The following is a 72,089-nucleotide window of genomic DNA, read 5'->3' as shown; positions in this document are numbered from 1 at the left end:
AGGAAGAAGAGAGCAAACAGGTATAATTCCCTAAAATCAACTTCCCTCAACTGGTTCTATTCAATCAAAACAAACTGAAAACAACAGTTCTAGTTCTCATTCAATACCAATATTTTTCACACAAATTTTCACACAAGGCCAAAATTAGACTACATTAAAAATTGAATAAAAAAGGAACTAAGTTAGCTGTAGAATTTTGTTACATTATGGTGTCAGGTGTGGTTCCAAGAATTGCCTTAATTTCCTCTTTAGCAGCTCTTAGCTCAGTTTTCAAACCCAGTCATTTTCCTTCTTTTTATTCTACTTTTAATGAATTATTTCAATTTTATAGGATTAAAAGAAAGTACATCTAGAGGAGGAAAGGGAGTAAGATAACTCTGGGTCTAACATTCATTTAACTAATGAGGAAATCAAGGCCCAGAAATTTTGAATGATTTGCCCAGGAATAATACATGAATTAGACCCAGCTGATTCTTGGCCACAGATGTATCTGAATATGATTGCTGATGACTTCTAGAAAGAACATACTCCCCTAAGCATGTGGGCATGCTTCATTTTAAGTTGTCTTTGGCTGGAAAGTATTTATGTCTATTAATCCATGTTTATGGGTATTCTAATGTTCTAAAATTGCTTTAGAGTCATTATTTAAAGGAATTTGCATTAGTTCAGGAGAGGTTGGGCAGGTTCCTACCTGTACTCTTCCATTTTGAGTCTGTCTCCCTCCTCGCTACTAATTCAATGACTCAAAGTAGGAAGAATTTTTTTCCCCCTGTGAATAATAATACCTATCTCTTTTGCTTTATCTCAGCCCTCTAGTAACCAAACTTCTGACATCTAGAATACCACAACTGTCATCAGAAAGGCCCAAAAGTAATTTTAAATATATGAAATAAAGGTAATTGAAGAATCAGTCAAATTCAGGAGCCTGACTATTGTCCCTCTCCTTTATAAAACCCATATTTGTGGGAAAGAGTTTTTGATTTTTTATCTTAAATATCATTGTTATCTATTAGATTTATAGCATTTTATCTGACAATATGCAACCTCAACTTTACAACCATCTCTTATTGTAAAGAATAAAAAGGAGGGAGGAAAATTCAGCAAATCATATCAACCATGTATCATATAGTTGCATATCAACCACAACTGACATTACATGCAATGTTTCATTCCCATAGTCTTCAACCTCTTCAGAAAAAAAGAAGAAAGTGACTTCTCACTATAATTAGGTTGGTCAGTATAATGATGGAAATTATTTTGTTGTTGCTTTAATCCATATAAGTCTTTTTATGGTTTTCTATATTCTTTGATGAGGTCCTGAATGGCTGAATGTGCTTGGCAGAGAAAGACTAAAGCATTACCCTGAGGCAAAGGGTAAGGGAAGGACACTGATTGGTACCAGTTTAACCTTAAAGCCCCACCTTGTTGTGTCCAACCAAGAAATCCAAATTATATCCCTGGGGCCCACCCTTTAAGAAGGTTGTGGGCAGCCCAGCTATGTCCTATCAGAAATCCCAGTAATTTCCCTGAGATTAAATTTCCCCTACAAAATCTGTTTATGGCTCACACCATCTTTGCTGAACCTCTTGGATCAGTTTATCATGGCACTCTGCCTTGTAGTGTCTTTCCCTTTACATCTCTCCTATTCTACATGATGTATTTTCCTCTCATCCTCCCACTATGCTCTCCTTTCAACCTTCATTATGCTTTATGGTGTCTTTCTTCTCCTTATAGCTAACTAACTTTTTTGGGGAGCTAGCCTGCCAACTAAAGGAATGCCTTAACTTGGTTAATGGCAGGTTGCATTGGTTCTTTACATCATTAATTGTTAAAAACATTTTTAGTTATAACAACATCCTTTCCCAATCTATTTCATATTTCATAATAGATGCATTATTGCATCCCTTCATTTTGTCTGTAATCTCTTCTCCTAAATAAACCTACTTTTTGCCAAAGAGAATGGCCATTGTGAATTGTTTATATGACTAAACCCGCACATTTGATACTTCTCTTAAAGCACATCATCTGTTGCCACATCATTTCCTTTATCAGCCACATCATTCTTAATGTTCAAGTTTTCTTACAATATTCTGTTACATTCATGTTACTCTATTTGTGTAATCATTCCTCAATTAATGGACATCACCTTTGTCATTTTTTTTTCTACATCAGAAAGGACTAACAAGTATTTTTGGTGTTAGAGAGGTATTTCTTTTATCATGGATCTCCTTGGGATAGGTGTATAACAGTGGAATTTCTAGATCAAAATTTATGATTATTTTAATCACTTGCTGTTCCTATGGTCTCTCAATTGATTTAAGAATAGCTAGATCAATTCACAGTTTTATCAACAGTGTAATAATGTGTTTATCTTTCCATAAGCCCTTGCACAGTAACTATTCTCATTTTTGTTGTCTTGCCAGTTGAAGTGGCAGATCAGGAGTTGTTTTGATATCAATTTTTCTTATTAGTGATGATTAAGAGGAAGCTTCCATTTGGTTGTTAGTAATTTATGATTCTTCTTAGCTTCTTGTGATAAGTCTGTCTTTTCCCTATTTCCCTCCCTACTCCCAGCACTCAGCATTGTGCCTGGCCTGGAGTAGGTGCTTAATAAATGTATAATGGTTAATTGACTGGGAACTATTTCTTTCTTTCCTTAAATCCTTTGTGTATTGGACATAGCATTTTAATACACATAAGGAAGTTCCCATTTATTCTTGGATAGATCTGAAACAATTTTGCCCAATAAACTGTTGTTTTTTTTTTGTCAAAGTTGCATTTATGTTTTGCAAAAAGTGTTTCCACTTTATGCAATCTTATCTATTTTATCTTTTGAAATAGTCTTCATCCCTTGTTCAGTTAGAAATTCTTTCCCTAACTATACTGGTGAAGAGTTTTAGGTTTGGTTTTCATTAAATTTTAGAATAATATTACTTTTAACAATTAGATCACAAATTAATTTCAGCTTATGTAAGCTTATGATGTTGACCTAAATTTAATTTTACCAAACTGATTTTCAGTTTTCTATAACAATTCTTTTATTGGATTTCCTGACTGGACACAGCAAGGTGGTGCTTTAAGGTTAAACTGGTACCCATTAGGGTCCTTCCCTGTTTGCCTCAGGGCAATGCTTCAGTATTTCTTTGTCAAACACACTCAATCATTCAGGACCTCATCAAAAGAGACAGAAAACTATAAAAAGACTTATATGAATTGAAGCAACAAAATAATTTCAAACATTAGAATGACCAACCTAATTGTAATGAGAAGTCACTTTCTTCCTTTTTTCTGAAAAGGTTGAGAAGTATGGGAATGAAACATTGAATTGAATAAATATGTTAATTTTGGCAGTATTATCATTTTTATTATATTGGCTCAGATTATTGTGGACAATTGATATTTCAATTAATTTTAAGTTGATTTTCTGGGATTCTTTAAGAAAATCATCAAATTATTTGTAAAATAATTAAAGATTAATAACACAATAAAAGGCAATGAAGAAATCTATGGCAAGTTTGAGTTAGCTACAACATGCTGAAGAACTTCTGAGAAGAAAAGGAATAAAAGATATCCTTGAGGGAATACATGACAGAAAATTAAGATGTGTTGACAGGAACAGCATTTTATTGCATGCTTATGATGAGAAAGTGAAGGCTTCCAGCATGTTGAATAGACTTCCTGTGATGACTTTGTTGAAGAAAATCATTATAAGCAGTCATTCTCTTTATATTTGGAGGGGACTTCCATAGGGATGAGGTTTATATGACTATTGGACTATTCAAGTATATTTTGTAAACCACTCCCCCCACATCCGATCACTACAAGGTCTTTCAGGGAGCAAGTAGATGGTTAATGAATGTTTGTTGAGATGAACTCAGTGCATTATCATAACAATCATTTTAACCATCTCTGAAGAACAAAGAACATAAAGACTTTTCAGTTGTTCCCATTATACAGTCAATTTTTCATATATTATGTCAGATGTATCATATTTATAAAAGCAATTTAAATAGAATTGTGTTCAGTATTTTACTTACAACATGACCGAACCTTTTAAAGTTACATCTTGGTGATACCTGAGACTCATATGGCCAGTGTCATCATTTTCATAGTGACTCTACTTCATTCTTCAATCCTTAACTTTCAAAACCTTTCTTACAAACTTCAGGCTGTTTTAAACCCAGAGTCAAAAAGAGTTCAAATCCAACTTTCTTTTTTAAAAAACAGTAGTTTTTAATTTTCAAAGTAAATGCAAAGATAGTTTTCAACACTCACCCTTGCAAAACTTTGTGTTCCAAATTTTTCTCCCTACTTCCTTCCATCCCCTCCCCCAGACAGCAAGTAATTCAATATATGTTAAACATATACAATTTTTCTATACATATTTCTACATTTATCATGCTGCACAAGAAAAATCAAATCAAAAAGAAAAAAGAGAAAAAACAAAAAGCAAGTAAACAACAAAAAAAGGTGAAAAATTATGTTGTAATCTAAAGGTCTGAAACTCTGAGTAGGTGCACTGGAATCGGACAATTGAGCACTTAAGGCTAATTATCTATTGGACAATACTCTATTAGCATATGCTTGGAAAATGGCCCTTTCCACTATTCTGGGCTGGCTCCATCTTTTAGTGTATATAGATAATTGTAGGAGTGTTGGTGTTTCTTTTTCCAAAACACAGTCAGGTGATAAAAGTTCAAATCTTTTATTGTTTTCTTCAATATAACCCAGTTAGCTCAGACCTATCTCTCCACTTGGTTCTAAGAGCTCCACCCAAATGTCTCCAAATCCAAAGGTTTGTCCTTCCGACTCCAGCCAGCACCAAGGTAGAAGATACAATGAATCTCTCTTGCCTCGAAGATAGGGCTTGTAGGCTTTCTTGCAGAGTGCTCCTCTCCAACTCCTGGGAATGCTCCGAAGTAACTCTCTAGTAAACTCTCTCCAGAAACTCCCCCAAGCTCCCAGAGCTCCCTGTATATATGTGATCTCCCAAAGGTTAACTCGGCCTTCTGGAGGGAGAGGGATTCTGGGCTATCTTCCAGAGGGCTCTCTGGCCCTAAGGGAGGTGTGAATTCAGATATCTCTTTCTAAACCCTGAACTCTCCCAAACGTGTGAACTCCATTGAGGACTTAGATACTTATGAGCTCTCTAAAGGTGTGAACACAAGCATTGTTTCCATCATTTGTACTTAGTACCTTGTTTCAAGTTCTGGCCCAAAATATCTCCTTCTAAGATCAAATCAATCATATTGAAGCATGCCAAATTAGATAATTATTGTCTCTATCAACTCTAATGGCTTAACAGTTTGTAAAGATTCCAACATAGAAGGGATTAGGGGTTGGAATAAGACAAGCCAGGGTCACTTTGGCTGTGGACAAGGAGAAGGGAGGTCATGGAGAGCCTGTGTCCATTCCCTTCACGTCTCCCCATAAAGACCAAGGATTTCTGCTTATCCTGACTCTGGCTGATTCTAAGTCATCCAGGGTGCTAACTCAGTCTTCACATTGTAATCCACATTCGGTCCCAACAGTCCTCTTTCTGGATGCAGATGACTTTCTCCATCATAAGTCTATTAGTAGTGGCTTGAATCACCTCATTGTTGAAAAGAGCCAATTCCATCAGAATTGGTCATCACATAATCTTGTTGTTGTATACAATGTTCTCTTGGTTTTACTCTATTCATTTAGCATTACTGTTCCTGTAAGCCTCTCCAGGTCTTTCTGGAATCATCCTGCTGATCATTTCTTATAGAACAATAATATTTCAAAACATTTATATACCATAACTTACTCAGCCATTCCTCAACTGATGGGCCTCCACTTAGTTTCCAATTTCTTGCCACTACAAAAAGGGCTCCTACAAACATTTTTGCACATGTAGGTTCTTTTTCCTTTTTTATGATCTTTTTGGGATACAGGCCCAGTACAGATACTGTTGGATCAAAGACTATGTAGAGTTTAATAGCACTTTGGGCATAGTTCCAGATTGCTTTCCAGAATAGTTGGATGAGTTCATAACTTCACCAACAATGTCCCAGTTTTCCCACATCTCCTTCAACATTTCTCATTATCGTTTCTTGTCATCTTAATCAATCTGAAAGGTATGTAATGATACCTCAGAGTTGTCTTGATTTGCTTTTCTCTAATCGATACTGATTTAGAGCATTTTTTGATGTGATTATAAATGATTTTAATTTACAAATCCAACTTTCAATGTTTATATTTAGAAAGTGCTTGAGAAAGCTTTATCTAAATGGCAGCTCTTATGATGGAACCTTCCTTCCATCCCCCCTTTTTTTTCTCTTTATATTTCTATTCTCTAACACTGTGCCTTGCACATACTTATATCTACTAGTAGCTGGGATTATGAAGGTCATGTGATCTAATTTCACCATTTTGCAGATGAGTAAACTGAGTCCTGTAGCATTCAAGTGATCAGTTTAAGTCACAAAGATAGCAAATACTAGAGTTAGAATTGGAATCCTGTCTTCTGATTCCAAATCAATGGCATAAAGGACAGAATATTGGACTTTTAGTCAGTCAGCTCTTATTTCAAATCTTCTCTCTAATATTTACTAGCTGTGTCCTAGGCAAATCCCTCAATCTCTCTCTCTCTTTCTCTCTCTCTCTCTCTCTCTCTCTCTCTCTCTCTCTATATATATATATATATATAATTATCTGTAAAATGAAGATGAAAGCACCTACTGCATGAGATTGAAATAATCAGATAATATTTGGCATAATAATAGTTTCTGACTTTTAAAGGGTTTTCATTACTATATATTATGAGGCAGTGGTTGTAGAGGAAGATATCTAGTTGACACTATAAATCAATATAGAAAGCTATAAAGTTTACAAATATTTGTTTTTATTCTTTGCTTTAAGATCTTCACAGAACCAAGTATTTTACTTTAAATTCTTCTAATGCTTGTCTTTACTAGCCTGGAGAGACATCCATCTGTTGCCAATCACTGGACTTCCCTAATGCTTATTAAGCAAATGACTGTTGGGTCTCTTATATGTTAACTCCTTCCAGAATCTTCACATATTCCACATACCCATTCGAGTGTCTTCCTATTGTCCAGTTTTGGACCTTATCTAGACTGTTTCTTGGCCTCTGCTTTGTTTATGAAATCTTCTTACATCAGGGGTTCTTAATTTTGGTGTATGCACCCTATTTTTATTTCAGAGAATTCTTGAACATAGATAAAAAATAAAAATATATATGTATCTATGTATATATCATATCTATCTGTGTATATATCTATGCATATGTCATGTCTGCATCTATCTATCTAAATATATAAATATCTTTTTACTGACCTCTAATTAATGTTTAGAATTTTATTCAATTATGAATGTAGGACACAAATACTATTCTGAACAAAAATCTGTAGGTTTTACCAGACAATCACTGAGATCCCTGCCTCAAAAAAGTTTAAGAAAGCTCATATTACATTAAAAAAAAATTCTGATCTGTTACATTTAGTCTCTTCCATTTTAGACTCAGATAACTGACAATTACATTTTTCCTCTCCTTCAGGGTCCTTTAGAAATCATTTTCTCTTTCATCCACAGAAGCAAATAAAATATAAGTATTATTCATCTGAGTCTCTATATCCCCTCATGTCAGGGTAATTAGGTCCCAACCCATTTCTCTAGTTTAGAAAAAGAATTATATGGATAATACATGGAAAATCAAAATAAAGGAAACTGGTCTCCATATTTCTATCTACATTGCCTTTCTGTTTATACAGTTGCTTGTCTCTTAGATACTATCCCTTGATACTATCTTTCAGTTTGTTTTCTCTCCTCACACTAAGAAAATTACTCCTCTTTGAAGTATAAAGTATTGTTTAATAAGCATTTTTTTTGGGTAAATGAAGCCCCAGGGGCCTAGTAATTGTTTTCTGGATCAATTCCTTTCTGTAGTAAGTCACCAGATAAAGCAAATCTTCATTTTGAATCAAAACCATTTTGCACTTCAAGATACTTTAGAAATAACTGAACTAACAACAGTTTCAGAAATGTTTTTCTAATTAGATCAATATTTTCTTACTATTACAAGAATTGAAGTGAGCTAGATAATAGCTTTTTGGTTTTTGTATTGCTAGAAATTGTTGTATTGGCAGATAGCTTTTGAAATAACAAGAATTAGTGATCTGAAAGTCTCTTACAATGAATAAACTTTGGGTATTAGTGTAAATATACTTTTGTGTAAGAGAATGCTGAAAAGTTTGAGTTAGGAAGTATCAATTTTTAAACATCATAGTATCCCATCTTATCTTTCTCCTGTAAGTCATATTAAATAGGGTACAGAATTTTATTTTAAGCATCATTGTTTTCTAATCAACCAACAGAATTAAAGTACCAGAGTAATTCCTGGTAAGGTACACCTATGTTACATCATTTCAAAATTAGAAGAAATCATTAAGGATTGTCAGAAAAGTAAGTATGTTAACCATTCTTTAGAAAAGAATCATCCTATTAATATTTCTGTAATCATGAAAAGAGGAAAATGTTTATATTTTCTCTGTTACACATTCATACATATGCATGCACATACATGCATGCATATTTACACTTATATGTGCCCCTACAGATATATACATACATTTATATATCTATATATACATAGTTATGTATATGTTCTATTGAATGAAGTCACATATAAGCAATAAAAAGATGAAAAGGCATGTTAAAATTCTATTAGAACAAAGTTTTTTTAATAAAAATATGTAAAAATCAGTCCAAATATGTATATAATATAGTCTCTGCCAATTTCTAATGATAACATTTATATAAAAATAAAAAAATAAATAAAAACCAAAGTCCATCAGATTTGAGGTGCTTTTTTTTTTTCATGTTTCAAGAATGATACCTGGAAAGAAATAATATTGAAATAATAAAATTTGGGAGAATACATGAAAAGATGGAGACATAGAAGTAGAAGGAGTGAATATCCTGGGAAAAATAATAATTTCTAGTTGATGAAAAACTTGAAATGAATTTCAAGTAATCAGAAAATAATGTGCAATAGCATCTGGATATCAAGAGAAAGAAATGTTGGATAACCTCATTTAACTGGCTCTCCTGAACCAATGTTATGGCCATTATACTCATCTTTTAATATTATGATACTTTATTTTATTTTGCTGAGAGAAATTAAAGAACTGAAGATCCTATTCTCTTGAATTTTAATGCTGATATAATCTTACATCTTCTATTCTTAGATATTTCCTATAAAACTTTGCTCTTTTGGTTTATATCTTGTCTCTTTGTTCTTTGTTTTCTTTCCTGTATCATCTTTCTTAAACAAAGGTTTTTTCCCCAAAGATTCTGACCCCTTTAGATTTCCAGTGATCCTGCACCCATAGGTTTAATTTGTCATCTCTGTGCAGATAACTCCCAAATATGTATCCAGCCTTCCTTCTCTCTTGAACTCTAATACTACCTGTGTGGCCACTGAGAAGCCACCTAATCTCTCAGTTTCCTTACTGTGAAATGAAGAATTTGGACTATATGACTTTTAATGACTTTTCCAACTCTAATAAACAATGGAATTTCTACTCTTGTAATACCAACTTCTACTAGACATCTCTATTTTTACATACTCAAATTTATCATGTTCAAAGAAAATTCATTGTTCTCTCTCTTAATAAGTTCATTTTGCAAACTCATGTTGATAGTGTCACCTTTTCCCCCCAAATCTAGACTTAAACTCTCAGAGTTAATTTCACCTCTTCATTTCCCCCTCACTATCAAACTCTCTTTCCCAACTATATATAGTGAAGTTTTTCCCTTTTTACTTCTACAATGTCTCTAGCATGTGATCTCTTCTTCCATGATTAGCATCCTCTTGCTTAGATTATTGTAACAGTTTCCCAATCCATCTACGTCCTTCCAACATCTCCCTTCTCCAGTCTGTCCTCCTATATGGCCATGCCTGACCATATTAACCCCCTTCTTAAAAAGCAGTGCACACTATTCCTGAGTGAAGGGCTATATTTAGTTTCAGGCAATATATTTTACTGGGGAAGTTAACATCTTGGAGCATGTCCTGAAGAGGGTGGCCAGGATGATGTGGGCATTGAAAATTATGTTGTGTGAGAATTGTTTAAAGAAAATGAGCTAATTAAACCTGAAAAGTTTAGTAATAAATCAAATTTTAAATGCTCAAAAAGAATTATTTTTTGTCAGTGAAGGCGTTCTAAGGATTTAGACTTCAGTTCATTCTAAAGAAGTACTTTCTAACCAAATGATCCCAAAATACATTAAACTCCCTCTTAACATAGTGAATTTACTATCATTGTTGCAATTAAAGAAAATATTAGATGAGGTCCACTAGCAATGTTGTGCAGATTTGCCCTCTATTATCTATTCTGGTCCTAGGATATTTAGTATTAAACTAGTAAATATTATCTTTGACATTCAGAAAAAGTAATACTTGCAGGTTTCCTGATCTTTCTTGTTGATGGATATACAATGTAGAAAAATTTTAAGGCAACAGATGAACTTCTTTTGAAAAAAAAAATACTGATATCCATTATGCGATGAGAGAATATGAGGAAATAGGACAAGTAGAAAAATAAAATGGTACCACTTGAGAATAAAAAAAAAATTAATGTATTCAAAGGAGATACTAAAATTCAGAGCTGGTAGAAAGCAGAAGAACATGTAGAAAGCAAAAATTCTCTTCATATACAATACTATTCACATGATCAGTGAAGCTATCAAGATATTTGGCTAGGAATCAAAATGATACCTTGATAAAGATAGAAATGTATCCAAACCCTTTAAATTCAAGAAAGCAGGAGAAATAAATTGTGAATCATGAAAACAAGAAAGAAGCAGATATGACTGGTTTTGCTGAAAAAGTTCTGTAGTCTTTAAACTTTAAAGTCACACTTTGTTTGCATTTATAGTATTTCAAAAGAAAAAAAGACACATAGCTTTTGCTGATTGAGGTGATACTGGTCTTTTGTAATTTTTTCTAATCAGGTTATAAGAGAGGCAGATGGTATGATCAAAGAATTAGAGTTTTAAAAGAACCTTAAGAAGTTATCCAGTCCATCTCTTTATTTTTCACATGAGAAAACTGAGGTCCTAGAAGGATGAATTTTTTATTGTTTAGTCTTTTTAGTCATGTCTCATGACTGAATGCTTCATCACCTAATTTGAGGTTTTCTTAGCTTTTTAAAACACTAATGCTATACAAATAATTTCAGGTCAATATTTTAAGACTCAAAGGCTGGACAGAAAATATAATAAGACAGAATCATAGATAGAAGTTTGCAAGGAGTCATAAAATAAAATCACAGTAGAGATGGAAGGAAATTTCAAGATTTTCTAGACCAAACTTCCTGGAGCTTCTAGGTGGCATAGTGAATAGTGTGCCAGGTCTGAAGTCAGGAAAATATCTTTCTGAATTCAAATTTGGCCTTATTACATTTGTGATCCTAAGCAGGTCACCTCAACCTGTTTGCCTCTATTTCCTCATCTGTAAAATGTGCTAGAGTTAAAATTGGCAAATCAACTTAGTATCTTTCCTAGAAAATCTCAAATGGTCAGGTGTTATGAGCCAGAATCTGAACTGGAAACAAGGATTCTTTCAAGGTGCTAACTCAGGGCAATTGATAAAGACAATGGTTATCTAGTTTAGCATGATGATTAATAGTTCTCTAAGTTCAGTATGATTGATTAAATCTTACAACAAATAATGGTTTCCTAGTGATATAATGATTGATTTATACTCAGTGTAGAGCATATAAGCTAGAAGCCTCAGTCAGGTAAATTTAGAGATTCACAGAGCCAGAGAAGACAAGCAGACAGAAGGCTAGAGGCTGGAGCACAAGCCCTTGGACCCAGATTCATTCCATCTCACACCACCTTGGTGGCAGGCTCTCCTCCTTAGTTTCTCCACTGAAATCAGGATTCTTGAAGGTCTCTAAGAAAGGTGCCCAGCTCCAAGCAAAGAGATTATAAAGGATTTGGACTTTTAACAACTGGCTGTTCTTGTGGTGACTACTGAACTGAAAAGAAGGCTGCTTCTAGGAGCCCCCTGAGAAACCTGAACCAGAACATTATAGTCAGGTATCTTAGGAATCATATCATCTATTCAGAAATAAAAAGGTTTGCAATATACATGTATATATATATGCATATATATACATAATATATTAATGTACATTGTTTATATTTATGTTTTTTATATATACATATATATATTTATTGAATATATTTAGCATGTTTGCCTCATTTTATTTTAATTATTTTCTTCGCTGTACCAGTGTCTTTAAATCTTGACCTTATTCTTAGATTTTAATGATACTGACTATGAGATCATGGCTTGCTGGGAATGGTGGTGAGGATGGTTTGACATTCTAGTCAGTTATTAGGATAGTATGACAAAAGTTCCAATTATTTGATGATGCAGGAATTGACTGTGAGGGATGAAATCCAGCAGTGGGATAAATTTGGAGTCTCCAGAGATTAAGATTGGTCTACTATATTTTCTGGGAGATTGTTTAAGAGGATAAAAGCACTGTTCATTGCACTATTTCATGGTTATTGTTAATTTCTATTGAGAAATTAATTGTTGAACTGATGAGAGTCAGACTCAGTAAGTCTGAATTAACTAAGCAAGAGGGCAGATTGAATAACTGTCCAATGATCCATTTGAAAGTAGGGTAGGGCTCATGTTGAGAAATGATGCAGTCTTGATCCCAATTTGGTTCATCTTGTCTTAGTGTCAGGGGTGAGAAGAGCTCTATCAGCTGTGATATCCACTACTGGTCTACCTCTTTCCTCAATTCAATTTTCAGTCTGTCTTGAAGGTCAGAGGAGGTAGACAAAAATTTTAGTAACATGGACATTACATACTTTTATGGTATGTAAGGTTTCCCTGTGCAAAGGGGAGAGAGAGAGAACAAGTACAGGTATCCTTTCCACATTGTAGGGCTTAGGAGTGCAAGTCTGGAAAAAAGGCCCTCCCTTCATACCAGAAAAGTCTGAATTTTTTGTTTTTCTTTTGTGTGGTGTTTACAATTCCTTATAATAAAATTTGGGATTGTTTGGTCTTAGACTCTGTAACAGTCGCTGGGCTTCATGTATCATCTTTAGCCTTGTAAAATTCCCTTTTAATTTCTTGTGCCAGCCCATCATATATTGAAACCATGACTGGTAGAGTCCTCATGTGGAGAATGTTGGGACCTCATTGATTCTTTGGGAGGTTGGAATTGCCTGCTTAGGCTATTAAGGGAACCCACTTTTGAGGGCAGCATAATTGAAGGAACTTTGTCAAGGTGAACCATTGCTTACATATTTAAAGTTCACCAGCACGCAGATACTTTTGTTACTGAATGAAATGATTTTGTGAATAGATTTCTTCTTTATGGCTATTTGGCCTTCATTTCATCTGATTGTGGGACCTACTTTTCAAATTTCAAAACTGTGGACTGCATAAAATACCAGAACAGCTGATGTTTTCATTTCCTTTCTTACCCTCTGACAAGACAGCAAATTAAATTTCAAGATGTTATTCCTCCCAAAGCCTAGTTTTGGGCTATTGACTCTAGCCTTTGTTCAATGGTCTGATTTCCTTAATGAAAAATACTGTATTTCCTCAGTCAGTAGCAAATAAGTCAAAGTGATGATTCTCTTATTTTTAATTATTTGTTATTGTAATTATAGGAACAATAAGATGTATAATAGTGAAAGTGCATTGTTGTTTACAAAAACCACACAATATCAGATAAGATTTTTCATCCCCACTCTGGTTACATTGATAGTTTCATGTCTGATACTGCAAACAGTGCCTGAAGCTACTTCATTCTGGGGTCACTGAGGAATATTCACCTCAATCCTATGTTTACTGTTGCTACCATCCTTTCAAAATGGTTTGGGCTTTCATCCTAAAACATGATGAAGGGCTTGACAGGTGAAGAATAGTGAACCATGATAAGTACAGGTAAGTACAGCTTGGAGAAGGAAGTTAAGAGATGGGAAAATGTAAGGATCAATTGATATATTTGTCCCTCCCATGGGTAAGAATAAGAGAGTGAATATGAACTCTGGAGAAATTTGGTAATCTTTATACTCTGTACTATGAGATTTATATTCACTTTCCTACAAGTGTATTCTTAAATGAGGGGCAACTGATAGCTTATGGACTGGGAAATATAGAATGAATGGCCTCTCACTTGTAAAAAAGGGAAGTATTCTAGAAACTAAAATCCTACATGCAGATACAATTTTCCAGCTATATTGAAAAACAAATGTCTTTTTCTTTAAGCCATTTAATTCTGGTGGCTGGCTTTCTATTTTTGGTCACTTTTAATTTGGTACTTTTTTCAATGGCCCTACAGTTCCATTGTGTCCTTCAAACAAAATTTGTTGTTTGGTTTGTTTTTTGCCACACCATTGCAATTCTGACTTTTGGGGGCTTAAAATATTACAATAGTAATAGTATATATAACATAAATATTAAAATATTTACTATGATTAATTTTTTATTTTCATTTTCTTTGTTTGGAGTGTGTCTATGTAATGTACTTGAGAGTTTTAGTAATTAGAAATGAAGCATAAAAAAACTTGATGTGATTCTCGATATAGTCAGGCCAGGATCAATATCAAGAATTTTTATATATTATTCATTTTCTTCAGGCCTTGGAATCTAAGGAACTGACCTCATTGGCTTTAGTAATTTAATATTTGCAAAGCATTTAGCACAATTTTGGGTACATAACAAGTTTTATCTAAATACTAGATATTAATATAATTATTCCTTAGTTTTGGATAGCTAATTTGAAGATAGGCAAACATACTAAGGTCCACCTTGTGGTGAATACTGTACAAACCAAAATAATTCTTTGGGCTTGATGGTCTTTTTATTTTCTTGTGGCTTCTGCATTGATTCAGGTGCTTTTTCATGAGAATGAAACAGCATAGCTTCACCTGTCAATTTGTATTCTTGCTAAGTATATGTATTTAGTAAAGATTGTGCTTCTTTTTTCTCCTTTTTCTTGTTATTCTTTGGTGTTTTCTGCATAAAGAAAATAATTAAAGTCATGGGATCTAATGAAGCCATTGAGAATGTAGAGAGACAGAAAAGAGGACTCACATGGTTAAAAGGCAAAATATACACGGTGAATCAACAAGGGAGACCAAGGAGTAATTAGATGGGTAGAAACAAAAAAATGCAATATCATGAAGAATAGACAAAGATAGATCTTTTGGGAGAAGTACAACAGTTAAATAGAGATCATATGTTTCAGACAGATCAAGGAGAAACCCTTAAAATTGACGATTAGAATTCTACTGGTAATTTTAATGACAGTAATTTTAATTGAATGTTGACTTTGGAAGTCACATTGCAGGAATTTAAAGACAGGGAAGGAAAGAAGAATAAGCAAGGTTAGAGAATGAGAGTTAGGGTTATTAAGCATTTACCATATGGCATATACTGGTAAACACTTTACAACTATCTATTTTGATCCTTACAACCATGGTAGATACTATCATTAATCCCATTGTCTAGGTGAGCATTTACAGTGACTCTACACAGCCTGAAGACACATAGGCAGACAGAGATTAAGTGACTTATCCAGGGTTTATTCACAAAGTTTAGGAGGCTACATTAAAACTTAAGGTGTCCTGACCTCAGGTCCAGCTTTCTATCCATGATATTATTTATTTTGAATAATGGAATTGAGATCCCATTAGGGAAAAGGAATAACAATAGTTTTATATAATGAGAAACTGATTGAAATTAGATAAAAATTTTGTAGTGCACTGGTCATCATAGTTGAGAGATTTATTTCAGTTTTGTTCAATGATGTGTTGAATAGAACTGAAGAAGAGGGATGGTGGCCATAATTTCCTGTAGATCTGAACTCATACTTGCTAAAGTTGAAAGTTATTACTTGCTCATTCTGATTTTTGTTCTCTTTTCTTCTGAAGCATTGGCAGAAGTCAGAAGATGTCAATGAATAACTATACAACACTCAGCGAGTTCATCCTGCTAGGGCTGACAGATGACCCACTGTTCCTGGTTTTAATTTTCCTTTTTCTCTTTTTGACCTACATGTTAAGCATTAGTGGAAACATAATTATCATTACTCTCACCTTGCTGGATTCTCGCCTTAAAACTCCAATGTATTTCTTCCTAAGGAATTTCTCATTCCTAGAAATCTTATTCACAACTGTATGTATTCCAAGATTTTTGGTCAGCATCATAACCAAGGATAAAACCATTTCTTACATGGGCTGCTTCATTCAGTTATTTTTTTTCATCTTCTTGGGGGTGACTGAATTTTATCTTCTGGCTGCCATGTCCTATGATCGCTATGTTGCCATTTGCAAACCTCTGCACTATACAACCATCATGAACAACCGAGTTTGTAATCAGCTTGTACTCAGTTCTTGGATGACCAGCTTCCTTATTATCTTTCCACCAGTGATCATGGGGCTTAAACTGGAATTCTGTGCTTCCAATGTCATTGATCATTTCATCTGTGACTCTTCTCCCATCCTGCAAATCTCTTGCTCAGACACACATTTTTTAGAACTAATGTCTTTTACCCTAGCTGTGGTAACACTAATGGTCACATTGGTACTAGTGATTCTCTCCTATACATACATCATTAGGACAATTCTGAAATTCCCCTCTGCTCAGCAGAGGAAAAAGGCTTTTTCCACCTGTTCTTCTCACATGATTGTTGTCTCAATTTCTTATGGAAGCTGCATCTTCATGTACATCAAACCATCTGCAAATGAAAGGGTGGCATTAAGCAAAGGAATAGCTGTGCTCAATACCTCAGTTGCCCCTTTGCTGAATCCCTTTATTTATACCCTAAGAAACCAGCAAGTGAAACAAGCCTTCAAAGAAATGATCCAAAAAAATAAGTTTGCTATCAAAAAATTATAAGTGAATCTGTTGACATCAGTAACAAAAAGGAAAGGAAAAATGTTGAAAGAAAAAAAATTGAGATAATTTGTTCCATGTTATCTCTCAACATTTTATTTTGTTAAAATATTTCATGTCATTATGATCACTTATTTCAGCTCCAAAAGTTCTTGAATACTGTCCATTCAAACTACAACTTTTAATGTCATAAAATAGCTAGTAAGTTTACTACTTTCTTCTCACCAGAATTTGAAATTTCATTTTTTTCCATAAACTATTGTGGATAAATATTGTGGCAGTTTTAATTATAATATGTAATTATATATTTAATTTTATATGTGCGTGCATTTATAATTAAATACATACTTAATATATAATAATTATATATAATTTCATTTGTTATTAAAATAATGTGATTATAATAAAATAATAATAAAATATATCATTGAAACTGACACTACTTTTATCCAGAATGAATTTTTAGGAAAATGAAATTTCAGTGTAGAGCTAACATGGTGGACTACAAAATAACATCCCACCAAATTTGTCTAATATTCCCATCCAAACAACTTTTAAATAACTCCTCAAATAAAATTTTATAGTGGCAAAGCCAACAAAATGTCCAAGAGAGACGTTTTAGAATGTCATCAGGAAAAGTCTGTGTAAAGGAAGTGGTGCAGAAAAAGCAGCAGTAGTGGATCTCAGGAGCAATATTCAAGTGGCTTTGCCAGAAGTTGTAGCAGTTTCAGAAGCTTTGAGGAAAGGGATTGTAAAGACATTGAACAGCTGATCAGAATAAGGTTATAGGGGATTCCTTGCTGGCACTGTTTATTGTTGGTGCTGACTGGAAACTCTTTCATCAAAGTACTTCTGAGTCACAATTCCTGTGCAGAGAGTAAAGCTTGTGGTTGGTCACAAAGAAGCAGGAGCCCTGAAATTTCAAAGTCAAAAGAAGTATTAGTACTTGTGGATGCAGGAAAGCAAAAGATCTGGTCACAGTTACAAAGTCAATAGGAGAAGTAATGTAGTTGCATGGAAATAAAAGCTTTTCATGGTAAAGACCAGAGCACAGAACTAGAAGAGCAATAACCACAGTCCTCCTATACTAACAGTACCTTGAAAGCACCAAAAAGTTGCAGACCCCAGAACTAACTCTAAAAAAAATAATTCAAAATAGTCTTCAACTTGGAATATTATTTTCCTGCCCTAAGATGATTGAAGCCTAAGTTCACCATAATGTTCAAAGTCAAAGAAATAAAAGAGCAAACATCAAAAAAAAAAAAAAAATGACATAAAATTACCATGGTTGAAGAAAAGACCAAGACATAAATTCAGAAGAAGACAACAATTTGAAGACAGCAAGTAAAAGCTTAAAGAGAAATGATAATTTTACTCAAGCCCAATAAAAACTCTTGGAATAGTTAAAGAAAGAGAAAAGTGGTAGAGGAATGATTAGGAAAAGAATCAAGCAATTATGAAAAGAGAATTAACAGGTTGGTTAAAAAAAAAGAAGCACAAAAAACATTAAAGAAAATAACATCTTGAAAAACAGAATTTATATGTAATGGTAGAACAAGCACAAAAATTCATTGAAAAACTTAAAAAGCAAACTTGGCCAAATAGATAAAAAAAAAAACAAAATTTCAATGAAAATAAAATAATTTCCAAAAAATTAGGATTGGGCAAGTGGAAGCTAATGATACTATTAGACATCAAGAAAAAAATAAAACCAAGTCAGGAGAATAAAAAAGTAGAGGAAAATGTGAATTATCTCATGAGTAAACAACTGAACTAGAAAATAGATCAAATAAATTTAAGAATTTAGACTACTTGAAAGTCATGATCAAAGAAAGCACACACATGTTTTTGTTTGTGTTTGTTTTTTAATGTGGTGGGACTCTCAGTGTGTGCATGTACATGTATATATTTGTGTCTAAATCATAGGTTCTCATACAATACAATCATTTTTATTTACTATTTTGTGCATCTATAAAAAATTCAATTCACATACAATTTTATACCTTGTGGAAAATTGTATGTGAATTGAATTTTTTATTCTGTAAAATCTTATGGAGAGACGCTAAAGGTAGTATCCTGGTACCATAGTGAAATTGTGCTGGACATGGGCTTGGGGTATCTGTTAAAATCCTGCCCCAGACACTTTTGAGTTTTGTCACCCTTGCCTAATGATCCCACTTCCATTGATCTTAGTTTTTTTTCATTTGTAAAATAGCAACAATAATTGCTCTAACTCCACAGGACTATTAAAAGGATTAAATAAGAAAATATGCAGAACATTTTGCAAACATCACATCACTAAATAAAAGTTATTGGTTGTTATTATTATTATTACTGTTATTGTTAAAGGCATTTTGCAAGTAAACTCTTTGGAAAAATAGAAGATGTTTTTAGAGTACAAATAGACTGCATGTCTATGAACAAATAAACAGAATGTTCTGCAAAGATGTAATGGGCTGAAACTGAGCAGATGCACTGAGATTTGGACAAGCAAGCACTTAAGGCTAATTACCAATTGGACAATACTCTATTTGCATTTGTTTAGAAAATGGCTCACCCCACCATTTTGTGATGGCTCAATCTGTTGGTGTATAAAGAGATTGGGAGGAGGGATTCGAGGGTGGAGTGAGAAAGCCAGAGTGACTCCTGGTCAGACTTATGTCTCCATTCTTCTCACATCCACAAAGAATAAAGATCAAGGACTTTTGCTTATCCTGACTCCAGCTGATTCTAAAGTATCTAGGGTGCTAATGCGGTCATCACAAAAGGTAGCATCTTTCTTGATTGTGACCAAAAATTTTCATTAGCAACAAGAGTTTCCCTCTTCTTTCCACCAACATAGTCCAGGACCTTACTATCCATCACCTCAGATGTGATTATTTCCTACTTGTCTCCATGACTTAAGCTTCTCTCTTCAATCTCTCCTCTAGACAGATACTAAAGATTTTCCTAAAGGAGTCACAACTGCATTCAATGAATGTCAGTCAGTGGTCCCCTATTAACTTCATGATAAAATAGAAATGCATTTGCTAGCATTTAGAGCTCTTCACAACTTGGCCCCATCCTATTTTCCCACAATATTCTTAATGTTACTTTCTTCTGAGGGTTCAGCAGTCCAGAAATATTGTCTAACTTGCTGTTTCTCACCTATCATACTCTAGTTCATATTTCCATAATTTTCCATAAACTGTCTCCAAGACCAGAACATTCTCCTTTGTCTCCTCTATTTTTTTTTTTTTTTTGAATTTCTAGCTTTATCACTTTATTTGCACCTTCTATGCAGGATGTTTTCTGATCCCCCAGTTGGTAGTTCTTTCCCCATCAATATGCTTTATAATTGCTTTGTATTTCTTTTTGCTCTATATGATTATGTTAATATTTTATGGCATTTGCCTCTAAATGTTTATATTTATTTTTGGGGTATATGCCCATGAATGTTTTGAATTTACCTATAAATGTTCATCTTGTTTTTTCCATGAGAATATGAGCTCTTAAATGGAAGGGACTATTTTTAAAAATTACATTTACAGTATCAGACACATAGTAGGCACTTAATATATGCTTGTTTGTTTGATTAATTGTATCAAAAAGTGTAGTGCAAATGCATGAGAAAATATAATCAATATGCAATTACAACCTTAATTCATCTATCAGCACCTAAGATTTATGCCAGCTAGTTTATATGATTTCCATATAAAAAGTGTGTATACTAAATCATATTTATAAATGATTTTATGCAACTATTATTGAAATTATTATTTTCTGTAATTTTGTGAACTCAAATGTGCTGATAGTAAATAGTAATGTCAAAATGGTAATATCTTAATGTAAAATCACTTTTATTATATTGATGAATATGTTAGTGACTAAGTATAAATTAGAACCTGCTAATGATTAAGTTCATTCTACAATGATTTCTATTTAAAGCTTGGGGTTTGCTCTCTTACATGATTTCAGTCTGTGTACTAAAACCTGGAATATTTTCTTTTTATATCTTATAAAAAACAAAGCTGCAAACACAGATCTCACTTCACATTCTATGTACAAATCATTTAGAATAAAAAGAAAGCATTAAAAGAGATAAGGAAGGAAAGTACATCTTGATAAAGGGTACTGTAAACAATGAAATAGTAATAATATTAAACAATTAAGTAGTAATAATACTAAATGTGCATGCATTAAGTGAGAAAGCATACAAATTCCTAGAGAAGATATAAGCCAGTTACAGGAAGAAATAGATAGCAACACTATACTAGTGGGGGATCTTAACTTTCCCCTCTCAGAATCAGACAAATCTAACCACAAAATAAAGAAGAAAAAAACTTGGGAGGTTAATAGACTCCTAGAAAACCTAGATATGATAGATCTCTGAAGAAAACTGGATAGGGACTGAGAGGAATATACCTTTTTCTAAGCAGTACATAGCACCTACACAAAAATTAAATTAGGGCACAAAAACCTCACAATTAAATGCAGAAAGGCAGAAATAGTGAATGATTCCTTTTCAGACAACAATGCAATAAAAATTATATTCAAGAAAGGAGCAGGAAAAGATCAGCTAAATACTAACTGGGCATTAAATAATATAATTCTAAATAATGAGTGAGTGAGTCAAACAACAAATCACAGAAATAATCCATAATTTCATTCAAGAGACTGACAACAATGAGACAAAATGTATTACTCACAAAGGCACTTCATTGCAATTCAACTGATAAACCTTGACTTTAAGTCCACTTCCTTCTAGTATGCTAGCTCTCATTTTAGGCTATAGTTTACAAGCATAGCTAAGATTTAAGGTTATGCCTGGAGTAGTAAATTCAGAATTTTTGGCAAAATATGCATTTTTTGCTATGCCACTGCTCACCATGATATTTTTTAAAAGGGGAGAGGATAGCACTGTTATTAATAATACCTTACAAAAAATTGGAAAAGCATAAAAATAATAAAAAGTAATTATATATATATAAAACAAAAATTCAGGGTAGTAAAGATTTTGGAGGTACAGGAAAAGAGGTGTTCTGGATGGACTCTATCTTTGATTCTAGACCAATTTTAAAATAGAAATTAAAAGGGATAATTTAGTTACTCCAATTATCAAAAATTGGCGAGGGATATTAATTGGCTAAAAATGTATTTGAAATTACAAACATGTGAATTGACAAACTTATTCAAAATTTTAAGAGGAGATTCTAACCCGAATTCAAAAAGAAATCTGAGGATCACCTGCAAGGACTAGTTGGTATTTATAGATGGTACTAATAAACATACATTCTCTTTATATATATATATATTCCCCCTATTAATAAATATGTTTTTAACATCCTGTTTTAATATACACAGAAGAGTTACATGCATTTTTTACTGCACTGTATATTGCTCAAGAATCTCTTAATATTTTTCAGATAACAAATTTGCTGTTTATGAAACATCCCTAGCCCTGGACATCCTGTCAGTTAAAATGAGATTCCTTTAATAGTAATTATTTCTTTTGTGTAAGAGAATGATTTACACTTACACTGTTAATAACTAAATAATGGTTTTTATTTTTCAAGTTCATGGCGTTTGGCAAAGCTGAAGCAGTCTTCTTCCATGTCAATTTTGTCTGTGGTATCTGTGTTTCTGTATAGAATGTCTGTATTATATTTGTTTTGTGATCTAATTTTTTTTACCTGGGAAGATTTAAAAGGCAACCAGCAAGAAAACACCTCTAAGCTGTAGTTACAATGGTGGAAGAATTTCTTTTCTGTGAACTTCAGCTCTGGCCAAGCTGGGGGCTATACAAAAAAAATTAGCTAATTAAAATTAAAATAACATATTTGCAGATTCTCAAAAGTTTTGAGGGCAAAATATCTTATCAAATTTTCAAAATTTTGAGACAAATTGATTAAGGAATTTGGCAACTTGTCAAGAGAACAATTAGGAAAATAGCAATGCTTTGACTTCTATCTTGTCTGGAGTCTCCTTTTACTACATTGGGATTAGGGAAAAACCCTCATAAAGATTTCTAACAAGATTGATATAGCCTGAATCTCTCTATTTGCTAACCCCTGCCTCTCTTCTCAGATCAGATTAAAACTCAAATTATGTCTCACCTGTAGAAATAGGAGAAGCAGGCTCTGGGGACCCCACAAAACCTTGCCCCAAAATACTTCCCCAAATCAGCTTGGGATCCTGGGGATGGAGTGAGAGTCAATTTCCATAATCAGCTTTCCCTGAGCTCTGGTACCTGAAACAACCCTTTTGGCACCTGTCACCCCCCCCACCCCCCCCCACCCCCACCCCCGCCTTCATCAGATTCTGTCCAGCAACTGCTTGCAAAGAATCTGGATGCTCCTGGCAATACCCTGCATGGCAGCATAAAGTGAAAAAGACACTCAGCCTCTGGTTTCAGTAAATTTGTCATTCTATATGCTAAATGAATGTTAACTGCTTTATTGAATAAAATTGCTGCATATTTGATAACTTTAGGGCAGAGGTCCTCAAACTTTTTAAATAGGGGGCCAGTTCACTGTCCCTCAGACTGTTGGAGAGCTGGACTATAGTACAAACAAAAACTTTGTTTTGTGGGCCTCTAAATAAAGAAACTTCATAGCCCTGGGTGAGGGGGATAAATGTCCTCAGCTGCTGCATCTAGCCCCCGGGTTGTAGTTTGAGGACTCCTGGAGGGTTTTTAGATGCAATCAAAATATAATACCAATGTTCAGATAAATAATTTTTGCATGTGTGTAAATTAAATGAAGCAAATTCATCTAAATTAAGGCATCACCAGTCCTAGAAGGATAGTGCATAAAGTCTTTTTCCTTCTTCTTCCTTCCCTCCTTCCCTGACTGGAAGAAGGGGCAAGAGGGAGAGAGCTGCGCTAATCCTGTTTTATATTATTTTGTAAATGTAATTTAGGTAATTAGGTATTTTCACTGTTGCTAGAAAATTAAAAGGAGATTCCAACTAAGATTCCAACTAATTTAGTTATTATTTAGGAAAAATCTAAGTTATTTGGAGCTATTGTCATCATATTAAAAATAAATCTGATAATTACTCTATACAGTACAGACCATAAAAAGACTAAGAATGGTGAGCATTGGGCAACAAACAACTCAACTCCTTCCCTGGGGCCAATGTCAACTTTTAATTTGTAAGATTGACAGTTTTAACCTTCAGGATAAGTAAGGTCATCAGCTCTGAGAGATGAGTCTGTTTAGGAAATATAGTAATAAATTCAGGATAAGTAAGGTCATCAGCTCTGAGAGATGAATCTGCTTAGGAGATATAGTAATACATACATACATATATATATATATATATATATATATATATATATATATATATATAACAAGCAAAGTATCTACTAAAAATCTATAAGCTCATTTAATGATTAATCCTTTGCATCAGAATGAGTTTTAACATATAAAACAAATTAAACAATCTCTTACATTTCTAAGTTTTGGTAAATTAAAAAATAATAATAATTTATCTAGCCTTAAACGTTAAAATCTGGATGATAGACCATAGCCCTAACAGACAATTTTCAAATGAAGAAATTGAAACTATCTCTACTCATATGAAAAGGTATTCTAAATCATTATTGATCAGAGAAATGAAAATGAAGATAACTCTAAGATACCACTACACACTTCTCAGATTGGCTAAGATGACAGGAAAAGATAATGATGAAGGTTGGAGGGAATGTGGGAAAACTGGGACACTAAAAATAGGGACCAAACAGAAGCAGAGGAAGAAGACCACAGGGTCAGAGCAAGAAACAAAGAACAGGCTCAAACTTTGGCTGCTCCCATATGCAGGAACCATAGGGGTTCATTCTTCAGTTGTAATCAACAGGGCTACTGGGCTCACAACTGTCCTTGGAGGAAATCTCTGGGTCCTTACTCCAAGTGCAATCAGGAGATGAGATGGAAAAGAGACTGTCCACATTTGAGGGGTAGAGCCTCAGCTCCCCAATGCCCTGACCTTCAGTTTCCTCAAGATCAGGAATGAGAACCTGGGGTTTGGCCAGGCTTGCCCTTGCTCTATCAGGACAGCTGAATCCAGGGTGACTTTGCATGTGGTAGGTAAAACCATTGAATTCTTTTTGTTAAGAAGCCTCTTTTTCTATCTTACTCACACACTCTGATTTCACTCATCCCTCCCCCTCATAGGATAATGGGGATCAAAGGGAAACTTAAGAACTGTTTTGAGACACTCCTTTTTTTATTATTTCCTCCTGTCCTGCTCCCTTATTGGGGCATGCTTTAATGATGAAATTGGGAACCCAGTTTTCCTTTCTCAGATCTCCACATGACCTTTTTGTACTTCTTTTAAAGCCCTCCTATATTGTCCCTGAAATCTGGGAGAAAATAGATTCCTCTGTCTGGGACCAAGGAATCCCTGCGCAAGTTTCTCATGCTGTCCCAGCGTTCATATGGCTATGGAACCCCAGTCTCCATAAACACCATGCCCAATAAAGCCAGAAGCTAGGTAGGGATTGCAGCCCCTGATTGAGAAACTTCTTAAGCACAAATTTTTAGTTCCCTTGAAGCCTCCCAGCAATACTCCAATTCTCCCTATTAAAAAAACTGAATGGGGAATTTCGTACAATGCAGGACTTCAGAGCAGTTAATGAGGCAGTCATTCTGATTTACCCCATTCTGCTCAATCCTTACACTATCCTTATGCAGATCCCGGGGAACACAAAGTGGTTTTCCACTGTACATCTTAAAGATGCCTTCTTTTGTATACCTTTGCATGAAGACTCACAATTTTTGCTTTCGAAAGGGCCAAACTAGGGGAACATCCCCACCAATTAACTTGGATAGTTTTTCCTCAGGACTTCAGAGACAATCCACACATATTCAGACAGGCACCAACTAAAGATTTAAGGGATCTGAAGCTGCTTAACAGCAGTCTTATCCAATATATGGATGATATTTTGATCTGCAGCCCCACCCGAGAGGCTTCTATAGATACAGCCATAAAAACTCTTAATTTTCTGGTCTCTTGGGGCTACAGGGTCTATCCAAAGCCCACATCACCTGCCAGTCTGTCAAATATTTGGGCTATGAATTAATGCTCATCTCCTTCTCTCACAGGAGAGAAAGCAGCCATCTTAGTTCTCCTGGAACCTGCTTCAAAGAAACACCTATGCACTGATTTCTGAGTGCTGATTTCTGCAGAATTTGGAAACCTCATTTTGGGATTATGTTAAACCCCTTTATGATTCTATTCAAGGCCTTGACTGAGGCCCCAATCAGGCCAAAGTTTTTAAGACTCTGAAAGCAAAATTGATTTCTGCCCCTACCCTGGCACTGCCTAACTTAAAAGAAACCTTTCACTCTTTATGTGGATGAAAGAAGGGACCTGGCTTTGGAGTTCTTAACTCAGGCACTTGGATCTGATCCCAGACCTCTTGCCTACTTCTCAAGAAAAAAATGGACTCAGTTTCTCTAGAATGGCCCTTGTGCCTTAGAGTAGTGGCTGCTATAGCCCTTCTAATTGAAGAAGCCTCAAAACTCACTCTAGGGCAGCCACTGGAGATTTTTAACCCCCACCAGGTTCAGAGCATTTTAGAAGTCAAAGGACATCAGTGGCTTACTAGTAGACATTTTACTAGGTGTCAGGCTTTCCTGATAGACATTTCCAACTTAACTCTTCATGTGTATCACACTCTTAACCTTGCCACCCTGCTCCCTGGCACCACCCAGGGAGACATCATTCATAATTGTGAGGAAGCTTTAGATTCTGTCTACTCCAGTCAACCTGACTTTAGGGACATTTCTCTTGACAACCCAGATGATGAATGGTTTACAGATGGGTTGAATTTCTTTTCTCTCTCTCCTTTTTTATTAAAGCTTTTTATTTTTCAAAAACATATGCCCAGAAAATTCTTATCTAGCCCTTGCAAAATCTTATGTTCTAATTCCCTCCCTTCCTCTATCCTCTCACTTAGATGGCAAGTAGTCCAATATAGGTTAAATCTGGTAGAAATATATGTTAAACCCAATATATGTAAACATTTATATAATTATCTTGCCACACAAGAAAAATCAAAAATCAGAAAAAAAAAGAGAAGCAAAATAAAATGCAAGCAAACAACAATAAAAAGAGTGAAACTGCTATCTTTTGAATCACACTCAGTTCCCATAGTCTTCTCTCTGGGTATAGATGGCTTTCTTCATCACTAAATACTTGGAAATGGTCTGAATCATCTCATTTTTGAAGAGAGCCATGTCCATAAGAATTGATCATCATATGATCTTGCCATTGCTGTTTACAATGATCTCCTGGTTCTGCTTATTTCATTTAGCATCAGTTCCTGTAAGTCTCTCCAGACCTCTCTGAAATCATCTTCCTGACTGTTTCTTATAGAACAATAATATTACATAACATTCATATATCATAATATTCAACCATTCTCCAACTGATGGACATCCACTCATTTTCCACTTTCTTGCCACTATGAAAAGGACTGTCACAAATATTTTTGAACATGTGGGTCCCTTTACCTCCTTTAAGATTTCTTTGGGATATCAGTAGAAACACTTCTGGATCAAAGGTATGCACAGTTTGATAGCTTGGACATAGTTTCAAATTGTTCTCCAGAATGGTTGGATCTGTGCTCAACTCCACCAACAATACATCAGTATCCCAGTTTTCTCACATCTCCTTCAATGTTTGTCCTTATCTTTTTCAGTCATCTTAGCCAATCTGAGAGGTGTGTAGTGGTATCTCAGAGTTGTCTTAATTTGCATTTCTCTGATCAATGATTTGGAACACTTTTTCATATGACTAGAAATAATTTAAATTTCTTCATCTGAAAATTGTGTGTTCATATCCTTTGTGGGTCTAGTTTTCTTGAAAATGGGGAAAGAAAGGCAAGTTATTTTGTGGTGATCCTTGATAGCACCCTGTAGGTTAAGCCACTCTCTACTGGGACAATTTCTGCCCTGAAACCTGAACCCATTGCTCTAACTAGAGCTTTGAAACTGGGGAAGGAATGAGAGTGAACATCTATAAAGACTCCAAATATGCTTTTCATATTTTGCATGCTCATAGGGCTATATGGAAAGAAAGAGAACTTTTCACAGCAAAAAAATTTATCCTGTTAAATATACAGGGGAAATTCTACAACTATTGCAAACTGTTTATGAAATTTAAAATGTTTCTGTCATATTTTGTAAAGGACATCAGAAGGGAGATTCACTTCAGGCAAAGTGAAATATGTTTGCAGATTCAGCTGCTAATACTGCTACCCATTTGTCCCTGACTATGCACCTTTGATCTCCCTGCTCCCTGATTCTTACACCCCTTCATATAGCTCACAAAAACAAACCATGGCAGAAGTTCTGGCTGGTTTCAAACACCCTCAGGCCAACTTTTAATCCCAGAGGCATGTCAGTAGAAACTTATTTTTGGCCTACACCAAGCTACCCATTTGGGAAGAAATGAAATTCAGTCCCTTGTGAAATGAATTTTTACTGATCACAAGCTAGAACAAGTGATCAGGCAGGTTTGCCAGTCTTGCCCAGTTTGTGCCCAAGTAAATCCTGAAGGAGCTGTTAAACTTCCCCCTCTCCTGAAGACTGTTCAGAGAAGGGGCAGAGACCTAGAGGAAGACTAGCAAATAGATTTGACAAATATGCCCCCTTGAAGAGTTTTCAAATTGCTTTTGGTCTTTGTTGACACCTTTGCTAATTGGGTAGAAGCTTTTTCCTGCAGGAGTGAGAAAATTCAGGAGGTAAAAGAAATCATACCTTGCTTTGGACTACCTAGCTCTTTACAGACTCAAAGATAAAGACCTTTGGGGTGGCTGTCCTGTCTCCTTCACTTCTCCACTAAGACCAAGGCTCATCTAAAGGTGAGCCCAGAAAGCTAGTCTGGCTCCAGGTGAAAGAGACAGACTGTGAAGGAGATAATAAGAACTTTGGACTTTATTCCTGATTATTCTTGTGCTGATCATTCTGCTGAAACCAAGGCCTATTTGGAGGGGCTCTAGAGAGGTAGCCAGAAAATTACACTCAGGCTTCTGGGAAGGTGGAGAAAATGAATCACACCCTCAAGTGAGTCCTTACTAAATTGTGCTTAAAGACTCAGAGGACTGGGTGAAGAATCTCCCATTAGGGCTTCTTAGAGTCCACATTGCACACTGGGAGAACATTAAGTTGAACCCCTTTGAACTTCTGTATGTAATGCTGGAGAAACTGAGTAAGATAGAGATTAGAGAACAATTTACTAATTTATTTAAAAGGGAGAGATTTACTGGGACTAAATGGCTCCATGTTTGGTCCCAGGGCTGAATGGTCTCAAAGAATCCAGCCGCAAATGTCAGATACAAAATTCTTTTATAAGGGGATGACATAATGGGGGAGGTACCTGGGATGACATAATGGGAGGTACTGGAAAGGGTCCTGATATTCTAATGATGTCTAAAATGGATAAAGACCTTTATCCCATCAAACATTAAGAAGGAATGATCATAGCCTAAGATCTAAGATATAAGACCTTTATCCTAACATTAAGAGGGAATGGTTATAACCTGAGGCATCCCCATTTTTGTAGATCCAGAACAGCATCTGGTCACTCAGTTTGCCACACATTTTGGTGCAGTCCAGAAGGCCCTTTCTGAATATGCAAATAAGTATCTCCCTAAACCTAAGTTTCCTGTAAATCCAGGGGATATGGCATACTTGAAATCTTGGAAGCCTCAAGGTGCTGATCCTCTAGGTGTAAAGTGAAAAGAACCATATAAGGTCATTCTGACTACTCATCAGTCACACTGGAAGGGTTCCTTAGCTGGACTCCCCAGACATGGACACAGGATTAAAGGTGCTGCTTCTCCCTCAGATATTTCAGAATATTCCTGTGAATCCATAGAGGATCGAAGCTACACTTCTGCAGGATCCCTGAAAATACTCTTGGAGAAAGAAGGGTAAAATTATTTATGTCTTTCTTTCTCTCACCCTAGTCTTCTTTCTTGCTATTTTCTGAGGATGAGAACTTTGCTCCTAGTATTCTCTTTCCATCTCCCTTGGTGTCATTCTGTGGTTTCTGCCAGTAGGGGAAATAACTCCTTAGTTTTAGTCAGGCTAGGGAGCTTTGTGGGCTGTGGGGGGCATTCAGGATTGTTGGGTGGGCTATCAGTATCCTCAAGGCAGTCCACAGATGGGACTCGATGCATTTTTTGCAAAGATCCCGTTCCCAAACGTCTCCATCTCCACCTTGGATACTACCCCACTTTTAACCTGCTTGTGAGATTTGTTTCCCCCAGCCTCCAAGCTATGAACTTCCAGCTACTTGTTCATTCAGTCTGGAAATTGTGGGACAACTGACTTGGACACTCAATATCCCCTAGATGTTGCTGCTGCCCTCCAAATCAGGCACTTCCCCTCCTGGCCTGAATCCCTATTGAAATAGGGGCAACTCTGTGGCTCTTGTCAGCCTGAAGCAGCTCCAGAAAATGAGACCTCTGTCCCTTTGTCCCAGATGAATTTGTGGATGACTGCTTGAGAAAAAAAATGATGTAATAGGATTCTTTCGTCCCCTGATTTTTAGGGGTCTTCTATTTTGGCGTGGGTCAGGAAATCCTAAATCTTCTGGCTTCCAAGTCTGTCTCAGGAAACTCTCTTGATTCTGATCACTCCCTTAGTTAGATAGCTTTTAATCTCAGGAAATTCCCATGATAATCAAATTTCAGAGACCACTCTTAATTTGTCTGGAGATAACTCCTTTAGCCCACCACCCTCCACCCTTAATTCATGTGGAGATTACTCCTTAGCTTCAGATCATAGAGACATGTACTCCTTAGTCTTAGGCTATAGAAGACTAGATAAAGCTGTTCTCTGTCTTTCAATGCTTTGTTATTTCCAATCTAGAATTTAGCCTGTTGAATTCTCCGTGTCAAATAAACTCTTTTTGACAACTTGGAGACTGGGACTATGAATTCTTTCATAATACCTGTGACACCAACCTGAGGACCCCCAAAGTTTGTTAGGGTGTCTCATCCCTCAACAATCTCATATCAAACCACACATTTCAAATGGTTAAGAAATTCATGATTAAGTATCACAAAGATTTGATTCTTCTCAGTGGTTCAGTAGTTCAAGGCAATATCACACCTATCAGTACCCAGAAAAAGGACTCTGGAGATTGAATGTAAATCAACACATGCTATGTTCATTTTTTTCTTTTCTTTTCTTTTTTTTTTCTGTTTTTTTCTCTCATGTTTCTTTTTTCTCTTTTGTTCTGATTTTTCTCTCCCAATATGATTCATAAAGAAATGTGTTTTTAAAAATTAATGTACAACATTAGATTTAACATATATTTCTACCATGTTTAACATATATTGGACTACTTGCCATCTAGGGGAGGGCATGGGGGAAGGAAGGGAAAAGAGGAACACAAGTTTTTCCATGTAATGTTGAAGAATGCATATGTTTTAAAAAATAAAAAGCTTTAATAAGAAAAAAAATAATGTACAACATTAGATTTAACATATATTTCTACCATGTTTAACATATATTGGACTACTTGCCATCTAGGGGAGGGCATGGGGGAAGGAAGGGAAAATAGGAACACAAGTTTTTCCATGTAATGTTGAAGAATGCATATGTTTTAAAAAATAAAAAGCTTTAATAATAAAAAAAAATGTACATGTATAACCAGAAAAAAGAATAAAGTAAATTTTTCAGAAAGAAAATAATCTGAAAGAGAGGATTAAATATTCCTTAGAGTCTTAGGAACTTGCCTTATTCAAAGTCCATTGAAAATTTATGGGAAGGATTATGACAATAAGATGATTGTTGTTAGGAACTAGAAAAGTGCAGGTCCTCCAATCACCAATAAAGGTCTAAAAATTCACCAATAAAAAAAATGAAAGAGAACCACATATAAGAATGTCAGAGTAATATAAAAACACTGAATGGATAAAGTAGCCTGAATTCAAAGGCAGAACAGCCCTGAATTTGGCTGCAAAAAGAAAAAAATAAATCCTAAGTAATCTTAAAGCCCTGCCACAGCAGGAGCAAAAACCTAATAAGAAGTTGATCCAAGGCCCAAACAGGGAGGTGAAACATCTTGAGTTGAGCCTAGTATGTGGATATCCTAGGGCTCTGCCATACTAAAGAAAGGCTGCAACAGCAGGATGATCTTCGAACTTTGATTAATGCAGAATAACCATCATCCCATCAACACATAAGCAGCTTATGTTCAACTGAGCATCAAGACTACACCTGATTCCAACAGATTTGTAATAGAGAGAGCCATCAGCATCCAGAGAGAGGATTATGGGGACTAATATGGATCACATTCACATTTTGTGGTTTTACCTTTTTTGTTATTGTTTTTACTTACTTGCTTTTTTTCTTTTTAATTTTTTGCTTTTGATATGATTTTTCTTGTGCAGCATGATAAATATGGAAATGAATTTAGAAGAATTGCATTTGTTTAACCTATATTGGATTATATGCTGTCTAGAGGAGAGCAGTAGGGGAGAGGGAGAGAGAAAACATTTGGAGCACAAGGTTTTTCAAGGATGAATGTTGAAAACTATATTTGCATGTATTTTGAAAAATAAAAACCTATTATTATTATAAAAAAAAGACTATCTTGGCCTGATCTACGCAACAAGTATTAAGGCCAAACACTTCCTGCAGAAGTTAAAGCCTAATGTTAGATACGACATTCAGGAAACTTGCTTACATCATTCAAAAGTAAAAAAAAAAAATCAAAATACAAGTCTTCAATCCAGACATTGAAGTAGGTGATATGAGCAGCTTTTTACCTGCCTCCTTACACCTAACTCAGTCCAAATAGAATATAAAAACACTGGAAGAAGAAATATCCAAGTGTTAAAACTATAAGAAGAGTTTTTCATGTAGAGGAGAGATAATCTAAAATTCATCACATTACCTGAAAATCAATAAAGAGAACAAAAAAAGCAAAAAGCTAGAATATTTCAAAATTCATAAATTGCACAAATTTCTTAGAACCTGAAGGCAAAGGAGAAATAAAAAAAAACTGATGATTAAAAGAAACCTCCAAATAAATAATTGTAGAAACATCATAATAAAAAATTCAGAATCTCCAGGTCAAAGGGGAAAAAAATGCTCTTTGCATTCAGCAAAAAAGAAAGATTTCAATGACTAGGAGCCACAATCAGGATCACATAAGACTTGTTAAATTCTACAGCAACAGATAAGAGAGCTTACAATATGATATTTCAAATGACAAAAGACAAAGACAGTTATTCTTATTTGTTATTATTATTATTTTTTGTTTGTTATTATTATTATAATCCTATAGAAGAAAATAGTTCTTTGATATAATAGAGGATTTCCAAATATGTTTGATGAAAGGACCAGAATTTAGTACTCATTTTGACATGAAAAAGCAATCAAAAGAAACATAGACTGGTATTTATATTTATTCAAATGGAAGGAATAATTAGGGATTAAATTGGGAATGAATTCATTTATATGCTAATGAGAACAAGGAACAATATATTCTTAGGATTTTAATATCTTCAAGGATCACAGAGAAAGGCAAATATCACAGAGGGCTTGGAAGTATAGTCCTGATGGTTATGTAAAGGCAGAAGTAAGAATGATAGGGAGCTATACAGGGGAAGAAAAGAAAGGAAGGATATCTTTTTTCATATAATAATGTTAAATATAGGGGCTGAACCCCCAAAATATTGGCATTGAGGCCATGTCACAAGGTATTTCAAAAGAATCTGTAGGTTTAGGCCATCTCCAAATCAAGAGGAAAATATTTTATTATTATTATGCCATTGATGGTGGACTAAGTTCCAAAAGAGAGTTCAAGAAAAAGAGTGGTGAAAAGGGGAAGATAAATATGTACTTTTATAGGAAAAATTAACCAAGTGCTTTATGTCCCCGACTTTAGAGGTTTTTAGGGCATGTTAGATTAGACATTTAATTATATTATTCATTAGCTCTAGGATGTCACTCATATGCTAATTTTATTGCTTAGAGGTCCAGTTGGGTAGTGGTTAGGTTAGGCATTTCACTTCAAGCACCCCATCAAAATTTGCCATGAAATGTAAACTAAAACAAGATAATCTAAAGACAGAGATACAGTATTCTTAAGATAGATGACTTGAAGCCTATACCATTTGATCACTAAGGGCTACATTTCTAAAGTCATTTCCCAGGTCAGGTACCCAGTGGTTACAATCACATTATTAGGAATGCATACAGTGAAGAATATTCAAAAATGGAGGAAGGGCTAGAGGGATCAGGTAGCTTATAAACCTCACTTTAATATGAACCTGATTAAAAAGAAAAAGACAATACAATTACATACCCACAAATATTGCCTCAGCAATTTTAACTTAACCCCAATTGCCTCATCAAAAAAATAAAATAAAGAGGGATGAAAGGAGCAAGAGTAATGACCTGGGGAATACTAATATGAAAAGTTTAGCTCTTGGGTGGTTAATCAATAGGATTATCTACAATAGATTAAAAAAAAATCATAAAAGAGCAATTTCAGGAAACCCCAAAGAAGAGAAGAAATAAGGATTTTAAAAGTTAGAATTTTATGCAAATGTAAAATATGATTTATATATATATATATATATATATATATATATATATATACATATACATGAACATGAATAATTCTCTTTATTCTGGAATAACTGGAAACTCCCTCTGCCAACCTAATTTTGGCTTTCTAATTGAGTACTAGGTAGCTTCCTGAAGCACAAATAGAAGGATTCAGAGCTGAGCCTAGATACATCTCTAACCTATATTAGAAAGAGTTTGAGTCTACACATTCCTAATGCTGGTCCAGTCCTACTACTCTAAATGTTTTTATTATTGCTATTATGGAGTGTATAGGAGATTCAAGGAGAGCTAGCATTTCTAGTTAGAGGTTTTGTCAAGCTTTTTGTAAGAGTTGCTCATTTGTCTTTGGCATCCACCTGTCATCTGTTACTGCAAGAAGCTCTAGCATCCACTGTGACTAGACCATGGTAAAACTGATGGGCTAAACCAAGTTAAGGGTAATTAAAAAGCTTCAAATATATCTGAGTTAGGAGAAAATGAAGTATGTGAAGATTTCCCCTGGTGGAATGGGTAGATGAGAACAATGTCCCAGTGAGCACGAAGAAGCAGCTACAGTTTGGTCAAACATGAAACTTTCAAGGTCCTACTACATCCTGGCCCCCACAGGGGCCCATGTTGTTGCATGGTCTTGCAACTGCATGGTAATGACTCTGGAAGAGAGAGTAAGGCTGACAACTTTGTGCACCTCTGCCTCTCTTATATCTAATTCACAAAAAGTCAAGTCATCACCTAGTACTGTTATTGGCCCTCTTTGAAAAATGAATGACCAACAACGTTGACATCATTATTGTCACACTGATTCATCAGTTCAGTCTTTTTTACTCATTTCTGTGAGATTTTTGACTACTCAGTAAAATAAAACAAAAGAGAAAGAATGGAAAGAAGAAAAATGTAGGGAAGGATATATGGAGTTTCCCTTTGGAACTAGAATCAAATTTTTTTTTATTTGCCATGAAAGAGTTTTTTTTTGGGGGGGAATGAACATTATGAAATGGGATTCTTGTGAACTTATAGCTTTTCTGGTGATAAAAAACAGTAGAATTTGTCCTCATTGTTAAGTAGCTCTAGAGAATTCCAGACAGGTAACTAATCCCATAAGATTGCATAATTAATCAGTTAAATAGTTTTGCAAATGACTATAGTTAGATTCCCATTTAGTTACTTTCCTTACCTTTCTTAAGTATTTAGTTTGCCAAGGATTTGTTTTTGGGGGGTCTCTTTAGGCACTGTCCCCTAAGTTTCTATTTCCAGTATGTCTTAAAATGGATTAGGTTTTATATTCTTTAGTGCCTTCTTAACCTGCTTCTCCATGACACCTTTGCCTTGTTTAGTGAATTAATCCTCCTGAGTAGGTAGATGGCAGATAAGACACTTTTTGTATTTCTAGAAAGATGTAATCAGCATGGAAATTTGTGAAGAATCTCATCCTCTATAGAACTGAGATATTTCACAGAGCTAAAATCAGTAGAATGTCCCAGAGTCTAAAAATCAAGGTCATATTTAAATGGGTAAGAAGAAAATAGTTACAGAGATGCCTCATTGGCTGATAATAAGTAGAAACTTTGAAGAATAATTGAGGAACCATGCATTTGTGTGAGAGATAGTGAACAAGCTTAGCCACACTACCAGTATTAACTCATTATCTCTCAGTTTTGAGGTCAGACTATGTAGGATATTTTGGTTAATTTTTCACAAGTAGCCTATCAAGGATTGTGGAGGAAAAGTAAGTATTTTTAAAAATATATCCATTTTCTTATTTCCACTGATATTATAGTAGAACTTAGTATGTGTATATGGTTACATGTGTCTTTCTTAAATGTGAACACTCATAATGACATATCTTCAGGAATACAATTTTATTCATGGAAATCACAGAATAAAGATTAATTATGGTATCCAATTTGTCATTGCTCATTCATTAATTCTGGCCTATGTGGGAAAAGTATTAGAAATTGTTCATTAGTTTTTAATACATGGAATCATAGATTTCAAACTACATATCTCTCAGAAGAAATCAGGTTCAATCCTCAGTAATTTAGTTGAGAAAACTGAAAAATCAGAGAGGTTAAATTACTTTCCTAAGGTCAGACAGGTATTCAGTGGCAAAGCCAATTCTGGGTGAAAGTCCCTTGACTCCCAATACAGCATTCTTACCACTATTAAGCTTCTGCTTAAAAATGAAGCATTATATATGTTTTAAATAAAAGATTAATAACATGATTAGATCACTGTATGCACCCTGCCATATTTCAGTTGAGAGAGAGATAATGCAGATTTAGAATAAGAAGTCCTGGCACTAAGTCCTGTCTCTGCTACTTATGAGTCAGATGATGAAGGATGAATGACTTCGCCTCTCCAGAACTATATCTTAATATTTGAAATGAGGGAAATGGAATAAAAAATGATTTCAAAGTTCTATTTCAGCTCTAAATTCTAGATTCCATTAACTGAATTTAAATAAAATGTAAATGTATTAGAAACTAACAATCCTCATCTTGTTAGGAAGAAAGAGAAAGTAAATTTCTTAGTGAACTGAGGAGAAGTAAGAATGTTATAGAAAAACCTAGCAAAAATGTTTCAAATAAAATTTCATTTTAATTTCCTTGGAACTTTTTTTTTCCATTGGATGAATAATAATAGATAAAAAATTTTAAAGTGGTTATTGCTATCATCAGTCTGAGATATCTACTGTCCAAATATAGAGATAAATCTCTGCCCTCAACATTGACAAAATATGTCTATATCTCTATCACTTCTCTAATAACCATAATACATACCTAATGTTTATTTAATTGAAATGGAATATGAGGGATATTATGAAAGAAAAGAAAGGAAATGACAAGGAGAAGCAACCACTGAATCTTGCATATTTGTTTGGTCTTCATTTTATTTTCAAATATTTTCCAAAGAGTCACCATCGAAGAGAATCTTAACTATATTATGATATATGAGAGAGGTGGAGGAAATGGAGGAAATCAGTTGATTTCACAAGAGTAAGTGAGCCTGCAGAGAAAAGCCAGAAAAATTAAAAGATTTACACCAAATTAAGTATAAGACCAGTTCAGAATTCATTGAAGGGAACTATATAATCATAAATTTAGAAATAGAAGGGAATGCAGGGTAATCTAGTCCAATTCCCTCCTTTTACAAATAAGGAAAGTGATAAACAGAGGGATTACGTGAATTGCCCAAAATCACAGAGGCAACATAAAACTAAAATTATGTGATTTGAGCAAGCATGGCTCAAGATGATCGGTTTCCTGCACAATATCTCCTCCAATCATCCATTACATGTAATCTGTAAAATGGGAATAAGTTTAGTACCTACCTCCCAGAATTGTCAGGTATATTATAAAGTATTCTGCATGCTTTAAAACATTATGCAAATGATTATTGTCATTTCTATCTTTCTGCATGAACAAAGTTCCTCCTAACATTCTTCTTTCTCTTCATGACTACCTATCATAAAATCACAGATTAAAAGATGAAACAGATTAGTAATTAGTAATCATTTAGTTCACAGCTTCACATAATATTCTTTCATGTTATCATCAATGTTCACTCTTATAATTAATAAATAACAATATGTTTCTTGGATAACATTATTATTATTGCATTAGAAGTGGCTTTCTGGAAATAACACTCTTGTTGCTCTGCAATTCAAAGAAGTAATTCTGGAGGAGGGAAATTAAGAGCACATATATAAAGAAAAAAGCAATGCTAAAATGTATGATTGGAGGAGATATTGTGCAGGACAACATTCATCTTGAGCCTTGCTTGTTTAAATCACTTCTATTCCAACTTCACAATCTGAGTCCTATAGATAATTAAGTCAATTCCACCTGCTTTTTATTCTCTTATTCCTTGAGCCTCTGTGCTACATTCCAACTTAGAAGAAAAATAGTGGAAGTCATGAAAATGAGAAAGACATGAATGAACTGGTAAATCTAAGAAACACTCTCTCTGAGTGAGACTAAGTAGAAGAGAAGAGTAGGCCATAGAATTTAAAATGATTGAGGAACTGGAATATATATTAAGGAGTTCAAACTGTGTACACATGTATATAATAATTTATAAATACCAATGTACTAGTATCTCTGATAAAGTTAAAAATATTATTTAATCAACTTGAAGCCCTAAATTTTCAGCCTTAAATAGAGCATGCATGATATTGCAGCCTAGATCTTGCACACTTAGTAAAGATACATACAAGACAAGGAAAAGGAAAGAAATAAGCTTTGAAATAATAATTATTATGTGCCAGGCATTGTGCTAAGCACTTTTTACAAGTATTCTTTCATTTGAGACTCACAACAGTCTTGCAAGGTAGATACCATTATTGTCATCATTTTGCAGTTGAGGAGACCAAGATTAAAGTTTTTGCCTAGGGTCACACATCTAGTAATTGTCTTTAGTGGCATTTGAAGTAAAATTTTACTAATCCCAGCTCCAGTAAAGTAACAGTGGCTTCTTAGAGAGTGAATAAAAAAAGTAAATACATCTATTTTAAGGAAAGGAATAAACATCAGTTAGTTCTGAAGATGCAAGTGTGGAGTAATCCAATGCAGGTATATATCCCAGAGATTAGTGGCAGAGCAAAAGAAGGTGGTAAAAAGGTTCTAGTGTTGTTTCTATATTTTCACAGCTATTAGAATGAGTTACTTGAGGTCAGGAACTGTGTTTTCAGCATTCTATATTTAGCATTAAGCACAGTGCCTGGCAGAGAGTGAGCAATTAACAAATGATAGAGAAAGAGAAAGGAAGAGATAGATATAAACACACAGACAGATAGATAGATAGATAGATAGATGGATACATAGATAGATGGAAAAAAAACTAATTGATAGTAGAAGCAGAAGGTTAGAAGGTTACAGAAGCAGAGTGTTATAGTAGAAACAGACCAAGATTTGGATAAAAAAGAGCTATAATCACAAGTTATGCTCCTTATTACCTCAGTGACTTAGAGCAAATCCCTTCACCTTTCTACTCACTTTTCTCATCTGTCAAGTGAGGCCTGAACCAAGCTCTTTCCTACTTTAACTTATGTTATTTAACATCCCAAACCAACAAACATTTTAATTTTTTATAGAATTTCAATAGAAAGTATTAGAAATGTCCCCTCCCCTTCCCCTTCCTTCTCTCACATAGAATTATAGTTGTGATGTTTAATATAAATTATTAGAAAAATATACTCCCTTAATAGAAATATATATATATATATATATATATATATATATATATATGCATTGCATTTAAAACAATTAGTAACTTGGGGGGGAAATGATAACAGTATTAGAAATCAAGAAAGTTGTTCCTAATGCAAGCTTCAGAATATTTTGTGAAGGCTCCAATAAAAATTCAATTTTCTTTACAAATAGCTTGGCCAGGTTTCCTAAAGCTTACCAAAACCTTTACTTTTAGTTTTCTTATCCCTCTTTTTTATAGTTCTGGGAAATAGAAGATAGGGATAAGAGGAGATTAAAAGTATAGATAACAGGAGAACATGTTCTTAATCTCATTTAGTAGAGGTAAATGTCTAGTAGAGGTAGATGGCACATAAACAACTGTGAAATTCATTATTATACATGATATCATCAAAGATAGACAAACTATCCTAAGGAAAGTCAATTACTAAGATTAGAGGAATATTATTGTCACCATTATATAGACAAGGAAACTGAGACAGGCTTATTAAATTGGATATTGTGGAATGGGTTGGTTTGGATAGAATGGAGAAACCAAAGAAGAATAGTATATTTCACACCTAAGGAAGGGGGATTGTGAGAAAAGTGCAAAGTTTATGGCATATGCTGAAGTATAAACTAAGGTAATCTAAGATTGAATGGAGATTCCATGTATAAAAGATATTATTATAGGGGTACCTAGATGGTGAAGTGAATAGAGTACTAACTCTGGAATCAGGAGGACCTGAGTTCTCCAGACATTTAACAATTCATACTTGTATGACCATGGGAAAGTCACTAAGCCCAATTGCCTGGCAATAAAAAAAAAATATATTAAAACATAACGGGGAAAATATATAAATTCCTTCATTTAGCCAATAAGCTATAATTAAGCAATAGATGGTTTTATAAGGGAAGCCTAAAAAAATAGATTTGTGGACATATTCAGATGATTTTAAATAATAAGTTTAAGGAGAAAAGGGAAGTTCTTATCTCCTAGAGGCATATGGTACTTAACTGGTTACTATTTTATATTTTATTGGGATATATGCATTCCCAATTATGTTAAACTCCTTAAACCTGATGATTCTTGTGTTATTTATCTTTGAAAATTCCTTCATATTTACTATAATAATCTAACAATGATTTAACAAATATTCGAATGATTGAATGAATTAATTCTAATTGTTTATCCCTCCATCATTTCAAGCCATCTGTGTTTTCTGTTGCTTTATATTTTTAGTTTACTTTCCTTTTTTTTTTTTTTAAACTATAGATTTATTAAAAAAGAGAGAAAACAAACATGAAAAATCACACACAGGTAACCGAATTCATCCTCCTGGGATTGTCAGATGATCCAGAGCTTCAAATGGTCATTTTCTTCTTCCTTTTATTGGCATACATTCTCAGCATTGCTGGCAATGTGACTGTAATCATTCTCACCCTACAGGATTCTCATCTACAGACCCCAATGTATTTCTTCCTCCGGAATTTCTCCTTCTTAGAAATTTCATTTACAACTGCTTGTATTCCCAGATTCTTGGGCACAATTATTACTGAGGACAAGACTATTTCCTACAATCACTGCATGGTTCAGTTGTTTTTCTTCATTCTCTTGGGAGTAACTGAATTTTACCTTCTAGCGGCCATGTCCTATGATCGCTATGTTGCCATCTGCAAACCCCTACATTACACAACCATCATGAGCAACAGAGTCTGTACATTGCTTGTCTTCTGCTCATGGTTTATTTCATTCATGATCATCTTCCCATTAATCATTCTGATGCAGCAGCTTGATTATTGTGCTGATAATATCATTGACCATTTTACCTGTGACTATTCTCCCCTCTTACAACTATCCTGCACAGATACACAATTCTTAGAGACAATGGGTATTTCTTGGGCTGTGGTGACTCTTATGTTTACACTGGCATTAATCATCCTCTCCTACATATACATCATCAGAACAATTCTACGGATCCCCTCAGTCAGTCAGAGGAAAAAGGCCTTCTCCACTTGTTCTTCTCACATGATTGTCATCTCCATGTCTTATGGCAGCTGCATTTTTATGTACATCAAACCCTCAGCAAAAGGTAGAGTATCTTTGAGCAAGGGAGTTGCTGTGCTCAATACATCAGTTGCTCCCATGTTGAATCCCTTCATTTATAGTTTAAGGAATGAGCAAGTGAAACAAGCCTTCATGGACATGATAAGGAAGATTTTATTTTCTTCAAACAAAGCAAAAGATTTGTTGAACTGACTAAAAAGATGCAATGAGCAGTAGAGATTTCTTACTGGCAGCTCAGTTTTATCAGCTCCCTCATATCTCTTTATCTTTATATTTCTGATGTATCAATATTAAAAGGTTTTTAAATTTACAGATTAAATTCACCCATCAAATTCTCTTGTATTTAATTTGCATACTATACGTTTGTTTATGTTCTCTCTCAAGAGAATGGGAGCTACTTGAGGATAGGGATTACTTTATTTTCTGTCATATTTCCCCAGCTACAGCACAGTGCTTTTTGTTTGTTTGTTTGTTTTTGCTGAGATAGTTGGGATTAAGTGACTTGCCTAGGGTCACACAGCTAGAAAATGTTAAGTGTCAGATTTGAAGTGTTAAGATAGATTTGAACTCAGGTCCTCCTGATTTTGGGGCTGGTGCTCTATCCACTGCACCACCTAGCTGGCCCTAGCCGATTGTTTCTTACAAAAACGGAAGTCTGTAAATTCTTCTTGGTTGATTGGCTTTTAGAAGTGAATATTTTCTATATAAATTTATATCAAGATACAAAAAATCTATAATTTCTTCCAAAAGATGACGAAAATAAGAAAACATACCAAAATCTATGGGATACAGCCAAAGGAATTCATAGGGGAAATTTTATATTTCTAAATAGCTACATGAATAAAATAGAGAAAAAGGAGATCAATGATTTGGACATGGAAGTAAAAAAACTAGAAAAAGAACACATTAAAAAAATCTCAATTTATTTCTAAATTACAAATTCTAAAATTCCAAAGAGAGTGTAATCAAATTGAAATTAAGAAAATTATTGAACAAATACATAAAACTAAGATTTGGTTTTATGAAAAATCAACAAAATAGATAAACCTTTAGTTAATTTGATTAAAAAAGAAAAGAAAAACAAAAAAACCTGAATCAAAAATGAAAAAAAATGAACATATGACCAATGAAAAAGAAATTAAAGCTATTATTAGAAGCTATTTTGACCAACTGTATGTCAGCAAATTTGAAAATCTAACCAAAATGGATGGATATTTACAAAACATAAATTGCTCAGATTAACAGAAGGGGAAATAAATTACTTAAATAGTTCTATTTTAGAAAAAGAAATTGAACAAGCCATTAATAAATTCCCTAAGAAAAAAATTTCAGGGCCAGATGATTTCACAAATGAAGTCGACTTTTAAAGAACAATTAATTCCAATACTATGCAAACTATTTGGAAAAGAGGCAAAAAAAAAAAGTTCTGTCAAATTCCTTTTATGACACAAATATGGTACTGATACCTAATTCAGGAAGAGCCAAAACAGAGAAAGAAAATTACAGATCAATCTCAATAATAAATACTGATGCAAACATTTTAAATAAAATATTAGCAAATAGCTTATTGTAATTTATCAGCATGATAATATACTATGACCAAGTAGGATTTATTCCAGGAATGTAAAACTTGTTCAGTGCCAGGAAAACTATATCATAGTCAACCATGTCAATAACAAAACCAACAGAAAGCATATAATAATTTCAATAGAGATAGAAAAAGCTTTTGACAAAGTACATCATCCATTCTTATTAAAAACATGAAAGAGTATATATATAAATTAATGGGGTTTTCCTTTAAATAAAATATTTCCTTTAAATAAATAATAATATTTAAAACCAACAATCAGCGTTATTTGTAATGGAGTGAAGCTGGGTGCATCATCAGTAAGAACAGGGCTGAAACAAGGATGACTATTATCACCACTATTATTCAATGTTGTACTATAAATGTTGGCAATAAGAAAAGAAAAAGAAATTAATAAATTAGAATAGGCAATGAGGAAATAAAACTTGTTCTTTATGGATGATATGATGATATACTTGGAGAAACCTAGAAAATCATCCAAAAACTTACGTGAAACATAAGCTTTGGCAAAGTTGAATAATATAAAATAAATCCACACAACTTGTCAGCATTTTTATACATCATTGCCCAAGCCCATCAGCAAGATATAGGAAGAGAAATTCCTTTTATAATAACTGTAGAAAAAATAAAACATTTGGGGATCTACCTATCAAGGCAAACCCAAGAACTATATGATTACAATTATAAAACACTTCTCCCACAAAGTAATGGGACACAAATTGGATGCTAAAAAATTGGAAAAATATCAATTGCTCATGGATAGTCAAAGCTAATATAATAAAAATAAAAATTCTGCTTAAATTGGTCTGCTTGTTCAGTGCAATACTAATTATATTGCCAAAATTATTTAATAGAACTAGAAAAAAAATAATAAAATGCATCTCAAAAAACAAAAGGTCAAGAATATCAAGGAAATTAATGGAAAAATTACAAAAGGTGGTGATTTAGCAATAGGAAACCTAAAACTATACTATAAAGCAGCAGTCATCAGAATCTTTTGGTACTGGCTAAGAAAGAGAGTGGTGGATCAGTGGAACAGATTAGATATACACAATACAATAATAAAGACTTATAGTAATCTATTATTTAATAAACCCCCAAAACTCCAGGTTCTGGAATAGGGATTCACTATTTGACAAAAATTGTTGGGAAAACTGGAAAATAGTGTCAGAAACTTGGCACAGTCCTCCATCTCACACCCTATACCAAAATAAGGTCCAAATGGTACTTGATTTGAGTATAAAGGATGATACCATAAAGACCCAGTAAAGAAATAAAGAAATTACGAATGCAAGCGATAATTTACTTATCAGATCTATGAGAAAGGGAGGATTGTATGATCAAAGAAGAACTAGAGAACATTATGAAAGCCAAAATGGACAACTTTGATGACATTACGTTAAGAAGATTTTGCACAAACAAAATCAACAGAAACAAGCTTAAGAGGGAAGAACAAAGCTAGGAAAATAGCTTTAAGGCTAGCATTTCTGATAAATGTCTTATTTCTAAACTATATAAAGAACTAGGTTGAATTTGGAAGAATACAAATCATTCTCCAATTGATAAATGGTCAAAAGCTATGAACAGACAATTTTCAGATGTTGAAATTAAAGCCATCTGTGGTCATATGAAAAAAAAATGCTCTAAAACACTCTTCATTAGAAAAATGAACATTGAAACAACTCTGAGATGCTACCTCATACCTCTCAGATTGACTAAAATGACAGGAAATAATAATAATAATAACTATTTGGGGGAATGTGGGAAAATCAGGACAATAATGCATTGTTGGTCAAGTTGTGAAATAATGTAATCATTCTATAGAGGAATCTGGAATTATGCCCAAAGGATAATCAAACTTTGCATACTTTTTGATCCAGTAAGAAAGTCCTAGAAAAATGTACATGAACTTATGCTGAGCAAAATAAGAAGAACCAGCAATACATTTTACAAAATAAGATTAAGAATGTGTGAAGATCAGCTTTGAAATATTTGGTTCTTCTCAGTGATTCAGTGATCCACAGAAATACCAATAAACATTGAACAGAAAATGCTTTCTGCATCCAGAAAAAGATCTGTGGAGATTGAATGTAAATCAGTACATGCTATGTTCACTTCTTTTTTCTGTTTTTTTTTCTCTCCCCTGATTCTTCCTTTTTCCTCTGCTTTCTCTCCCAACATGATTCATAAATCAATTTATATTAAAAAGAAATACAACTTTTAAAAAAGAAAAAAAAAGAAAAGAAAACAGGTGTCATTGAATTATTATTATTTTTTTTAATTTTTAGGCTAGAATAGAAATAAAGCCAAAAAGAAAAACAAATGAAACCAGGAGCTTAAGATTTTTAAAAATAAATAAATAAATAATCTTTCAAGTAATAAAGCTTTGCAGTTTTGTGTGCAATCCTTTTTTCTTTGTCAACCTTATAAGTTTGTTTCTTTTTGCTGTTTGTTAATTATCTATTTTTTTAAAAAAAAAGGTAAAAAATAAAGAGAAAAGGGAAGAAAGAAGCAAAGGCAAAGACTTGGAATATACTAATATACAAATTTCATTACTTGGATGATTATTCAATAGCATTATTTACAAAAGAAATCAATAAGATTATTGCAACAGAAAGAAAGAAATCATAAAAGAAAAATTTCAGGAAACTCCAAGAGAGGAAATGAGGATTTGAAAAGTTACAATTCAATGCAAATACAAAACATTATTATCCTTATGTGAACACGAATAATTCTCATTATGCTGGAATAAGTGGAAACTCCCTCTACCAATTTTTTTGGCTTTGTAATTAAGTTCTACCTGAGGCACAAAAAGAAGGGTTTGGAGTTGAGCTCAGTCACACCCCTCACCTTTTTCAGAAAGAGTTTGAGTCCACACATTCCTAACTCCAATTCAATCCCACTCTCCATTATTTCTTGGTGTTTCTATTACTGCTATTTGTGAGGATATAGGAGTTCAAGGAGAGTTAGCACCTTTAGTTAGAGGTTTTGCTAAGATTTTAGTAAGAACTGTTCATTCATCTTTGGTGTCTACCTGTCATCTATTACTGCAAGAAGCTCTAGCATCCACTGTGGCCAAATCATGGTAAAACTATTCAGAAAATGGACTAAAACAAATTAAGAATGGTTATCTGTGAGCCAGGAGAGTGTGAAACATGTGAAGGTTTCCTCTGGTTAAAGGAGTGGATGAGAACAACATGTTCCAGTGATCATATTGGTTAAACATGAAAGATTTCAAGGCTCATAGCCAGTCCCTTGTTCTTTGTCTTGCCTCTGCATAGTGATAACTCTGGAAGAGAGAGTAAGGCTGACAATTTTGTGCAGCTCTGCCTCACTTAAATCTAATTCACGTCACCTAGTCGATATCACCTAGTGTTTTCATTGGTCTTCTTTGAAAAATGAAGGACTAACAACATTGATATCATTATTGTCACACTGATTTATCAGTTCTATTACTTCTAACTAAATACTTCTCTAGAATAATTGCAGTTTAAAGAGATTTATCTTTAAAAATTATCTAAATTTATCTAAATTTTGAATTATGACATCTTATTCATTGTAGAGAGATTTTTGACTACTTGCTAAAATAAAGTAAAAGAGAAAGAATGGAGAGAACAAAAATGTAGGGAAGGATTTGTAGAGTTTCCCTTAGGAACTAGAATCAAATTCATTTGTCATAAAAGAGGGTTTTTGGATTTGTGGGGACAGAGCCAATATGGCTGAGAGCAGACAGGACTTTCTGTGACTTCCTCTGATCTATGCTCACATCAACAGCAGATTAAGCCTTTAAATTGATTTTGAAATCAAAGAATCCACAAATATTTAGAGTACAACACATTCCCAGAAGGATATACCTTGGAAGAATTTTAGAACAAATCTGTTTCAAATGGGCAGGAGGACAGTCTTCCAAGCCCAGACAACAGCACAGGGAGCCTGGGACAAGAAGCTGGGGACTAAGGAGTCAGAAGAACACTGTAGCTTCCACACACCTGGGAATCTTCTGTGAGTCTCTTAGGCTACTCTGTCCTGGTTGCAAGCAGATAGTTTGACAGATTTGCTACAAAAGGTAAATTGTAAACCACTGAGCCCTGGAAGTATGCTGGACCTAGCCACAATTACCTAGCATTGGAAATCAATCAGCAGAACTGCCCCAGGGCAAATTAAAACAGCTGTCATTGCTTTAAATAGACCTCAAGCTTTAAAAAACGAATAAAAAAACCCAAAAAGAACTCTCACCATAGAGAGCTTTTCTGGAGAGAGAGAGAAAAATAGACCTCAAATCCTGAAATTACTAAAGGCAAAGCAACTCCAGATGAAGCCCCAAGGGAGATATGAGCTGGTCCCCATTTTACAAGGCTTTCTGGGAAGACTGCATAAATGATCTTAAAAGAGAGAAGAAAAATGGGGAAATAAAATGAGTTCATTGCAAAAAAATGGAAAAAGCATATAATGCCCTGCAAAATACATATGAAAAAGACACCACTTCACTGAAAAACACAATTTGTGAAATGGAAAAAGAATTCAATGAACAAAAAATTCAATTGGTGAATTACAAAGGGAGCTAAAAAAGGTAACAAGAAAATGATATACTAAAAATTAGAATTGAACAAATGGAAGTGAATGACTCAATAAGATAGTCAAACAAAAACAACAACAACAAAAAAAGAAAAAATAGAAGAAAATATGAAATATCTCCTAGGAAAAACAACTGACCTGGAAAATAGATCTACCAAGAGACAATCTAAGGATTATTGGACTTCCTCAAAGCTATGATGAAAAAAAAAAAAAGAACCTAGACCTTATCTTACAGGAAATCACAAAAGAATATTGCCCTGATATTTTAGAACCAGAAGGTAAAATAGCCATTGAAAGAATTCACAGATCACCTCTTGAAAGAGATCCCAAAATTAAATCCCCAAGGAATATCATGGCTATATTTCAGAATTACTACACCAAGGAAAAGATATTGCAAGCAGCCAGAAAGAAACAGTTTAAATACTGAGCACCCACAATCCACCTTAAAGGATTGAAGGGCCTGGAATCTGATATTCAAAAAGGCAAAGAACTTGGATTACAACTAAGAATAAACTATCCAGCTAAAATGAGCATTAGCTTTCAGGAAAGAAGATGGACATTCAATGATATAGGTGAACTCACCTATTTTTAATGAAAAAACCAGAACTGAACAAAAAATTTGATCTCCAAACATAGAACTCAAGAGAAACACAAAAAGGAAAAAAGGAAAGAACTCTTGAGAACTATATATCTGTTATGGGTATATTTAGAGAATGCAGGTATAATTTGATTTTATTATGATAAAATGAAAAAGAAACTAGTGGTGGAAAGGAGATCATACTGGAAAAAGAAGAAAAAGGAAGTAAAATAAGGGAAATTCAACTCACAAAAAGGCAAAGAAAACATTATAACTGAGGAAAAGAAGGGGGGATACACATTGTATGAATCTCACTTTCATAAGAGCTGGCTCTAAGAGACACTATCAGAGATAAACTTGTCTCACCTTATAGGGAAGTGGGAGGGAAAAGGGGAAAAGAAAGGGAAAGATTAATAGAAAGAAAAACAGAAGTACTAGGGGAAAAGTGTAAAGAAGGGGAAGGGGATGTAAAGGACAAGGACTATTTGAAGGAGGTAGTCATCAAAAGCAAAATACTGAGGAGAAGGGAAAAGGAAAGGGAAGAGAAAAGCATAACAGGATAAATAAGATGCTAGGAAATACAAAATTAGTTATTTTAACTGTACACATGCATAAAAATGTAGTGACAAGAAAGTGGGAACTGAGTCGATGCCCATCGGTAAGGGAATGGCTGAATAAGTTGTGGTATATGAATGTTATAGAATATTATTGTTCTGTAAAAAAAAAAATCAGCAGGATGATTTCAGAGAGGCCTGGAAAGACTTACATGAACTTATTCTAAGTGAAATGAGCAGAGCCAAGAAATCATTGTACATGGCAACATCAATATTATGGGACAATCAATTCTGATGAATGTGACTCTTTTCCACAAGGAAATGATTGATGCCAGTTCCAATGATCTTGTAATAAAGAAAGTCATCTGTACTCAGGGAGAGTTCGCTTGCATTTTGTTTTCTTACTCATTTACTTTCATTTTTAAATCTGATTTTTCTTGTGCAGCAAGAGAATTGTATAAATATATTTGTACATATTAGATTTAATATATATTTTAACATGTTTAACATAAAAAAGAAGTTTTGGGGGGAATGAGCATTATGGGAAATAGGAAATGGGATTCTTGTGAATCTTGTGAATGCCTTAAAGTATTATAGGAATAATAGATTTTCTCCTCAGAGTTAAGTAGTTCTAGATAATTCTGAACATGTATCTAGTCCCATAAGATTACATAATTAACAAGTTGGATAGTTTTGCAAATGACTATAGATTCCCATTTGGTTACCTGCCTTATCTTTCCTCAGGTATTTAGCTTGGGAAGGATTTTTTTTTTTTTTTTCTTTTTTTGGTCTCTTTGGGCACTGTCCCCTAAGCTTCTGTTTCCAACTTGTATTAAAGTGGATTAGGTTTTATATTCCGTAGTGCTTTCTAAACCTGCCTCTTCATGATGCCTTTAGCTTCTTCAGTGAATTAATCTTCCTAAGTAGGTATCAATCATAGCAGATAAAATACCTTTTATATTTCTAGAAAGGTATAATCAACATAGAAATTTGTAAAGAATTTTCCATTCTATATAAAACTGAGATATTTTATATAGTTAAAATCAGTAAAATATCTCAGATTTAAAAAAAAAAAAACCAAGGTCATATTTAAATGGCTAGGGAGAAAATAGTTACAGACAGGTTCCATTGGCTGATAATAAGCAGGAGTCTCAGAGAGTATCGGAGGAAACATGTACTTGTTGGAGAGGTAGTGAGCAAGCCTGGCTACATGATTAGCATTAGCTCATTAATTCTCAGGTTTGGAGTCAAACTATGTAGGATATTTTGGTTAATTTTTCATAAATATCCTATCAAGGATTGTGGGGGAAAAGTAAGTACTTTTTAAAATACCTATTTTTCTTCATTCTATTGGTATTATAGTAGAACTCAGCATGTATATGTCTGTGTGTGTTCTGAAATATTAACATACACAATGACATTCTCATGAATCCAATTTTATACATAGCGATCACAGAACAAAGATTATTTTGGTATCTAATTTATCATTTCTTATTAATTCTGGCCTATGTGGGAATAATGTTGGAAATTGTTCATTGTCTTTTAATACATAGGATCATAGATTTCAAACTAGAGATCTTTCAGAAGCCATCAGATTCAATTCTCTTAGATAATTTAGTTGAGAAAAGTGAAAAATCAGAGAGGTTAAATTAGATTTCTAAGATCAGACAAGTATTCAGTGACAAAGCCAATTTTGAATGAAAGTCCCTTGACACCCAATACAACATTCTTTTCACTGTTGACTCTCTGCTTCAAAATGAAGTATATATATTTAAAACAAAAGCTTATTAGTATGACTAGATTTCTGTATGCACCCTGCCCTATGTCTGCTGAGATGGAGGTAATGCATATTTTAGAATTAAAAATTTTGGCATTAAATCCTCCTTGTGCCACTTAATAGTGTCATTCAACAACGAATGACTTCACCTCCCCAAAAATGTATCTTAATGTCTGAAATGAGGGAAATGGACAAAATGATCTCAAAGTTCTATTTCAGCTTTAAATTCCAGATTGCCTTAGCTGAATTTAAATAAAATGTACATGTACTGTAAGCTAAAAATCCACATCTTGATAGGAAGAAAGAGAAAGAGAATTTCTCAGAGGACTAAGGAAAAGGAACTCTTTGAAATAATAATGTAGAATATTTTAAAAACAACAAAGTAAAAATCAATCAAATAAAATTTCATTAGAATTTCCTGAGAACTTTTCTTTTCCTCAGATGAATCATAACAAACATCTTAAAATAGTTACTGCTATCATCAACCTTAGATAGCTACTGTCTATAAGGTCTGTATATCTATTACTTCTCTAATGACCATAATACATACTTAATTATTATTTATTGAAATGAAATTGAACATGAGGGATATCATGAAAGAAAAGAAAGGAAATGGCAAGGAAGAGCACAGAAAGTTTCACATTTATTTGGTCTTCATTTTTTTTTTCTGGTATTTTCTAGAGAAGCACCATAGAAGAGAATCGGCTATATTATGCTATATGAGAAGGGTGGAAATCTAACATTCAAAATAATTATGGAAATTGTAAGAGATTAAAAGATTTTTAAGCTTAGCATAAAGCATGACTAAGATAAATGAAACCAGTGAAGGTCCAAGAAATGGAGGAAATCAGTTGATTTCACAAGAGTAAGTGAACATTCAGAGAAAAGTCAGAAAAGCTAAAGGAATTACAACAACTTAAATATAAGACCAGTTCAAAATTCATTCAATGGAATTGTATAATCAAAGACTTAAAACTAGAAGGGAATGCAGGGTAATCTAGTCCCGTCCCCAACTTTTACAGATAAAGAAAGTGATACCTGGAAGGTTCAAATGAGTTGCCCAAAATCACAGAGGCAACATAAGGATACAGTATATGATTTGAACAAGCAAAGCTCAAGATGATTGAGCACAATATGTCTTTCAGTCTTTCATTTTAACATTATTCTTCTCTTTATATATGTGCTCTTAATTTCCATCCCCCAGAGTCACGGCTTTGAATTGCAGAACAAAAGTGTTATTATTTCCAGAAAGTCACTATTAATATAATAATAATAATGTTATCTAGGAAACATACCTTGCTACTTATTAACAATAAGAATGAAAAATAGATGAGAATATGAAAGTATATCATGTGAAGTTGTGAACAAAATGGTCTCTAGTCTCTTTCATCTCTTCATCTGTGATCTGATGATTGGCAGTCATGATGAAAAAGAAGAATGTTAGGAAGAATAAGGCATACAGAAAGAAAGAAATGACAATAATATTATTTGTATTTTGTTTCAAAGCATATAGAGTACTTCATAATATATTCATAATTCTGGGAGGTAGGTGCTATTATTATTCTTATTTTACAGATGGGATACTGAAGCAAATTTACTCAGTGATTAAAAATTATTTTTTATCCAAAGCCACAAAAGTAGGAAGTTTCTGAGGTCAAATTTGACTACAGGTCCAGAATTCTATCCATTGAACCACATCAGTTTCTCAATTATAAAAAGGGTAGTGTGACCAGATAGAGGAATATAAGAGTTTTTGACCATAGAAGAGAAATAATTTTGAGTAGATGATGAAATCTCATCATCTTGACTGCTAAATATCTCCACCCCTCACACCTTTCAAAGACTTTTATTTCCATTCTAACTTCACTTTCCTTCCTTCACAATTTGAGTCCTATAGATAATTAATTCCATTGAATCCTATCTTTTACTCTCATATTCCTTGAGCCTTTGACCTACATTCCAGCTTGGCTCCTGTAGAAGAAAGCTGGTTGAAGTCATGAAAGTGAGTTGCTGGTAAGATCTACGAAATACTTTCCCTGTGTGATACTAAGTAGAAGAGGACAATAAGCCATAGGATTTAAAATGATTGAGGAACAGCAATATATATATTAAGGAGTTTAACCTGTATATATATATGTAGGTAATGATTTATGAAAACCAAAGTGCTAGTATCTCTAATAAAGTTGAAAATATTATTTCATAAAACTTGAAACCTTAATTTTCAGCCTTAAATAGAACATGTATGATATTGCAGTCTAGATCTAGTACACTGAGTAAAGATACACACAAGACAAGGAAAAGGAAAGAAATAAGCTTTGAAATAATAATTATTATGTGCCAGGCACTATGCTAAGCAATTTTTACATTTTTTTTTTTCATTTGAGATTCACAAGGGTCACAAGGCTATAAATAATTGTTGTCACCATTTTGCACTTAAGGAAACTAAGGTTAAAGTTTTTGCTTAGGATCACATATCTAGTAATTGTCTTTAGTGACATTTGAAGTAAAGTTTTATTAATCCCAGCCCCAGTGCTGTATCCAGTGATGCTTCCATAACAGTGGCTTCTTAGAGACTGAGTTACTTAAAGGAAGGAACTATGTCTTCAACTTTTTATGCTTAGCATTAAATACAGTGTCTAGCAGAGAATATGCACTTAAGAAATGATTGGTAGAAAGAGAAACAAAAGATAGACTGCCATAGATAGATGGATAATAATAAGAAAAAGTAATTGATAGTAGAAGTAAAGGCTACAGAAGGGGCATATTATAGTAGAAATAGACCAAGATTTGGATAAAAAAGAGCTATACCCATCACTGATGACACTTATTATCTTGGTGACTTTGACCAAAGCCTTTCACCTTTCTGATCACTTTCCTCATCGATAAAGTGAGAATTGAACCAGGCTCTTCCTTATTTTAAGTTCTATTATGTAATACCCCACAATAACAAACATCTTAATTCCTTTTATATAAAATTTCAACAGAAACTATTAGAAATTTGCCCTCCTTTCTTTGCTTCTCTTATATAGAATTGCAGTTTTGATGTTTAACATAAATTATTAGAAAAATAGACTCCATTAATAGAAATGTATATGTCATTACAGAAAAAATTCCTGTACCACATATTTTCTATGTAAAAAATTTAGTAACTTGGGAAAAATGATAATAGTGATTAAAAGTCAAGTTGGCTTTTCCTAATAAAAGTTTTAAGACTTCTGTCAAAACTCCAATAAATACTCAATTCCCTTTATACATAGCTTGACCAAGTTTCCTAAAGCTTACCCAGGATCTATCTTTTGGTTTTCTTAACCCTCTTTTTTCATCATTCCTGGAAATAGAAGATGCAGGGTGATAAGAGGAGATTAAAAGTATAGATGACAAGAAAGCATATCTTTAATCTTATGGTAAAAGTCTACTAGAAGTATATGACACATAAGCAATTGTGACAATCTTTGTTATATATGATAACATCAAAGATGCACAAAGTATCTTTAGGAAAGTCAGTTAGTAAGATTAGAGGAGTATTATTATCACCAACATAAAGACAGGGAAACTGAAGCAGGCTTAAATGGGACATTGTGGATGGATAGAATAGAGAATCAAAAGAAGAATAGCATATTTCACATTTAAAAAGGGGGGATTCTGAGAAAAGTGCATAATTTGAGGCATATACTAAAGTATATTCTAACTTGTTCTAAGATTGGATGTAGAATACAATTTATAAAAGATATTATTATGGGGGCACCTATAGGATGAAGTGAATAGAGTACAAACTCTGGAGTTAGGAAGACCTGAATTCAAATTTGATCTCCAGGCATTTAACAATTCCTAGTTGTGTGACCATGGGCAAGTCACTTAACCCCAGTTGCTTGTCAAAAGAAAAAAAAAAGATATTGAATCATAATGGGGAAATATGTAAATTTCTTCAATTGACCAAAAAGCAATAATTAATCAAAAGATAGTATTATAAGAAAAGCCTAAAAATATTGATTAGTGGACATTTACAGATGACTTTAAATAATAAGTTTAAAGAGAAAAGGGAAGGTCTTATATCTTAGAGGCATATGTACTTAACTGGATGCTAATTTGTATTTTTTGGGGGACATATCTTCCCAATTATGTAAAACTCCTTAAACCCTGTGTTCTTTGTCTTTTAAAACCTCTTCATATCTACTATAGTGACACAACAGTGATGTAACAAATATGTGCATAACTGAATGAGTTAATTCTAATTATTTCTCCTTCCATCATTTCAAATATAGCCCATGAATGTTTTCTGTTGTTGTTGTTTTTTTTAATTCTATTTCCTTTTATTTTTATTATAAATCTATTAAAAAAGGAGAAAACAAATATGAAAAATCACACACGGGTAACCGAATTCATCCTACTGGGATTGTCAGATGACCCAGAGCTTCAAATGGTCATTTTTTGTTTCCTTTTATTGGCCTACATTCTCAGCATTGCTGGCAATGTGACTATCATCATCCTCACCTTGCTGGATTCTCACCTCCAAACCCCAATGTATTTCTTCCTCCGGAATTTCTCCTTCTTAGAAATTTCATTTACAACTGCTTGTATTCCCAGATTCTTGGGCACAATTATTACTAAGGACAAGACTATTTCCTACAATAACTGCATGGCTCAGTTGTTTTTCTTCATTGTCTTGGGAGTAACTGAATTTTACCTTCTAGCAGCCATGTCCTATGATCGCTATGTTGCCATCTGCAAACCCCTACATTATACAACCATCATGAGCAACAGAGTCTGTACATTGCTTGTCTTCTGTTCATGGCTGGTTTCAATCATGGTCTTCTTTCCAGCAATCATTTTGATGCAGCAGCTTGATTATTGTGCTGATAATATCATTGACCATTTTACCTGTGACTATTCTCCCCTCTTCCAATTATCCTGTACAGATACACAATTCTTAGAGACAATGGGTTTTACCTGGGCTGTGTTTACTCTTATGTTTACATTGGCATTAATCATCCTCTCCTACATATATATCATTAAGACAATTCTACAGATCCCCTCAGTCAATCAGAGGAAAAAGGCCTTCTCCACTTGTTCTTCTCACATGATTGTCATCTCCATTTCTTATGGCAGCTGCATCTTTATGTACATCAAACCCTCAGCAAAAAACAGAGTCTCTTTAAACAAGGGAGTTGCTGTACTTAATACATCAGTAGCCCCCATGTTGAATCCCTTCATTTATAGCTTAAGGAATCAACAAGTGAAACAAGCCTTCATGGACATGATAAGGAAGATTTTATTTTCTTTAAACAAAGGAAAAGTTTTGTTTAACTGATTAAAAAGATATAATGAGTAGATTTCTTACTGATTGTTCAAAGTTTTGTCGTCTCCCTCATATATCTTTATCTTTATATTTCTGATGTCAAAATTAAATGATTTTTTAATTTACAAATTAAATTCACCCATCACATTCTCTTGTATTATTTTTGTATACACTTTTTTATGTACATGTTATCTCCTTCAAGGGAATGCATGCTCCTTTAGTATAGGAACGCCTTAATTTTCTGTCATTATATTTTCCTACCTATAGCAGAGAGCCTCACAAAAAGAATATAGTTTGTAAATTCTTCTTGATTGATTGGCTTTTGGACATGGATATTTCCCGAATAAATTTATATGAAAATATTTCCATGCTGGAAGAAATGAACTTTGAATTGCTGTAGCCCCTTCCAAGAATTGATCCTTACTTTGTGTTTTTTTTTTTTTAATTTAATAGCCTTTTATTTACAGGATTTATACATGGGTAACTTTACAGCATTAACAATTGCCAAACCTCTTGTTCCAATTTTTCACCTCTTACCCCCCCCACCCCCTCCCCTAGATGGCAGGATGACCAGTAGATGTTAAATATATTAAAATATAACTTAGATACACAATAAGTATACATGACCAAAACATTATTTTGCTGTACAAAAAGAATCAGACTCTGAATTATTGTACAATTAGCTTGTGAAGGAAATCAAAAATGCAGGTGTGCATAAATATAGGGATTGGGAATTCAATGTAATGGTTTTTAGTCATCTCCCAGAGTTCTTTTTCTGGGTATAGCTAGTTCAGTTCATTACTGCTCCATTAGAAATGATTTGGTTGATCTCGTTGCTGAGGATGGCCTGATCCATCAGAACTGGTCATCATCTAGTATTGTTGTTGAAGTATATAATGATCTCCTGGACCTGCTCATTTCACTCAGCATCAGTTCGTGTAAGTCTCTCCAGGCCTTTCTGAAATCATCCTGTTGGTCATTTCTTACAAAACAGTAATATTCCATAATTTTCATATACCACAATTTATTCAGCCATTCTCCAACTGATGGACATCCATTCAGTTTCCAGTTTCTAGCCACTACAAAAAGGGCTGCCACAAACATTCGTGCACATACAGGTCCCTTTCCCTTCTTTATAATCTCTTTGGGATATAATCCCAGTAACACTGCTGGATCAAAGGGTATGCACAGTTTGATAACTTTTTGAGCATAGTTCCAAACTACTCTCCAAAATGGTTGGATTCGTTCACAACTCCACCAACAATGCATCAATGTCCCAGTTTTCCCGCATCCCCTCCAACAATCATCATTATTTTTTCCTGTCATCTTAGCCAATCTGACAGGTGTGAGTGGACTAGAGTTGTCTTAATTTGCATTTCTCTGATTAATAATGACTTGAGCATCTTTTCATATGACTAGAAATAGTTTCAATTTCTTCATCTGAGAATTGTCTGTTCATATCCTTTGACCATTTTTTCAATTGGAGAATGGCTTGATTTTTATAAATTAGGTTAATTTCTATATATTTTGGAAATGAGGCCTTTATCAGAACCTTTGACTGTAAAAATATTTTCCCAGTTTATTGCTTCCCTTCTAATCTTGTCTATTAGTTTTGTTTGTACAAAACTTTTCAGTTTGGTATAATCGAAATTTTTCTTTTGTGATCAGTAATGATCTCTAGTTCTGCTTTGGTCATAAAGACCTTCCCGTCCACAGGTCTGAGAGGAAACATCCTATGTTCCTCTAATTATTAATAATTATTCTTTATGCCTAGGTCATGAACCCATTTTGACCTTTATCTTGGTGTACGTTAAGTATGGATCAATGCTAGTTTCTGCCATATTAGTTTCCAATTTTCCCAAGAATTTTTATCAAACAGTAAGTTCTTATCCCAAAGCTGGGATCTCTGTTGGTCAAAGACTAGGTTGCTATATTTTTGACTGTTTTGTCCTTGAACCTAATCTATTCCACTGATCAACTAATCTATTCCTTAGCCAATACCAAATAGTTTTGGTAACTGCTGCCTATAATATAATTTTAGATCTGGTACAGCTAAGCCACCATCATTTGATTTTTTTTCATTAATTCCCTTGAAATTTTGACCTTTGTTTTCCATAATGAACTTTTTGTTATTTTTCTAGGTCATTAAAATAGTTTTTGGGAGTCTAATTGGTATAGCGCTAAATAAATAGATTAGTTTAGGTAATATTGTCATCTTTATTATATTTGCTCGCCCTATCCAAGAGCATTTAAATTTTTCCAATTGGTTAGATCGACTTAATTTGTGTGAAAAGTGGTCTGTAGTTTTGCTCATAAAGTTTCTGATTTCCTGGCAGATAGATTCCTAAATATTTTATATACAGTAGTTACTTTAAATGGAATTTTGAACTCTGACTGTTGGATTTGTTATGATATATAAGAATGCTGATGACTTATGTGGGTTTATTTATAACCAGCAACTTTAAGTAAAGGGATTATTTCTAATAACTTTAGCAGAATCTCTGGGGTTCTCTAAGATCCATCATGTCATCGGCAAAGAGTGATAATTTGGCTTCCTCATTCCTATTCTTATTCCTTTAATCTTTTCTCAGCTCTATTGCTATAGCTAGTGTTTCTAATACAATATTAAATAGTAACGGTGATAGTGGGCAACCTTGTTTCACCCAGATCTTATTGGGAATGGTGCAGTTTGTCTCCATTACATATGATGTTACTGATGGTTTTAAATAGATTGCTGATTATTTTAAGGAAAAGTCAATTTATTCCTATACCTCAAGTGTTTTTAATAGGAATGGATGTGGATTTTATCAAATGCTTTTTCTGCATCTATTGGAGATGATCATTGGTTTTTGTTAATTTGGTTATTAACATGGCCAATTATATTGATAGTTTCCTAATATTGAACCACCCGCATTCCTGGTATAAATCCTACTTGATCATAATGTATTATCTTGGAGATGATTTTCCTGTAGTCTTTTTGCTAATATCTTATTTAAGATTTTAGCATCAATATTCATTAGGGAGATTGGTGTATAATTTTCTTTCTGTTTTCAGCCTACCTGGTTTAGGTATCAGTACCATCCGGTCATAGAAGGAATTTGGTAGGACTCCTTCATTCTATTTTATCTAATTTATATAGCATTGGGCCAATTGTTCTTAAATGTTTGGTAAAATTACATGTAAATCCATCTTCCTGGGATTTTTTCTTAGGGAGTTGTTTAATTGCCTGTTCTATTTCTTTTTCTGAAATGGGACTATTCCAATTCTTCCTCCTCTTAGTCTGGGAAGTCTGTATTTTGGAGGTAGTCATCCATTTCACTTAGGTTATCAAATTTATTAATAAAGTTGAGCAAAATAACTCCTTATTATTTCTAATTTCCTCTTCCTTGGTGGAAAGTTCTCCTCATTTTTAAGACTACTAATTATTTTCCTCCCTCCTTTTCTAATCAGATTTACTAAAGGGCTTATCTTATTTTATTGGCTTTTCATAGAACCAACTCTTAGTTTTATTAATTAGTTCAATAGTTTTTTACTTTCAATATTTTTAATTTCTCCTTTAATTTTAGAATTTCAATTTAGTATTTGATTGGGGTTTTTAATTTGGTCTTTTAGCTTTTTTTAGTTGCAAGCCCAATTCATTAATCTTTTCTTTCTTGTTTTATTCAAGTGTTTCTAAGGATATAAAATTCTCTTATTACTGCTTTGGCTGCATCCCACAAATTTTGGTATGATGTCTCATCATTGTCATTATCTTGAGAAATTATTAATTGTATCTATAATTTGCTGCTTCACCCAATCATTCTTTAAGATGAGATTGTTTAGTTTCCAATTACTTTTTGGTCTATTTCCCTAATTTTTTGTTGAATGTGTTTTATTTGCATCATGATCTGAAAAGAAAGCATTACTATTTCTGCTTTCTTGCATTTAATTTGAGTCTTTATGTCCTAAATATGGTCAGTTTTTGAATGGGTTCCATGAACTGCTGAGAAGAAAGTATATTCTTTTATCTCCATTCAATTTCTCCAAAGATCCAACATACCTAATTTTTCTAATATTCTATTTACCTTTAATTTTCTTTTTATGTTTTGTGGTTTGATTTGTTATTCTGAGAGTGCAAGGTGAGATCTCCCATTAAGTTTTGTTGTCTATTTTTCTGCAACTCTCTTTAACTTCCTTTAGGAACTGAGTGCCATCCACTTTGGCATAATGTTTAATATTGATATTGCTTTGTTTTTATTTTTCTTTAGAGGTGGTAGTTCCTTCCTTATCTCTTAATTTAGATATTTTTACTTTTGTTTGATCTGAGATAAGATGCTACCCCGCTTTTTTGACTTTACTAAGCATTTTGATTTTGCTCCAGCCTTTACCTTATCTGTATCCCCCGCTTTAAATTGTTTTTGTAAACAACATATTGTAGGGTTCTGACTTTGATCCAGTCTGCATCTGTCCTCTTATGGGAGTTCATCCCATTCCATTTACGGTTAGGAATTCTAAATCTGTATTTCCTGCCATCCCAATAACCCAGATTGTGTATTATTCTTGCCTCCTCAACCCTCTTTTCCTTATAAACTTATGTAACCTCTTGTTCAGATACATTATCCTCTTATAATCCCTCCCTCCCCTTTGATTCTTTCCCCTTCCTTCCTATTACTCCTTTCTTTTCCCTTTCCTCCCCATTTTTAATGAGGCGAGAGAGAATTTTCCTAAACAAATGTCAATTATTTTTTCTTGAGCTAACTCGATGAGAGTGATCCAACCAATGTTCCTCCCTCTCAAATTCCCAGTTTGATAAGTTTCCAGCCCTTGTGGATTGGTTCCTTTATCCCTCCTTCCACCTTATTCTGCCATATCCTTCCATATCTACTCTTTTATGTTATAAGCAATCAATTTACATGTATTTTTGTATATCCACAAAGAAACCTCAAGAGTTATTTACTTTCTGCATCTCTTGAGTTTATCTTGAGGTCAAAGTTAATTTTTTTTCAGAAACAAATGGAATTCATTTGTCATTAAGTCCATCTTCTTCCTTGTCAGCTTATTGGAGTTTATTCTGGTGATCCCAAGTCTGTCCTTTGGAAATATCAATTCAGGCCCTTTCCTTAATGTAGAGGCAGATTGGGTGATCCTTATTGTGACCTTTTAAATGGTTTTTTTTTGGCTGTTGAAATTTTTCCTTAATCGATAGTTCAAATTTCCACAATATTCCTGGTTTATTTAGGGTTTCTTCAGAAGGTGTTGATGAATTCTTTAATGCCTATTTACCTTTGATTCTATTACATCTGGAGTTCCTTGATGATTTCTTAAATAGATCTAGGCTCTTTTTCATCATAGTTTTCGGAAAGTCCAATAATCCCAGATTATCTCCAGATTATTTTCCAAGTCTGTCGTTTTAAAGAGATAATCATGGTTTTTCCATTTTTTTTTGTTTTGTGACTGATTCTTGCTGTCTCAATGCACTTAGTTTCAATTTGTTCATTTTAAGAATTATTTTCTTCATTAGCTTTTTTTCTTTTCTGTATATGTCCATGAGTTTTTGAATGTATTTTTTGGTCTGTGGAATTTTTTCCATTTCATAATTTTTTTCTTTAGTGAATTATTTTCTTTTCCAATTCAAGATCCTACTTTCTTGCGGTGTCTTTTGTCTTTTCCAATTCATGATCCTACTTTCTTGCGAGTTCCTTTGTCTTTTCCAATTCACAAATCCTACTTCTTCTTAGTGAATTTTTATTTTTCCAATTACAATTCTTACTTTCCCGAGATTTTTACTTTTTCCAATTCGTATTTCAGGAAGTTGTTGCCTCTTGTAGGGCTTCTCTTTCCTTTCCCATTTATCTTCTAACTCTTGAGACTTTTAATGGTCTCTTCTAGAACATTATGTAAAGGAGGACAGTCTGATGCATTTTTTTGCTGTTTGAGGTCCTTCAGGTTTTGGACCTCTTTTTCTGCATAGAAGCTGGATCGTTCTTTTCTTCTTTTTTATTCATGTTTTAAAGCCTTTAGGTGGTTCCTAGGCAAGGGTTACCAGTTCCTCTGCAGAGCAGGGAAAGATTTAAACCGATTTCGGCTCCAGGTATGGGAGTTTCTGGGGAGAGTTTTCCTTCCCCAACAGGAAGTGGATTCCAGCACTGGCGGAGCTATCAAACGGCTTAGTAGGGCTGAGTGGATTAGCGATTGCCCGGGCTAGAGACTGGGGTGGAAGTGTCACTGCCCCAGGCCGGAGCCTCTTGTGGGACTGTGGAGAAGGCTGACCGCGAGACCGCAGACCGCAGACCGCAGGACCGCAGACCCAGACCGCAGACCGCCTGGAACTCTGCCCCCGTGTCCCTCGCCCAATGCAAATCGGCCCTGGAAAGTTTATGGCCCCGCCGAGCTCCCCCACTGCTCAGATTGGAGGCTAACCCGGCTGCGTCCTGCTGTGCAGGATCACAACTGCCCCAAGGAGAAGCCCGTACTGCGGGTTGGGGCGCGCTTGTGCTGGATTTCTTTCACCCTCGGTTTGAGACTCTCCTCGGAACCCAATTTCTCCCTGTCTTTGCGATCTCCCCTGGCCCGGAACCAACCTTTTGGCGAGACTGCAGTTTTCTTCGGCCGGTGAGTTGTTCTACTTTATCTTTACGTTGTAGCAGTCAAGACTATTTTTGAGGCTCGATATAATATTGATAAAGAGGGTAAGAGAAGAGCTTAGAAAGTCGCGTGTGTCTTCTCCGCCATCTTGGCTCCGCCCCCTTGATCCTTACTTTGTACATAGCTTACAGTTGATAAACCTGTTCATTGTAAAGACAAATTGCTGATTTTAATAGGACCTGGAGTCATAGAACAATTCTTTCAGAACTTATGTTACACTACCATAGCATTCAAGATGCCAAAGTCAGCTCCATGTACAGATAAAAATTGTTTGCTTTAGTGAAAGATTGTTATTGTTACTCAAATGCTCAAATGAATTTGTAATCTCACCAATTTGGGAGCTTATGCCAGTGATATAGAGTGCCATCCATCCAAACCTCCCCATTTTGTGTGATTCTTGAACATATTCTCCCAAAGGTTTTATATATATATATATATATATATATATATATATATATATGCTGGATTTCCTCCTAGTTTACTCATGAAATCACTAAGGCATGATTAGAGCACACTGAACATCCATAGATATCTTTTGCTTTTGCTATATTACTAATTCCTTTTCTACTTATACAACAACATTTCTTAAGAGGATCATTTATTCATATATATGTATGTATACATGTATATATTTACATATATATATAAAATTGAGAGTCCCTTTTTGATTACATCTTGCAACTTTCTTATATCTACCTTGTATCTTTTTTCTCCTTTTGTGACTTCCATATAACAATATTCCATATAGTGTCACCCAATATCTTTCTTTTCACTCTACTAGTTTCTAAATTAATGGAAAATTCAGGCCCTTCCTGCCTCTCTGCACAGCAGCTCTTGGAGCCTATGAACTTTCCTACCTATCTGCCACCAATTATTGACCCTATGACTTCTATTCTGTCTGTTATGATAAACACAGGATGTGGATACTTAAAATAAATATGTTCCTTTGTGGGAAACTGGCAATTTCATATTACTTCATCCCCATTTTCCTCAGTCCTATCTCATTTATGTCCCAATTCAATTTTGGCCACTTTGCTACTGTGTTTTCTGCAGTTCCCCTTCCATAGTCAACACACTTCTGTTCATATTGCACCTATTTTCTTATATAGTTGCCATCTCTTAACATTCAGGAAAACCAAGTTTCCCTTGATTATTTTGGGCAGCCCTGGTTTACCTTTATTCTCCCTACTCCCTCATTCATTCAATTAAAGTTTCAAATTGAATTTAATTATATGATTCCATGGATTTAAAGTTATGGTAATTGTAGAATATCAGTTCCCAGGTCATCCTTGACTCCTTTCTGAAGAAATTTAACATGGCTCATCATTTTCCTCTTTTGCCCAGCTCCATTTACTTGAAGATTTTAATATCCAGGTATGTTCTTTCTCAGGCTCCCTAAACTGCCATTCTTTTGAATCTCCTTAAGCCCCATCACCTATTCCTGTAACCTCCCCTCCCCAGCATACATATACCATAGGTAAAGGTGGTCACCCATTAGATTTTGCAATTAATGCATTACTCTAATTAGAAACCTGATATTCCCTTAATTATTACCCTCTATCCATATGTTCATTTTTTACTTCTCCTTTTTCTTTCCTCTGGAATTCCCTCAAATTCCTCATTGTGATCTTAATCCCATTACCATTCAGTATTTCTCAGGCTCTTATCCACATTCTACTTTTACTTTACTTCCTTTAAAGTCTCAAGGTAAGAGTTAGCCCTTTCAACTTCATAATATTTTGATCCCTCTAATTCCTTGTCAAACCTTATCCCAAGATAACTTCAATTATAAGTCTCTTTTGCTCCTTCTGTGCTACTGAATGAAATTGGAAGAAAATCTTAAAAGTATATAAAAAGGGCACATTACAAAATTTGGTTATCCAACTTGAACTTAGCCTTCACTCCAGCAAGGCAATAAATACTATTATTCCTACCTAAATGATTCTATGTCCAGGAGCTCTTTCTTTCTCCATTCTTCCTCAAGTACTCCACATCCTCTCTTTTCCATATCTCATATGAAAATCTTGCTTTTTTTCTTGGGCAAAACTATGAACACTCAATGAGAATTTTTTTTTCCTTTTCTCTTTATCAGTGAGTTGAGTAACTGATTCATCATTTTTCTTTCCTTTCCAATTCTCAACTGAAACTAGTGGATTTCAGCATACATACTGATAATCCCTCAATCTCCTCAATGCTGTAATTAATTCATTTTCTGTTTTGATAGTTTTTTTTCCTCCTGTAATCTTGTTTGTTGAATTATTTATAATTGTTTTATTTTTTTTGGTTATACATATATATCTATTAAATTTTTAATATACATTTTTTAAGAATCATTTTTGGAAGAGAAAAATAAAAACAAAAGGGAAAATTAGAAGAGAAAAAACACAAAAAGTAAACATATTATGTGTTGATTTATATTCAATGCCCATAATTCTTTCTGGATGCAGAGGGCATTTTTCTATCCAAAGTTTATTGGAATTGCCTTGGATCACTAAACTGTTGAGAAGAACCAAGACTTTCTTAGTTGATCATCACATAATCTTGCTGTTACTATGTACAATGTATTCCTAGTTCTGCTTGTTTCACTCAGCATCAATTCATGCAATTCTTTCTGAGTTATTTTAAATTCAGCTTGTTCAGCATTTTTTATTGAACAATAATATTCCATTATCTTCATATACCATAAGCTGTTCCACCATTCCCCAAATGATAGGCATCTTCTCAGTTTCTAATTTTTTTGCCACCAAAAAAATGCTGCTACAAACAATTTTGTTCATGTAGGTCTTTTCCCCTTCATGACTTCCTTCAGGATACAGTCCCAGTGCAGTGATGAAGTTAGTGGCAGGTTCCAGATTCAGGGAACCAAATGAAGATGTTTGGCTCCCCTAGAATTCCCCTTTAGGAGTCATGCAAGGTAGGGAGTTGTGGGAACCCCTTCTGGCGGTGCAGAAATCCTTTATAAAGGAATTTATGAACCCAAAAAGGAAGACTGGTTAATAAAAAAGTTTATTATAGGCACTGAGAAGTCAGCTTTTTCTATGCATGAATAGAAAGACTGAATTCCTTGGTGGTAAGGTCCTGACAGAGAAATAAAGTTTTTAGCAGAGAAATCCTGACAGAGGGGTATAAAGTCTTGTTAGGGAAATAAGTAAAGATAAAGAGAAGGTAACACTGAAAGAGAATATCATTTCAGTGGGCAGAGAGTTTCCGCTCCGCCAGAGAGAGAGGTTCATTGGCATGGCATATTAGGTCCTCTGCAAAGAAATGACTTTAAAATGGCCATTTTTATAAAGAAATCTGAGACAAAGGTTTCAACTGAATGAGATTTCCTCAGTGATGTTATTGCCCCCAGGCCTAGATGAGACCACTTACTGGGAATGCTTTTGAGTCAACTATAGGGGTCAGTAGAAATCTAAATCTCCAGCTAAATGAGATTACTTCAATTAGTCTCACCAAGATAAACCACTTTATCTTGATTCATTGGAGGGATCTCTCACAGAGGCAGGATGCAAGGAGAATCTATCCTTCAAGTTACTTCTCAAGTGCTTTACCTCATGCCTCATCCCCAAAGTCAGAGAGAGAGAGAGAAAGAGAAAGAGTTTTGGGGCTCCCCTCGTTATTCCTTCCTCAAGCAGTCACTCTGTAATTCATTTGGGATAAAGGACAAAGATCTCTTCTTCTGTAACCACTTCAAGCTGTCAAGGGTCATAGAGATGTCCCTAGTTCATTTAGGGTTCATGCCAGGAGGGGAGATATAAGGTCCAAAAATAACAGCAGGGCATCTGATTGTGTGTTGTGTGTCCCAATCAGTCCCAGTCTGAAAGCTGGAGGGCAATTGAAAATTCATTGCTTGAAGCCTCAAGGAAACAAATTTCAGGAGCAGATTAAAAGTGGGGTGTCATCCAGGGTTGAGATGGTGACATTTGGGAATGGCACCTTTTTGCAGAAAATGCATCTGGTTCCATCTATGGGCTGTCTTTAAGAATGCTGGGTTAAACAATTTACTTATTTTCTATGGCAAAATCCTTCACTGGAAAAAAAAAAATTGATGCTCATACCTTGGATCTTGCCATCATTCATAAACTCACCATTTCCTTATTCACAAACTGTGAAATTCACTTATTTGATCATCATATATTAGCATTTTCCCTACTTTTCAGCTTTCCTGTACTAACTGTGCTTTTAATCTACACTTTGACATCTAATCCCTTCACTGCTAAATTTTGTTCTAGACCATCATATTTATAATTGTTATACTTGCCTTTTTTTTTTTTTCATTTTGAGCCTTTGATCAACTACATTGTTTACATTTTCCTCTTCTCTTGAATTTCTTGCTTCCTTTTCATATTATCAGTTTTGGGTCACTCTCACTACGCACTGTCTTTACTTGTTCATATACTACTGCAAGTAGAGAAAATCAAACTGCCAATCTAAGTAGACCCACAACAGATTTATGTTACATAACCTCAACTAGACCATCATTGCGTTAGGCAGTTCTTCTATATCTGCCTTATCAACTCCATATTCTCTTAAATATAATGACTTCCCTGAAACTTTTCATTCTTTGTCATACACAGATTAGTTACTTTACCACCTACATCTTGGCTTAGAACCTTGCCTAATATTATTCAAACACTGAAACTATGATCTTAGATCTCTCTCTTCCATATCATCAAGATGCCTTCTCCCATTTTCTCCTTTTTCACACTGTCTCACATTATATGAATCAGTCAAACTAAAGAATCAGTCAATCTAAAAAGACTGGGAAAATGGAAGACAATATAAAATACGTTATTACAAAACAGCCAATCTAAAAAAAAAATGATTCAGGAGATATAATTTAAAAATCATTGGTCTACCTGAAGAGTGTGATCAAAAAAAGATTCTGGATAGCATTCTTTTTTTTTTTTTTTCCAGGCCCTGGGTGAGAGAGTTTTTATGTATTAATTTATTGATTTAAAAAAAATTATAACTTTTTATTGACAGAATATATGCATGGGTAATTTTTTTTTTACATTATCACTTGCACTCACTTTTGTTCTGACTCTTCCCTTCCCTCCCTCCACTCCCTCCCCTAGATGGCAGGCAGTCTTATATATGTTTAATATGCTATAGTATATCCTAGATACAATATATGTATGCAGAACCATACAGTTCTCTTGTAGCACAAGAAGAAATGGATTCAGAAGGTAAAATTAACCTGGGAAAAAAACAAAAATTCAAGTAGTCCACATTCATTTCTCAGTGTTCCTTCTCTGGGTGTAGATGACTCTGTCCATCATTGATCAATTGGACTGAATTAGATCTCCTCTTTGTCGAAGATATCTACTTCCATCAGAATACATCCTTATATAGTATTATTATTGAAGTATATAATGATCTCCTGGTTCTGCTCATTTCACTCAGCATCAGGTCATGTAAGTTTTTCCAAGACTTTCTGTATTTACTGGATAGCATTCTTCAAGAGATCATCAAAGAAAACTGCCATGGTATTCTTGAAAAAAGGGGAAAATATTCATTTAAAGAATCTATCACTCACTTCCAGAAAAAGATCCCACAAGAAAAACCCAAGGAACATTGTTGCAAAACTCCAGAACTACAATGTCAAGGAAAAAAATGCTGCAAGCTTGCAGATAAAAGCAATTTATGTATCAGGAATCAATGGTCAAAATTACCCAGGTTCTAGCAGCATCAACAATAATGGATTGGCTGGCCTGGAACAATATATTCTTGAAGGCAAAGGACCTGGGTTACACCAAAAAATAACTACACAGTTAGAATGAGCACCATATTTTGGGAAGGATACAGATCTTCAATGAAGTAAGAGACTTTAAATCATTTCTGTTGGAAAAATGAGAACTAAATAGAAAACATAATCTTCAAACACAGGACTGAAGAGAAGACAAGAAAGGTAAATATATATTATTTAAAGATTAAATTGTTTATATCCCTAGTTAGGAAAATTATATCTGTAACTCTTAAGAACTGTTTTAGGGCACTTAGAGGAGGGCATCACATGAATATAGGGTTTGGATGTGAATGGACTCTGATGTGATGATATCAAAGAAAACCACATTAAGTTGTGAGAAAAAGACTGTTCTGGGAGAAGAGGAAAGCTAAAGTATAAGAGCACAAATTAGATCATATGAAGAAGCACAAAAGACAAAAGTATAAAAGGAAGAAAGTAGGACAGAGGGAAATACAGAATTGGTAATTATAACTAAATGACAATTGCATGAACTCTCATAAAATGGAAGTGAACAGCAGAGTGGATTAAAAAACAGTCCTACATCTTACATGAACTAATGATGAGTTAAATGAGCAGAACCAGGAGATCATTATATACTTCAACAACGATACTGTATGAAGATGTATCCTGATGGAAGTGGATTTCTTTGACAAAGAGACCTAACTCAGTTTCAATTGATCAATGATGGATAGAAGCAGCTACACCCAAAGAAAGAACACTGGGAAATGAATGGAAACTGTTTGCATTTTTGTTTTTCTTCCTGGGTTATTTCTACCTTCTGAATTCAATTCTCCCTGTGCAACAAGAGAACTGTTTGGTTGGTTCTGCACACATATATTGTAGGATATACTGCAACATATTTAACATATATAGGACTGCTTGCCATCTAGGGGAGAGGGTGGAGGGAAAGAGGGGAAAAATCAGAAAAGAAGTGAGTGTAAGGGATAATGTTATAAAAAATTACCCTGGCTTGGGTTCTGTCAATAAAAAGTTATAATAATAATAAAAAAAATTCCTACAATGTGTTGTTTACAAGAAACACATTAGATAACAGAGAGGTATTTATGGAGTAAAGGTAAAATATTGTAACAGAACTCATTAAGCTTAGGCTGAAGCAAAAAAAAAAAAAAAAGCAGGGATAACAATTCTAATCTCTAATAAAGCAAAAATAAAAAGAGATCTAAATGAAAAAGATAAGGAAGAAAAGTATATCTTGATAAAAGGTACCATAAACAATGAAGTAGTAATGATACTAAATATATATGCAACAAGTAGTAGATCATTCATATTACTAGAAAAGATAATAAGATAGTAACACAAAGAAACAGACAGCAAAACTATATTAATGAGGAAGCTCAAACTTCACTTCCCAGAATGAGAGAAATCTAACCTCAAAATAAATAGGAAATACACTAGGGAGGTAAACAGAATCCTAGAAAACCTAGATATGATAGACTTCTGGAAAAAAACTTAATAGAGACAGAAAGGAATATGCTTTTTCTCAACTGTACATAGCACCAACATAAAAATTGATGATGTATTAGGCTACAAAATCCTCACAATCAAATGCAGAAAGTTAGAAATAATAAATGCTTCATTTTCAGACTATGTTGCAATAAAAATTATATTCAATAAAGTGCTAAGGAAAGATTGGCTAAGAACCCATTGCAAATTTTTAATATCTAATTTTAAATAATGAGTGGATCAAACAACAAATCATAGAAACAACCCTTAATTTCTTCCAAGAGAATGACAATAATGAGATAACAGTAAAACCTTTGGGATGCAGCCAAAGAATTCGTAGGGGAAATGTGAGATCTCTAAACAGTTACATGAACAAAACAAAGAAAAGAGATCAATGTATTGAACATGCAAGTAAAATGTTAGAAAAGAACAAATTAAAAAACCACCAATTTAAGTACCAAATTAGAAATTCTGAAACTCAAAGGAGAGAGTAATAAAATTGAAACTAATAAAACTATTGAACTAATACACAAAACAAAGAGTTGATTTTATGATAAAACCAACAAAATAGATAAAACTTTTATTATTTTGATTAGAAGAAGGAAAGGAAAATAACCAAATCACCAGCATCAAAAATGAAAAGGGGAAATTTACTACCAATGAAAAAGAAATTAAAGCAATAATTAGGAGACATTTTGACCAACTGTATGTCAACAAATCTGACAATTTAACTGAAATGGCTGAATATTTAAAGAAATAGAAATTGCCCAGATAAATAGAAAAAGAAATAAATTACTTAACTATTCCTTTTTTAGAAAAAGAAGTTAAACAAGCCATTAATGACCTTCCTAAAAACAAATCTCCAGGGTCAGATAGATTCAAAAGTGAATTTTACTAAACATTTAAAGAATAATTAATTTCAAAACTATGTAAACTATTTGGAAAAAATACATAAATAAGGAGTCATGTCAAATTCCTTCTATGACACAACTATTGTATTGATACATAAACCAGGGAGACCCAAAACAAAGAAAGAAAATTACAGACCAATTTCCCTAATGAACAAATTAAATTTAAACAAATTTAAATTTAATATTATTAACTAGAGTACAGCAATTTCTCAGCAGAATAATATATAATGACAAAATGGAATTCAGACTAGGAATGGAGGGCTTGTTTAATATCAGAATAATTATTACCATAATTGGCCCTATGAACAACAAAACCAACAGAAATCATATGATACTCTCAATAGATTCAGAAAAAGTTTTTGATAAAATGCAGCACCCATTCCTATTAAAAACACTACAGAGCATGGGGATAAAATGAGTCTTCCTCATAATAATAAGCAGTATCTATCTAAAAACAACAGCAAACATTACTTGTAATAGAGAGAAGTTGGATGCATTCCCAATAAAATCTGGGGTGAAACAAGACTGACCATGTTCACCATTATTATTCAACATTGTACTAGAAATGTGAGCTTTAGCAATAAAAAGAAAAATTAATTAGAGGAATTTGAATAGTCAATAAGGGAACAAAACTATCACTCTTTGCAGATGATACGATGATTTATTTAGAGATTTCTAGAAAATCATCCAAAATCCTGGAAACAGCTTTAGGAAAGTTGCAGGATATAAAATAAACCCACAAAATTATTAGAATTTCTGTATATTATTGGCAAAGCCCATCAGCAAGAGTTATAAAAAGAAATTCCATTAAATTTAACCATAGATAAGATAAAACATTTGTGTGTCTACCTGACAAGAAAAACACAAGATTTATATGAAAAAAAAAAATAAAACATTTCTCATGCAAATAAAGTCAGATCTAAACAATTGGGAAAATATCTATTGTTCATAGGTAAGGTGAGTTATTATGATAAAAATGACAATTCTGCCTAAATTTGTCTACTTGTTTGGTGCCATACCAAAATGCCAAAAATTATTTTATAGACCTCTAAAAATAGCAGAAAAAATTCATCTGGATGAATAAAATTTCAAAATATCACAGGAATTAATCAGAAAAAAATATAAAGATTGGTGGCTTAGCAGTACCAAATTTAAAACAAAATTATAAAGCAGCAGTCATCAGAACCACTTAATACTAACTAAGAAATATAGTACTG

The 72,089-nt window shown here is 33.9% G+C and overlaps 3 protein-coding genes across 3 annotated transcripts; all 3 read left to right on the top strand.

Moving 5' to 3' along the window:
• Positions 1 to 15,873: 15,873 nt before the first annotated feature.
• Positions 15,874 to 16,927, top strand: LOC100921978 (olfactory receptor 6C75-like). The gene has a single exon (XM_003772476.4). It carries the CDS (start codon positions 15,980 to 15,982, stop codon positions 16,925 to 16,927), a length of 948 nt encoding a protein of 315 aa, XP_003772524.3. The 5' UTR covers positions 15,874 to 15,979.
• Positions 16,928 to 37,173: 20,246 nt separating this feature from the next.
• On the top strand, positions 37,174 to 41,949 carry LOC100921718 (olfactory receptor 6C1-like). The gene is made up of 2 exons (XM_012551680.2): positions 37,174 to 37,196; positions 40,980 to 41,949. The coding sequence occupies exon 2, from the start codon at positions 40,993 to 40,995 to the stop codon at positions 41,947 to 41,949; it is 957 nt and encodes a 318-aa protein (XP_012407134.1). The 5' UTR covers positions 37,174 to 37,196; positions 40,980 to 40,992.
• A 13,212-nt stretch (positions 41,950 to 55,161) lies between these two features.
• Positions 55,162 to 56,136, top strand: LOC100921456 (olfactory receptor 6C1-like). The gene has a single exon (XM_031940179.1). It carries the CDS (start codon positions 55,180 to 55,182, stop codon positions 56,134 to 56,136), a length of 957 nt encoding a protein of 318 aa, XP_031796039.1. The 5' UTR covers positions 55,162 to 55,179.
• Positions 56,137 to 72,089: the final 15,953 nt, after the last annotated feature.

This window comes from Sarcophilus harrisii, chromosome 5, assembly GCF_902635505.1.
Source record: "Sarcophilus harrisii chromosome 5, mSarHar1.11, whole genome shotgun sequence".
Taxonomy (NCBI): domain Eukaryota; kingdom Metazoa; phylum Chordata; class Mammalia; order Dasyuromorphia; family Dasyuridae; genus Sarcophilus; species Sarcophilus harrisii.
Note: the sequence above shows the minus strand (reverse complement) of the source record. Positions and strands in the feature narration are given on the sequence as shown.

What these genes read in the sequence shown, in the direction of transcription:
- LOC100921978 (XM_003772476.4), top strand. Translation starts at nt 15,980, where the DNA reads ATGTCAATGAATAACTATACAACACTCAGCGAGTTCATCCTGCTAGGG.
- LOC100921718 (XM_012551680.2), top strand. Translation starts at nt 40,993, where the DNA reads ATGAAAAATCACACACAGGTAACCGAATTCATCCTCCTGGGATTGTCA.
- LOC100921456 (XM_031940179.1), top strand. Translation starts at nt 55,180, where the DNA reads ATGAAAAATCACACACGGGTAACCGAATTCATCCTACTGGGATTGTCA.